Source organism: Haemaphysalis longicornis, unplaced genomic scaffold (genome assembly GCF_048455015.1).
Source record: "Haemaphysalis longicornis isolate Haplotype H1 unplaced genomic scaffold, Haemaphysalis longicornis Haplotype H1 scaffold_11, whole genome shotgun sequence".
Classification (NCBI taxonomy): Eukaryota; Metazoa; Arthropoda; class Arachnida; order Ixodida; family Ixodidae; genus Haemaphysalis; species Haemaphysalis longicornis.
Genome location: NW_027526214.1, coordinates 96,552,835 through 96,624,923, shown reverse-complemented (window position 1 = coordinate 96,624,923; position 72,089 = coordinate 96,552,835). Strand labels below are relative to the sequence as shown.

Sequence of the window (72,089 nt, the reverse complement as noted above, 5' to 3'; positions counted from 1 at the left end):
GTGTCCGCTTGCAGCACGAATAGTCGCGAGCGCCATTAAAACGTCCTGGGAATTCGAGCGCGCAGCGCTATTCCGCCGATGTTCACTGTCCTTGACCGGTGGCACCGTGGTGGCAGGCGAGTGAACTAGGCCTCTCCCGCTGTTTCGGGCGCACGCTGCAGGCCGCACCTTCTGCGCGTTGATCCAGCGGCCGTGCTCTTGCTAAATCGACCTTCGTTCTCTGCGCCCTTCTCTTACAGAGTTAGAGGAAGCGTCAGAGCTTGCTGTCTGCTTTTTAGATAAAATGCAAAGTTCTGTATCAGATTTTAGAGCACTATGGCATCTCCGCCCTGTATCATGTGACACATCTTTGACATATATAGATAAAAACCGAGCTCCCCCATGTGGAATTGTGCAGCACTTGTTTTATTTGCAGCAGAACTATCAGTGTCCTGAATTTTATACGGATGCCTCTAAAACTTCCACCTCTGTGTCCTGCGCGGCGCATGGGCCCGTCTTTAGTGTCACTAGAAATCTGAACAGTAACACAAGTATCTTTAAGGCAGATGCTTACGGTGTGCTTCTGTTGTTAATCATATATTTCAAAGCCACATCCTGCGATCTATGATCTACACAGATTCCCTCAGTGTTGTGCGGGCATTGTAATCAACAAAGTCTTCGAAAAATCACGTTGTAAATATGTTAGTGTATGTCCACAAATTTGAACTGGTCCTTTACTGGGTCCCTGGTCACTGTGGCATAGCCGGGAACGATGCAGCGGATCGACTGGCTGCTGCTGTTACACTCTTGAATACAGTAGACATAACTACATTACTTTATACCGACGTGAAACAACACATCAGACGACAACTTCGCAAAACAAGGCCAACAGATTGGAGTGAATAAACTGACAACAAGTAACACGTAAAAAAAAACCACACTCGGGATCATACACCACCGACACACGCAATAGAGACACTGAAGTCGCCTTGACTTGATTACGGATAAGGCACACTTATGCAACGCATTTGCACCTTCTCACTGGATCTCCAAGACCTCTGTGCAGCAGGTGCGGAGAGGCCCTATTCGTGATCCACATCCTCATGCAATGTAAGGCACTCAACATTACACTATGCAAACAAGTCCCACAACTACACAAACGGCATATTCGACTACACCCGGCATACTTCTTAGGAGATGATACCATCCGTGCTCATAGACTTTAACTGGTTTTATGCGTCTTCCGTCCTCATTAAATAAATTTGTGTTTGGCGCTCTTTGCCCCTGTCGGCATTGCTCCATTAAACTCAACCATCATCATCATCATAAAAAAACATACTTCTACGACAATGCAACAGACATCGTCGTCCTATATGAGAGATGGCTAGAGGGTGCCACGCGCCCTCAAGTTGCTAACCTGCCTCTGTCACCTCGCTCAAGTTCGTCACTATCAATTGCATTTACCCACATTCGGAGCCTACTGCATAAAGGTAACCAAGTCTGTTCCTTCTTAGACGATACTAATGCCGACATTATTGCCCTAACAGAGACGTGACTGAATTCTCAAATGAACGTTAGCGACATTCTCCCTGATAAAGAAGCATATAATATGTGTTGTAATGATAGGCATAATATGTGTTGTAATGATAGGCATAACCAAAGAGGTGGTGGCGCTTTGCTAGCGGTTAAGAAAACCATTTCTTCATACCTTGTGTCGCTTGACCCTGCCGTCGAAATCATATGGGTTGCTTGTTTAAGGGTGCTACTAAAATACTAATAGGTGTTTGCTACCGCCCTCCTAATTCTCCGTTTTTCTTTCGGAAGGACTTGCGCACGTGTGTGGCTGTCTGCCCAGTTATGTGCTGCCGACGAAATGTATCGGGCGATTTCAATTTTCCGGACGTTGACTGGGTTCATCTATCATCGTGCTGTCGCGATTCTTTTGAATTAATCTATATTACTTTAGACTTCAATCTGTTTCAAGAAGTAATAAACCCACCCCAAGATCCCACATTTTAGATTAAGCTTTTACAAGTGCTCCTCAAAGCGTTCACTGTGTCTTGAACAAAGATGGTTTGAGTGATGATAATAAGCTCATTAAAACACTTATCATTACCGCCCCCCGGCTTCAATGTAAAAAAAGGTTCACGACTTTAACAAGGTGACCTACAATGAAATGAACAAAGAGCTGGAGATACTCTATACTACAGAAGTATTTCCATCTTTTGAAAGTCACTGGGTTAGTACTAACTGGTCGCTTTTTCGACATAAAAAATCTACTTTGGTTAAAAATACGTGCCACTCATAGCCATCTCAAATGATAGAGAAAACCCATGGTTCAATAGGGCTCTTCATGCACAAAGAAAGAAGAAGAAACGCTTATACAAAAGCGCGAGGGGCTCGGGTACTAAGTAGGCCTGGAAGAAGTACAAAGAGTGTCTGCAAAATTACTCGTTGGCCATATCTTCTGCAAAAAATATATACTTCTCAAATGACTTACCCTCTATCCTAAAAACTAACTCCAGAATGTTTTGGCAAGAAATATCCTCCCCGCCCCCCCCCCCCCCCCCCCGCGCAATACTTACAAGATTGTTTTACATGATGGTGAGCACATTTCAATTCCTGAAAGGGACGGCCCCATCGTATTTAACACATTTTTTTCGTCAGTATTCGCAAACGAAGATTATTCCAGCGTTCGTTGTTTTGATGCCCTAGACTGTCCATACATGCAACCGTTTGTCATAACTGCCGAAGGAATTGAATGTCTTTTAAATAACCTTAAACAATCTACCTCCGCAGGAGTTGATAATAATAATTTGAAAATACTAAATATACCAAGTCTATTTCAAGTAAGATTTTTTACCACATCTTCTTGCAGTACTTATCATCCGGACAGTGGCCGAGCGACTGGAAAACGGTTAAAATTGTGCCAATACATATTTCTGGGGAAAAAATTCACACGAAAACTACCGTCCTATTTAACTAACGTGCATATGTTGCAAATTTCTTGAACATACTATCGCTTGTAACATTTACTTTCACCTCGAAACCAATACCTTTTTCTTTGATAACCAGCATGGCTTTGGAAAAGGTTTCTCTTGTGACACACAGTTTTATCAATTTACCACTGACTTGCAAAATAAGATGGACAATAACTTGCAAACTGACAGTATTTTTCTTGATTTTTCTAAAGCTTTTGACTCTGTTGCCCATTGCCGTTTAATCTCTAAATTGTCCGCCCTCCGACTAGACACGTGAACAGTTAACGGTAGTGAATGATTATACCTCGCCGTGTCCCCAGTCACTTCGGGTGTGCCTCAGGGCGGCGTTCTCGGTCCCCTACTCTTCATAATATTTATTAATGATTCGCCTTCACGCGTCACGTCTTGCATGCAGCTTTTTGTTGACGACTGCATAATTTACCGGAACATAAATTACCCCACTGACCACGTAAAGCTTGAAAAAGACGTCAACCTTATCTGCGATTGGTACAACACAAGGCAAATGTCTTTAAACCTAACTAACGCCCAGAAAATAGCCTTTATCCGAAAACACCCTAACTCTAACTTTTCGTGTTTTCTGAAAAACCATTTAGTTTCTGAGGAACTAACATATAAATACCTAGACGTCCTCCTGGCGGCAAATGCTCCATGGTCCACCCACATTAACGCCATATCTGCTAAAGCCTCACGATCTTTGGGATACTTACGCAGAAATTTGCATGCTCCTCCGTGTAACATTCGTTAACTAACCTATAAAACATTTGTATTACCACAACTACAGTTAACCTTCTCATTTTGGTCCCCCTTTCAAAAGTATTTAGTTGACAAACTGGAAACCGTACAAAATCCCGCATCTCGGTTTATATCAAAATCATATGACTTCATTTCGAGCATACGAAATATAAAAAATAGTCTTTCACTAGAACCATTGCATATCAGACGGCAAATCGCACTTCTAGCACATTTCACAAATACGTTAATAATTCCGGACCCTCGCCATTTCCCACTGTAAGCCGTCTTTCTACATCACACAGAATATTTATTCTACGCATCTTCACCAAAATCCACGGCACCACTAACTCTTTCAATTCATCTGCCCTCCCGCGTGCTATCCGGTTATGGAACGATCTGCCTGATAATATTGTATCGCTGACTAACCCAGAAGCATTCCGCGATCACCTGCCCAAATTCATGTAAAACCACCAAACAAGAACGCTGGCATTCCTTTCTGTTAGCACCATGATGTTTTCTCTTTTCTTTTTTTCTGCGGTGGCGGCTACCGCACTATATGTTATTATTGATTGTACTTATTTTCTTTCCATTCTTGCTCGCTATTATGTTCTTTTTCTGTTGTTTCACAGAGTCAGACAAAAGGATTGGAGCAAAATTGCTTCCCTCATTCCCGCCCTTTTCCCATAACCCAACCCGATGCCCAAGTTCCCGTTCCCAGCAACCCACCCTATCCGGCTTTTTCCTAGGAGGGACAAGAGGGGTCCCCCCGGGCTCGCTCCCCTGGTGGTGGGTCGCAAGAAAGTTTTTCCCGTTAATTTCTCTCCACCTTCGTGTGGACAAAATTCTCTTTGCGGTTGGCCCTATTTTTGTGCTGTTGCAATTGGGTATAACCGGTTGTACTTCGTGTGGTACCGGGGAGCTATTGAAAGCTCCATTTACTCATGTCTTGTTGCTGTATTATAGATCTAGTTTTTGTGTAACTTCTCTTGTTATTTTTGATTACCTGCTCTTTTTTTGGCCCACCTAACCCAATGCACTGGTGGGCCTGTAAGGTATTTTGAAAAAATAAATTGAGAAGTACCACGACGTATTGTGGTCTTGCAGGTCGGCGAATTGCCGGGGACGGGTGTCTTCTTTTCATTTACCTGAATGCTTCTGTTTTGTAGGCGCTGAATCAGCAGCGTTTTTTATTTGAAGTATTGTGTTCGTGTTTCCTTTCGTGTTTGTGTTTTGAACAAACTTATTTCCTATTCCTCTCAGTGTTCAGCCAGGTTTCTCGGTGTGACTTTGATGTACATATTAAAAAAGAATGCGAAGGTACTTGGTGTATTGTGTCGCTCAATTGTTTTTGGCAAGTCGCGTATTTGCTTCGAAAAGTTGATGCAGTTTGTTTATTCTGGCTCGCGGTCCAATTTTTCTTTATACATGCCATTCCAAAAAAATATTTAACGATTGTGCTTTAAATAAATAATATTGCACACTCGTTAAATACATGTCGCGCAGAATGGCATGTATAAAGCAGAACTAGGCCAGCGAGGGAACTCATAAAATAGGAATTGGCGATAAGGACTGGGCACCAAGCCGAAAATGTGCATGAAAATGGCGTGGGGTCCAGCAACAGCCATTATCATGGTAAAATGCTTTGCCAAGCATTCTCTAATATTCACCTTCCAGACCTTGGACCATTATTGGCTTGCCACCTTTCCCAAGCATCAGCCAATTATGGCGCCCGAGGTATTGCCAACCTCGGAAACATTGACCATGGATGATTTGCCATGCTTTGGCGTCGCAATTTCTGCTGCTTGGGATCATGGGAATATGCTTTGCCACGCAATGCCAATAATGGCCTTTCAGAGATTCGCCATTTGTTGGCTTTTCGGCTTTACCAAATACAAGCCAATAATGGCGGCCGAGGTATTGCCAAGGTAGGGCACACTGACCACTGTTGATTTGCCATGCGTGGGCTTGCCACTTTCGGCTGCTCGGGATCTGGTAAGCGGGATAGGAGCTGGTCAGCAGCCCCGCAAACTGCTCGTGGATAGGCACCCTACTCAAACGTTCCGTATATACGGAATTATGGGAATAGAGTTCATACAGATTATGCCGCCCCCAAGCACACTGAAAGTAGATGTTAATATGAAAATCAGAGAATCGCATTTGTGTGCGCAATAAAAACGTTTTGCACAGGTTTTCAGTTTTTATCTTCAATAAGAAGCAAAATGACGCTCCGTATGTTTTTCGTATACTCTGAATATACGGAATTCATACGGACAATGATTTGGCGGTTATAGTAAACATACAGACATAAAATAGATCTCAAAGTTTCGAATAAGTATGTACTATTTCATGCGCGTGTGTTTCTCAAAAATATTTCGTGTTTTGTGGTGGCGTTGTGTCATTCTACGGAAGTACTCCGTATTCCCATATTTTCGTATATACTGAACTTTTCTGGACGGTAGTGTCTTAGATTTTTGGTGGGTATTTTGCGGCCCACACAATGTAATATGTAATATTATGTAATGGAAAGAAGTGACAGATGGGGTGATATTGGGTATGAAAACTAAAGTGGATGCTGGGTGCATTGTAATAGTTGTTTGTTGGTAAACAACGCCACATTATTGCTTCCTCCGTGGTGTGTTGAGGGTGAGTTTAAGCAAGGCAGGAGAAAGGCTGCGGTAAGGGTGTGTGATGTCGATATTGTTCCAGGTAGCAGCGAGATGTGGACGAGGTGGGCCAATAGGATATGGCCCTTAAGGAAACTCCTGGTTTGGAAGAGTGCGGGCAACAGCGTGAGCCACCTCACTTCCTTCGCGGAATTAGTAGTAAGGCTTCTGGAAGATGTTTAGATGGGCAAATATATTTATTGATGCCATTACACGTACTGTTGGAAGTGAGATGCATCGACGTTGAATTTTACAGCAGGCTATATGGAAATCTCTAATATTTGTAAGTTGTTGGGAGCCTGTAGTCGCGGCGATCATTATGGAAATTTCTATTGCAGTGGTTGTTTGTTGTAGAGAGAGTCGTGAAACAGCTCAGAAAGGTGCCTTCCGAGTTGAAAACTGCCCTAGCATGAAGCCTGAAGTGAGGCGTAAAGGTAGGCGACATTATAACAAGTGGGATTGGAATTGGAATTGGCATTTAACATGTATAACCCGGGAGAGTCCTCTACTTGAAGCAGCAGCCGCAAATGAACGCAAGTGCCTGACTGAATCTTTTCCGCTTAACAAGTTGGAATTTTATTTTGTAGGCAGTAGTTTTTAAAAAGTGCCCGCGACTGCTGCTGCTACCAGAGCAGCATTCTTTTTATATGTGCCAGCATGCCTAGTAACGCCAAGCAAGCAAAGCGAATTGATGAGCTTGAAAGAGATTTTAACGACAGAGTAACCGAAGTGGTTAACGATATTTTAGTAAATTTGAAATCAAACTGGAAGTAGACTGTGCCATTACAAAGAAAACAGGTTATGACGAGCTTGATGAACTACGACGCAGCCTTGCTTTCCCAAATAAAACTATAAAAGAAATGACATCAGAACGGGAACAGCTAAGAGAAGCAAACAAAACATTGGTCACACGTAACCAGGAGCAGGAGAGAAGGGTTGCTGACATATAGCGGTATTCCAGAAAGAAAAATGCAGAGAATAAAGGTTTTCCAGCAACTAAAGGTGAAGATTGCGTAAAAATTATACAAGCTATTGCAAACAAGATCGAATGCCCTGTCTCAGAATCCGACTTCAATCTTGTACACCGCGTACCATCCCAATGAGACACAAAGAATGTGTTTGCTCGTTTTATCTCACGCTCAAAAAAGAACGAGTTTGTGAAGAAGGCACGAAACGCCCGCCTAGAAGCAAAGGACATTGGGTTCCATGTCATGAGAACAAGGCAAGTGTACGTTATTGATCACTAAACTCTGACCAACAAAAACTGTTTGCAATGGTCTTGGAGCTCAAAAATGAAATGAAATGGAAGTTTTTTGTGGAATGTGGATTGCGAGATTCTGGCCAGGAAATGATACGATAGCAGGGAAATTCGTGTAAAGGGCGAGTCTGACCTTGCTACCTTTCGTTAACTGGTCTTAAGCTGTTTTCCCCCCTCTAATCATACCGTACATCAAAGGCAAAGCAGTACAATCATTGTTCACTAGTTCCTATCATTCTCTCATTCACTTTACCTCCCACAGCCTTAGAAAGCACTATGATGATTTTCAAAGTTTTCTATCGTTAGCAGCACATCAATTTTCGATTATCTGCGACTTAGAAACTTGGCTAAGCGATGCTGATAAGAATTTATACTGTTGTGCTCATATAATGTTGAGTACTCCCATAGTTTCACCTAGAGTCATTGTGGCGCAGCCATATTTCTATTACCATCCATGAACTACCGAAGCAGAACTGACCTACGCCTGAACGTAGTTTACTGTGAGTAGGTGTGGATTGAAGTTACTGACCCTGATTTTGCTATTGGCAGTACAAATGTTATCATCGGTACCATCTATCGCTCCCCAGTTTAGCCATTTCAAACTTTTGCCTGGAACTTAAAAATTTATTCCAGTCCCTGTCTCACGAAAAGAAAAGTTATTTTACTTCGCGACGTCAACATTAATTTTTTAGCTAACGGAACCTCCCAGCATACCAAATACAGCAATTGCTATCATGACTAAGGTTTTGGATTGTTGATTGATTTACATACCCGTTTCCCTACCACTGGTTCAGGCACTTTAATTGATTCATGGTGATAGAAAATAGCCAGCGCAAGGAAGACGAGGACGAGGAAGGTAACAACAGACACAGCCGCGCTGTGTCTGTTGTTACCTTCTTCGTCCTCGTCTTCCTTGCGCTGGCTATTTTCTATCACCATGAACCAATACCAACTCGCCCAGCTTGCCATCTTGGTACTTTTGTTGATCATGCTTTAACGAATGCACTCCTCCCACCCGAAGCCTTTATCATTCCGGTTGACATCACCGACCACTTCCGAATCGCCCTGCGTTTTCCGCACTCCAATCCAAAACGTGTATCGCAATATACGAAATCTACTTTCAACAATATGGAATTTATCAATTTAGCTAGCAATGCAGATTGGTCCCTAGTCACATCTCTAGAACATGCCCAGTCATCTTACACCAAATACGCATGAATCATTAATCACTGCATAATATCTTCAACATCTATCATGTCTCCCCAAAAACGTCTCCCCAAAAACGATGGCGAACAGTTGGTTTGCTCAAATGTCTACGAAAAAAGGATAACCAGGTGAAAGCTCTCTATGTCTGGCATGCCCGAATGTTTTTGTCAGCAGCGTTTCCCATATACTTATTCGTTTCTTTATTTATTTTTATTAATTTATTCCATGTACCCCTAAAGGCCTCTACCCAGATGGGTATTACATAGTGGTGGTAAATGTAGCAGAAACAAACACGCGGACAAAGATGTACACTGGGAGAAATGGAACATAAATAAACAACGCATGAGGGAACACAATTAGGATAAAGTAGTATTGGCTTGAAATAACGCGTAAAAATGAACTCAGAAGAAGCAACAACAAACAAATGTCTGTTGAAAAGGAACAATCTGTCAGAATTTATAAAAAAGTGATAGTTTTGTTTTCAATCGACAACAGTCTTGAGTGTAATTGAGTAAATAGAAGAGCATCAATGACGGCGTCTGTTTAATGGCAATGCGATCCAGTCAACGAGTGTACGCGGTAGGAATGACCGTGAAGAGTTTTTAAAAGGATGGTTGTGTCTAGAAAGAATGGACGCTGGTGAAAAAAAAAGGAAATCGTCATGAAGCAATGAGTGCTAATAATGTTTATGAAAAAGTTATAACGTTGAAGCTGTGCGTCGTTGTGACAAGTCGAGCAGTTCTGCCACAAATTTGGCCGTCGAATCGATTGTTTCCGAATTTTGGCCGTTTAAGTGTGATTTAATCGCGTTTACATAGGTGAAAATAGGGCATGCTTTAAGGTATGTTTCAAAATACCTAGTGATCGGTTAGCCGATTCAAGTACGACATTAATGTGATGATTCCAGATAAGTCAGAACTAAGGCTAACCTCAAGGTACTTGTAGTAGTGCGTTCAACTTGAGTAATAAGTAAATAGCACGAGGTTGAAATGCGAGATGCGCATTTAGTAGAGAATATAAGGTTTTTTTCAGAATTATTAAGTCACATTAACCATTTAGAGTACCAAACTCTTATACCATCTAGGTCAGCAGGGAGGGCCTTTTCATCATCTTTGATATAATTTTGCGATATATCACCCTAGAAATCAGAAATCTTTATTTCATGAAGAAAATCAGATACAACAAATAGGTGAGAAGTCATCTGGATCCATAGCCGACATGGCTAGTGATAGATCCATAACATAATTTACACAAAAAACACAATCCAACACAATATTACAAAGACAAGATAGAATGTGCACGAGAAAAATATATTGTGTATATATAACACGGTGAAGTATAAAGCTCAGACATGATGTATTTTTTTAACGAATGAGTACTATGTCTGTTTTGTTTTAATTCAACTGGTATATTATTTAATAGTTTGGCTCGCAAGAAGGAAATGGTACGGCGACCATATACATTGTGTATTTTTGTTAAATTTAGGTTGCATTGGTGGGCGTGTCTGGTATCTAATTTGGGCTGTATGAAATTGAATGACCGGTCAGGTGTGTTTAGCATTTTTTGGGCCAGTAATGTTGTTTTGAAGTCTGTTGCTACAATAAATGGCATGATTTTAAGTTTTGAAAAGATGGGGGTGATGGTGCAGTGGTAGGGGCGTACGTCAATATTCTAATCGCTCTCTTTCGGAGTTTCGCAATAATGTCAGTATATGACGCATATGTGAATCCCCAAGATTCTATACAGTACGCAAGGTGAGAGTGGAATATACTATAGTACAATAATCGTAGTGTTTACTGTCAAAGTGTTCCCGTGCTTGAAATAATGTGTAGCAACCAAATGACAACTTTTTGCTTAGTGCTTCTATATGGGGTGCCCAGTTTAGCGACGTTATTATTACTCCTTTTTTACTCCTTTTATTTATGTTGCTTTTTATTACTCCTAAATATTTATGTTGCTCAACCTTACTAAGTGCGCAATTTCCCAAGAATAATTTGCAATCTACCTTTACGTTTTTTCGATTAAAGCAGAAGACTATAAAATTTGTTTTTTAATGTTGAGAGCTATCTTATTACTGGTAAACCACTTCAATATATTACGTAATTCTAGGTTGGCTAGAGTTTCGGCTTCTTTTAAATTTCGATCAGAGATGAGTAAAGCTGTATCACCGGCGTAGATTGTGGTTTCGGCGTGTCTTAGCCAATTTGGGAAGTCATTGATAAATTTAGAAAATAATATGGGACCGAGTACAGACCCCTGGAGTACACCAGTTTTTACAGCTTTTAAGTCAGATTTGCTGTCAGCTATCTGCATGAACTGTTTCCGGCTCGTCATGTAGCTGCGAAAGAAGTCTAATGCTGGCCCTCGAAACCCATAACGGTCGAGTTTTTGCAAAAGAAGGTTGTGGTCAACGGAATCGAAAGCCTTTCGAATATCAAGAAATATGCCTATTTTAACACGATTATTATTTAGGGCTTGGTTAATTACTTCTGCAACTTCACTAACTGCCGTTGTGGATGAGTAATTGTTTCGGAAGCCGCGTTGTTTCATTGTTAAGATATCATACTTTTCAATGAATTCCAGTACCCTCTTTGCTATTAGCTTCTCAAACAACATATTATTACACGATAAAATTGTTATAGGACGGTAGTTTTCAAATAAGTTAGGATCACCTTCTTTATATAGGGTCACTACTCTCCCAATTTTTAGCTGCTCGGGGTAAGCTCCAGTCAAAAAAGATTTAATAAATTTGTTTTCAGTGGGTAGCACAAAATGTCGGTGTTTTGTTTTAATATGTTAATCGATATTTCGTCATGGCCCATTGCCTTGTTTGATGGCATATTTCTACTCAGATCGATTATTTCTGAGGTGGTTATCTCTCTGAAAGCGAAGCTGTTAATAATCGGCGGAGGAAGCAATTGGGTTTGTTCATCGCTGAAGGTATTAGTTATCTGGTTGCTTATATTAACAAAGAAATCATTGAACTGCGTAGCAAGGGTAGCATGCTCGCAGTTTAAAACACTCAAATCAGGAAGTGTGCTAAGCTTGGGTGAAGGCTTTATAACAGAGTTTATGATGCTCCAGATTTCTTTTGTGTTGCCGCTATTTTTTGTATTATTTACTATATCAATCTTTTTTCTGCTTGCGTATCATTGAAAGCGACTGGTTACGCAGAATCCTATATTGTTCTTTTAATAAATATTATCTTTGTGTTGTTTCATTTTACTCAACCAGTGATCTCTCTTTTAAACCACTTTAAGTAAGTCAGTTGTCATCCAGGTACAAATGGGAGTTGAGAAGTGCAATGCTCTACGCGAGCTGTTCGCTTTTTTGATGCAGCTTGGTTGTTGTGTTTTAGGAAAACGTTCATACAATAAGTTATTATCAGTATCGGTACCTTCGTAAAAACTTCTTTGTTGCATTATTATTCATGTTTTCACATAGTCCCATCGTTGTGATTTATGTATTGTAGATTTCACTTTCGAAATTTGAGTGTTTCGGGCAATGATGTAGGTAGGATAATGGTCAGCGACATTTTGCGCCATAACTCCGCTTCAGTTGAGTCCGGACAAAAATTAAACCGAATGTGATCGATGATTGAGGAAGAAACGTCAGTCACTCTACTCAGGCGTGTAATGTGGTTTTCATAGCCGTACGAGTAGAGCAAGTTTTGATAATCAGTACTTGAACAATCTCCTGTGTTAATGTTAAAATCACCGCAAATTATCCCTTTGTGTTAATGGTAGCAAAGTGTTGCAATATTTCTTCAAACCTTTTTAGAAAAACCTGTATTTGTGAGCCAGGTGGCCTGTAGACCACACCGATTGTAATCTCTGCATTGAGCTCGACTAACATCATTTCGTAGTCACTTTTTTTATTTATTTTTCCATTTCCTTTTTGTTTCCGTTATGTCATTTAGTTCCTTAAATTTTATTGCATTAGACAAGTAAAGTGCGACACCACCTCCTCTCGAATCGGTTGTTCTAGGTAGTGAAAGGAAATTATAATTAGGCGTGTTGATCAATTCTTTTTCTTTCAACCATGTTTCCGGTATGGCTATTAGGTTGCATGGAAATGTGAGCCGAGACACTAAGGTTACTAAATAATAAAAATTTTTGTTAAGGCTTCCCGCATTGCAATGAAGAAGGTTTAAAGTGCGGCAGCTAATGTTCGCCATAGGAGTTGTCGGTTTGCCGTTAACGCTAAATGGGTGTTCACACTATTTTGGCTAAGTCAGCCCGAGTAGCAATGTGAACTACACTGACGTTTTCTGTCTTCCTGGCAAGTATCTTAGAATCAGTTACCCATACGAACTTCTATTTCTTTTCTTTCTTTTTGGCGATGGCCATGCCGAGCAGAACTTTGTATTCGGGACCCAGGTGCTCGTTCACATATATTGGGCATGTTTCGGCGAAACCAATATAGCTAGTCGTTAGCCTTTTCTTCCTTGCGGCCTGCAGTAGCTTATCTCTGGCTGACCGTGACCCAAACCTAACAATTATGTTAGTCTTGGTCGGCTCTTTCGTGGGCACGCGGTGAACTACGTCTATGTCTGACGGCTCCAGTTTCGCTTCCACTTTGTCTCCTATTCTCTGGATGATTTCTACTAGCGATTCCTATGGTTACGGTGGGATGCCCTTTATTTCAATGTTTTGCTTCCTAGTGAACTGCTTTAGTTGCGTCATTGCTATTTGCATGTCGCTCACGTATCGCTCAAGTTCTTCCTTTTCTACTTTGAGTGTGGCGTGCTCTTTTTTCAGTGAATCAAGCTCGTGTTTCGTTTTGCGCAGTTCTTCAAAAGTCTTGTTCATGTTGTCCATACCCCGCACTACGTCATCAAGTTCTTTTTTGACGGAAGCGTTCTCGTCCTGCATTTCTTTTCTTAACGCCGCATTTGGGTCGATAACAAATTTCAACAGCTCTTTTATCGACGAGGGTGCCTTCTCCGCCATTACAACAACGAGCCATCCAAGCTTGTTTAAATAAATAAATTTAAAAAAATTCTGCTTCACAAACCTGCAAGAGCGTAGCAGAGTGATTAGCGCTGTCCGCAGCGGTGCTTGCTAGCTTTGATCGCTCGTTGCAGTGCCGGCTCCCCGGTTCAGCATGCCCTTTTGTAGTCGCCTGTCGCCGCATGTCCTCTTGTGCGCAGCCGCAGGTGCCTCACACGTGGCCAGTTGAAGCCACGCCGACTTGCAGGATCCGACCGGTGTCCTCCTTTCGATGTCGGCATGTGTCCGATTTCGATAACGTCCTTCGTTGCCGAGGCAACGAAGGACGTCATCGGACCCTATCGTACGCAAAAAGCCTGATTTGAGATGAAACCGTGTTAGGCAAATCATTAACGAAAATTTAAAAAAAGCAAGGGGTCCAGCACAATGCCCCGAGGACCGGCTTAGTACACTTCTCCAAAAGAAGAGTAACAGTTATTCACGGATGTGAACTGAAGTCTACTTGAAAGGAACTCTTTAATCCTTGCGGGTACCAGCGGGTGAGTGTTAAGCTGTGTAAATGAGATTAGCAACCTGTGATGAGAAACCCGGTCCAAAGGTTCGGAAAAAATGAAGAAAAATTGTGTCATCGTGTATGCCAGTGACAATTGAAGAATGTAAATCGTGAATGAACCGGGCTAGTTGAGTGTCGCACGAGTAGCCCTTTCGAAAGCCGTGCTGCTACTTCAAAATTTTGTTATGCCCTCCTAGGTACCTAATTACCTGCGAGTGAACTACATGCTCCAGAAGTTCACAAATGGTGCTTGTTAACGATATTAGTCTCTAAAGCAGTGGGGATTAACGATCGCCAGATTTAAAATTGGGTATTACATCACCAGATCACCAGTCTTCGGGCATCAAACCAGATGACAACCATTAAGTGAAAACAGTTGATAAGCTTTCATGGATGCCTTGAGAAACATTTTCTAGTATTTTGTTATTGAATCCAAGGTTATCAGTAGCTTACCTTCTTTTACGTTTCATGAGTGAAGAAAGTATACCAGCCTCGTTATAACTAATACAGGCATTGCGATAAAGGTAAAAGTGTTAACAGCTGGTGAAGATGGGATGTCCTCTTGAATAAACACTAAAAAAAGGTGTTATTCAGGACCTGCGGCACTGCACCTCTGGAATTGCGTCGCCTGCAGCTTTGGAAAGGGTGATATAGGGATGATTAGAAGTGTTTATTGTGCGGGAGAACATTTTTCGGTAGTTAGATAACATTGAAGGCAGATTGCGGGCGATAAAGTTCAGGCGGGTCGATTTTTTCAGAGATTTGCATTGACTGTCACTTAATTTGTATTGTTTCGAGGAAGCTTGATTTTTACGCCTATTTGCCTGTCTGTAAAGGCGCTTCTTTTTATTAATAAGTCGACGAAGCTGAATAATAAACCCAGTATAGGTGTTAGTACAAGAAATCGTTATGACGGGTACAAATTTATTTATGAGCTCGGCAAATTTAGTTTTAAACAAACTTCAGTTATGCTCTACTGATCGGAACATCTCTCCAAAGTGGACCAGGTTAGCATGCGCTAGAACCGGCTGCATTAATGTTTGTGAGCTCGGAATTTGTAGGGAAAACTCGGTGGCCATTCCCTTCAATTTACACACGCACGTGAACGGGCAAAAAGAGCAGCCCTTGAGACATGAAGGCACGAACGTTGCGCAAAGTCCCCTGAAAACTCTAGCTGCCCGATGTCCGTTATCCTCACGAGGCGCACACCGACGAGCGCTCGCATTTTTTTATTATTGTTTTCTGGCAACGCTCGAGGGCGAAACTAAACGCTTAAACATTTCTGTTTTTGTAAACTGGAAATGATGAGGTAATTTGAATCTTGCCGCCAGCGAAAAAGAAAATGCCATCAATGAATGGAGAAAGTTCAGGGTGACAAGAGTACCTCTGTGTAAAGCCGAGGTAACAGAGAAACATTAGGTTTTCGATGTTGTTGATCACGTGTGATGTAAACTATTTTCAGGTGCTTGAAATACCGTTTGCTCTGTAACCACCTGGTGGTAAGGAATATGTGGTAAAAATTTGGGATATTCTTTTGGTTTTCATCAATACCGAGAGATTAAACCAGGGGACGGGTACTGTGAAAGAAACGGTTGGGAAGAAGCCATAGGGAGAGCAAAAAGTACTGCAGAGTATATCGTTTAGAGAAAGAGGTGAGAAGGTGTAGCACAAATCTGGCGTTATTTAAATGGGATCACAGCAACTTTGCTATAAACCATTTGAGGCATTTGGTATGATGGACGTTACAAACGGGAGGGCACAGGTAATTGGCTCTGTTCTGAAACGAACGAACACGATTGTTTAGGATGGCCCACAACCACTCTAAGAAATTACGTGGGCAGTGTTCAGTCAAAGACTAAAAAAGGTATCAATCTGGCTCTTTGTATGAGCCAGAACAGATTCAGAGAAACATTCCACATCAAACATGAAAAATGAGATAAAAAAGAATACCTGTTAAATGTAGGTAAGACGAGGCACCTGGTACCAGAAAAACGAACCTGATTGTTCATCTTATCTTCTCTCGAGGAGATACGTGTATTTTTCTATTGTCGATGAAGATAATCATAAAACCAGAGGCAGTGTTGGTGCACAGTATCGGTAACGCGGATATGTTTTGTTTACCATAACAAAAACTCGCGTTTAAAAAAAAATGTCTAGTTCGAATCGATGCATCGTAACAAATATTTTAGAAAACATTCTGAAGAAAGACTAACTGTCGGTTATAACCACCAGTTTGCGACTCTTGTAGCACGTGTTTTAATATTTAGAAACTCCGTTTTTTTGAATGAGTCGGACGTACTTACGGTGCAGTCGACATATTTAGGGTACCCATACGGTTTGAATAGGGCAAACAAGATTTGTGAGTCGAGTAAATGTCTCAGCCAGAAGGAAATCAAGGCAACGCTCAAGAAACGATTGTGCTTCCAAATAATCAGCGACCTCAGAAGATGTAGCAACTTACGGCAGAAAGTAACGCCGCACAGTAAAGTCACCCTCTGAATAGGAAAAAAAGGTAGTGAGTGCACTCAGCACGTGTATGAATCCGCTTGTGAGCCACATAGTTATGTCTGGAAGACAATACACTAAATAAGCCGCACTTAATTGACGACAATAATGACTACAACAAATTAACTTTTTTTCAGTGTTATGCAGAAAATATTTCTTTCTTGACAGCAAGAATCCACTTTTGTTTATTTAAAATGCGCTTGTACAAAAAATAATGTTAAACTCAGAGTTCCTGCTAAGAATGAAAACTATAAGTGATAATTTTGTTCCGGAGTGTTTTAGTTAGCGCACTTGCAGATGGTTCACATCAATCGATCAGCAATAAGAGCACCACTTTTGTAGAATAATATTTATTAAAATTGTAAAGAATAAACTTCAGGTCGTATTAGTACTGTGTAGAGCGACTGCTGATGAGGGCACATCATGTACATCGGGTAAACGAGAGTGTCATTGCTTTTGTTGTCCTCAAGGACGTTTAACAGACTCCGCCAAAGACTAGCAGGTAACGGCCATCTTAACGCGAAAAACACGAATAAGAGTGATTAGGGAGCCAATAGACCGTTTTTACGCATAAACGAAGTCAGAAGTTAAGTATCCCAAGGTACACTAATTGTTTTTTTTTATTTTAGCCAGAGCTCATCACGGATTGTACTTCCTATATGCCCATGAGAAAAAATTTCGACCTGCTTAGGCAAATATTGCTGCTCACTTTGATGCAGATTTTTTGCATAGGGCATATCTTATGAGTAAAAAAGCGCTAAGGAGAGGCAATCACATTTTGTTTCAGATTAATAGCACGGTGAGTGTAACCTCAGCAGAAAAACTTTTCTTCGAACTCTTCATTCATGAAAGCGCCAAATTGCGGAAAATTACAAAAGGTTGACAAAGATTCTAAAAAGGGCCTATATTACGCTGGGGCAACTGCAGCACGACCTCCATATTCCTCCTCCCATATCACACGGATACGCATGAGTGAAGCAGCAGTTGTCTAATGATAGGTCGATTTGAAGCTGGCCAAAAAGTGTTGTTATAAGGGTAAACTATTTTTAAAGTCTTCCTTCTATCTAACGTTCTGTAGAAATCTAATTTGCATCAATATTTTATTTACACGTTTCTGTAAACGAGAGCCCGTTTTTCACGCTATAATTACCCCAAGTCTTGTATGAAAACATTATGTTTATATTTCCTACCACGACGCCACATGTAAACTGGACATGTAAAAACAACAAATACACAGAAATGTCGGCACGGTTAAAACAAATATATAAGGAGGGATGATTCTAAATATTTAGGTCGTAAAAGGTAAGTGTGTAGACGTTGGTGTGCGTCGTGACAGGTGATACAAGTCGCTTTAGCCGCAATAATGTGAATGGGCTATTTCACAACTGCCTGGTAGGACAGAAATATTCTGCTGGAGTTTGCAAACTGGTGGGCGCAGCTAATGGTATTTTTTGTGCCTTTCTCTTTCATAACGTTCTAGAGCACATTTGTAGCAAATGAGATCCTTGGAGGCACCACAGATTGCAAGCTATAATTGTTTTTCTTTTCCGTCGTGGCCGGGGAGGAGCGGGCATTTCAGGCACACGCAGGCAAAACCAATCCAACTTCCGTGACAACCTGGCTCCTTAAGGGGCAGGCTTGCGTTAAAGCGTTGCTCTTAAAATAGTTTTGCAAGTTAAATCCGCTCGCTAGACGCTTTTTCGCAATGTAGCAGCCAAAGCCGGGATACGAACAAGCCATCACCGCACGTTCGAGAACCCTCCATTCGGTGCGGACGCGTACGCGCACACCTGCGGGAATATTCACAAAATCTCCAGGAAATATGCCAGGTAAGTTCTTATACCTCCCACATCTTCTTTGAAAACATTTTAAAGCACATGTGTACCAAATATCGTCCTCGTAGCCGCAATAGTTTTAAAGGCATATACAATTTTAGATCAAAAGCATCTCTTGCTCGGGGCTATGTTCAGCGTACATCCGTTGTCCGCACCTCTCTCCATACACTATAAAAAAAGAAATAAAGAAATAGAAAAATATAAATATAAATAAAGAAATATCAAAAAAGAAAAAAGAAATAGAAATAGAAAAAAAAGAAACGAGTCTCTGACCGCAACGGGAGGTACGAGGCGCTCTTCCCAATGCACTACAAAGCCGAGACAGTAGCAAGTGTTACGAACGCTCCTTATGTCCTTGACTCATTCAAACTACGTCAAGAAGCTACCCATACAACTAATGCACGCGAAGCTGATAACGATGATGATGATTTCTATTGGTTTCCCCTTTGTATCGGGGTGATGACATGTCATCTTACCAAAAAAGACTAATATACCTATGTTTTACACTTTTGGTTCAATACTAGCGCTGCTTAGGGCAGGCACAAAAAGCTTATTAGGCACAAAATACTTTTTTTTCTGTTACAAGTGGTAACTGTCCTAGGCAATATTCCCCTCTCTGCTTTTCATCCACCAGCATTCTAATCTTCTTTTCGTCCCCTCGACAGCCTTGAAGTTAACTTCCTCTGTGATACCCTTAAATCCTAGGGCTTCTGACAGCCCAATATTCCCTTCATGTAGATTTGGATGGATACCCTCACATTCTAGCACGATGTGCCGCATAGTTTCTGTTTCTTTTCCGCAGACCACGCATACCCCATCATTTTGTGAATACTTCCCCACAAAACTCTGATCCCCACAAAACAAAAAGCTGAACATCAACCGAAATGACCAACTGAAAACTTTAGAGGAGGATGTTAGCTTCTCTTGCTCGTAGGGATGTCCCGCGTCCGCGCCCCGTCCACAGCGCCTCTGATGATGGTTGTGGCAGGACGCCCCTAGGGACTGGCCAACCAAAGAATCCATAACGAGATACCTTTGCGTTCAACCACCATCTTCATCTTCCCGCAGGGAAACCGCTGATGAAGAAGAAGACGCAGAAGAGAAAGCTTCGAAGACGAGGGCATGTAACTTACTCTGAGCCGGTCCAGAGAAGGAGCCCGCATTTGAGGCACACGCAGGCAAAACGAAACAAACTTCCGCGACAACGTGACTCCTTAAGGTTTATGCTCGCGCTAAGCGTTGCTGTTCAGATAGTTTGACAAGTTAAATCCGCTAGCTACACCTTTTTTGGCAATGTCGCGGCAAAGCTGGAATATAAACAAGCCATCACCGTACGTTCGAGAACCATTCATTCAGTGGGGACGAGTACGGGCACACCTGCGGAAATATTCACAACAGCTCCACGAAATACGCCAGGTAAGTTTTTATATCGTCCAAATCTTCATTGAAAACGTTCTAAAGCACTTGTGTACCAAATTTCGTCTTCGCAGCGGCCACAGATTTAAATGTATAAACGTTTTTCGTTTGCGTCGGGGCCTAGAATGAGCACGCATTTGAGGCATACGCAGGCAAAACAAATCCAAATTCCGCGACAAGGTGACTCCTTAAGGGTGAGGCTTGTGTTAAAGCGTTGCTGTTCAGATTGTTTGACAAGTCAAATCCACTCGCTAGATGCTTTTTGGTAATGTTGCAGCTAAAGCCAGATTATAAACAAGTCGCCACCGTACGTTCGAGAACCTTCTATTCAGTGCGGACGTGTACGGGCACACCTGCGGGAATATTAGTAAAATCTCCATGAAATATACTACGTAAGTCCTTATACCATCCATAACCTCTTTGAAAACGTTCTAAAGGACATGTGTACCGAATGGCATGCTTGTATCCGCAATAGTTTTACAGATAAACACATTTTTCTTTTCCGTCGGGGCTGAGAAGGAGTGCGCATTTGAGGCACACGCAGGCAAAACGAATCAAACTTCTACGACAGCGTGACTCCCTAAGGGTCAGGCTCCCGTTAAAATTTTGCTGTTCAAATGGTTTGACAAGTTACATCTGCTAGCTAGACACTTTTTATTAATGGTGCAGCCAAAGCGGAATATAAACAAGCAATCACCGTACGTTCGAGAACCTTCCATTCAGTTCGGACGTGTACGGGCACGCCTGCGGGAATACTAGCAAAATCTCTAGGAAATACACTACGTAAGTCATTATACCTTCCAAATCCTCTTTGAAAACGTTCTAGAGCACAAGTGTACCAAACTGCATCCTGGTAGCCGAAATAGGTTTAAAGGTATAAACGTTTGTTTTTTTCATCGTGCATTTCAGGCACACGCCGGCAAAATGAATCAAACTTCTGCGACAGCGTGACTCCTTGAGGGTCAGGCTCGCGTTAAAGTGTTGCTGTTCAAATGGTTTGACAAGGTAAATCCGCTCGCTACAAGCTTTTTGGTAATGTCGCAGTCAAAGCGGAATATAAACAAGCCATCAACGTACGTTCGAGTACCTTCCATTCAATGCGGACGCGTACGGGAAAACCGGCGGGAATATTCACAAAATCTCCAGAAAATATACTACTTAAGTCCTTTTACCTTCCAAATTCTCTTTGAAAACGTTCTAAAGCACATGTGTGCCGCATTTCATCCTGGTAGCCGCAATTTATGTAAAGGTATAAGTTTTTCTTTTCCATCAGGGCCGAGATGGACCGCGCAATTAAGGCAAATGCCGGCAAAACTATTCAAACGTCCGTGACAACGTGACTGCTTAGAGTCACGCGCGCGTTAAAGTGTTGCAGGTCAGATAGATTGACGAGTTAAATCCGCTAGCTAGACGCTTTTTGGTAATGTCGCAGCCAAAGCCAGAATATAAACAAGCCATCACCATACGGTCGAGAACCTTCCATTCAGTGCGGACGCGTACGGGCACACCTGCGGGAATATTCACAAAATCACGAGGACATATACTGCGCAAGTCCTTTTACCTTCCAAATCCTCTTTGAAAAGGTTCTAAAGAACATGTGTACCAAATTTCATGCTCGTAGCCGCAATATTTTTAAGGTTTAATCGTTTTTTCTTTTCTGTCTTTTTTCTTTTCTGTCGGGGCCGAGATGGACCGCGCATGTGAAGCACACGGAGGCAAAACGAATCAAACTTCCGCGACAACGTGACTACTTAGGGGTCAGGCTCGCGTTAAAGTGTTGCTGTTCATATGGTTTCACAAGGTAAATACGCTCACTGGACGCCTTTTGGTAATGTCGTAGCCAAAGCCGCAACGTAAAAAGGCCATCACCATACGTTCGAGAACCTTCTATTCAGTGCGGACGGATATGTCACACCTGTGAGAATATTCACTAAATCCCAAGTAAATATACGGTGGAAGTCCTTATACCTTCTAAATCCTATTTGGAAACGTTCTAAAGCACATGTGTGCCGTATTTAATCCTCGTAGCCACAATAGTTTTGAAGGTATTAACGTTCTTCTTTTCTGCCGGTGCCGAGAAGGAGCGCGCAATTCAGGCACACGCAGGCAAAACGATTCAAACGTCCGTGACAACGTGACTGCTTAGGGGTCACGCTCGCCTTAAAGTCTTGCAGGTCAGATGGATTGAAAAGGTAAATCCGCTAGGTAGATGGTTTTTGGTAATGTCGCAGCCAAAGCCGGAATATATACAAGCCATCACCGTACGTTCGAGAATCTTCCATTCAGTGCGGACGCGTACGGGCACACCTGCGGGAATATTCACAAAATGACGAGGCAATATACTGCGCAAGTCCTTACACCTTCCAAATTCCCTTTGAAAAGGTTCTAAAGCACATGTGTACCGAATTTCATCCTCGTAGCAGCAATATTTTTAAGGTATAATCGTTTTCCTTTTCCGTCGGGGCCGAGAAGGACTGCGCATTCGAGGCACACGGAGGCAAAACGAATCAAACTTCCACGACAACGTGACTCCTTTGGGGTCAGGCTCACGTTAAAGTGTTGCTGTTCATATGGTTTCACAAGGTAAATACGCTCGCTGGGCGCTTTTTGGTAATGTCGCAGCCAAAGCCAGAATATTATTAGGCCATCACCGTACATTCAAGAACCTTCCATTCAGCGCGGATGCATACGGGCACACCTGAAGGAATAGTCACAAAATCATGGGGAAATATACTTCGCAAGTCCTTAAACCTTCCAAATCCTCTTTGAAACGTTTTATAGCAGATATGTACCAAATATCATCTTGGTAGCCGCAATACTTCTCAAGGTATAAATCTTCTTCTTTTCCATCGGTCCCGAGAAGGAACGAGCAATTGAGGCACACACAGGCAAAACGAATTATACTTCCGCGACAACTTGACTCCTTAAGAGAAAGGCTCGCGTTAAAGTGTTGCTATTGAGATAGTTTGACAAGGTAAATCAGCTAGCTAGACGCTTTTTCGTAATGTCGCAGCCAAATCCTGATTATGAACAAGCCATCACCGCACGTTCGAGAACCTTCTATTCAGTGTTGATGCGTAGAGGCAAACCTGCGGGAATATTCACAAAATCTCGAGGAAATATACTACGTAAGTCCTTATACCTTTCAAATCCTCTTTGAAAATGTTCTAAAGCACATGTGTGCCGTATTTCATCGTGATAGCCGCAATGTATTTAAAGGTATGCACGTTTTCCTTTTCCATCGGGGCCGAGAAGGAGCGCGCAACTGAGGCACACGCAGGCAAAACGAATCAAACTTCCGCTACAACGTGACTCATTAAGGGTCAGGCTCGCATTAAAGTGTTGCTGTTGAGATAGTTTGACAAGGTAAATCAGCTAGCTGGACGCTTTTTGGTAATGTCGCGGCCAAATCAGGAATATAAACAAGCCATCGCCGTACGTTCGAGAACCTTCTTTTCAGTGTTTACGCATACGGGCAAACCTGCGGGAATATTTACAAAATCTCCAGGAAATGTACTACTTAAGTCCTTAGACCTTCCAAATCCGCTTTGAAAACGTTCTAAAGCACATGTGTACCAAATTTCATCCTCGTAGCCGCAATAGTTTTAAGGTATATTCGTTTTTCTTTTACGGCGGGACCGAGAAGGAGCGCGCATTTGAGGCACGCTGAGGCAAAACGAATCAAACTTCCGCGACAACGTGACTACTTTGAGGTCAGGCTCGCGTTAAAGTTTTCCGTTCAAATGGTTTCACAAGTTAAATACGCTCGCTGGACTCTTTTTGGTATTGTCGCAACCAAAGCCGGAATATAAACAAGCCATCAGCGTACGCTGGAGAACCTTCCACGCAGTGCAGACGCGTACTGGCACACCTTGGGAATATTCACAAAATAACGGGGAACTATACTGCGCAAGTCCTTAATCTTTCCAAATCCTCTTTGAAAATTTTCTAAAGCACATGTGTGCCGAATTTCATCCTCGAACTTGCAATAGTTTTAAAGGTATAAACGTTTTTCTTTTTTGTAAGGGCCGAGAAGGAGCGCGCTTTTGTGGCACACTCAGGCAAAACGAATCAAACTTCTGCAAAAGGCGGACTCCTCAAGGGTCAGGCTCGTGTTAAAGTGTTGTAGTTCAGATAGTTGTACATGTAAAATTGACTCGCTAGACACGTTTTGGTAAATTGGCAACCAAAGCCGGTATATAAACAAGCCAACATAGTACGTTTGAGAACCTTCCATTCAGTGCGGACGCGAGCGGGCACACCTGCGGGATTAATCACAAAATCTCCAGAAAACATACTACATCAGTCCTTATAGCTTCCGAATGCTTTTTGAAAACGTTCTAAAGCACGTGTGCCGAATTACGTCCCTCATGCCGCAATAGTTTTAAAGGTATAAACGTTTTTCTTTTCCATCGGGGCCGTGAAGGAGCGCGAATTTTAGGCACAAGAAGGCAAAACGAATCAAACTTTCGCGACAACGTGACTCCTTAAGGGTCTGGCTCGCGTTAAAGTGTTGCTGTTTAGATGATTTGACAAGGTAAATCAGCTAACTAGACGCCATTTGGTAATGTCGCAGCCGAGGCCGGAATATAAACAAGCCATCACCGTACGTTGGAGGACCTTCCATTCAGTGCGGACGCGTACAGGCATAACTGCGGGAATATTCACAAATATCCACAAATTATAATACGTAAGTCCTTATACCTTCCAAATCCTCTTTGAAAACGTTCTAAAGCACATGTGTACCAAATTTCATCCTCGTAGCCGCAATATTGTTAACGTGTAATCGTTTTTCTTTTCCGTCGGAGCCGAGAAACGTGCATTTGAGGCACACGGTGGCAAAAAGAATCAAACTTCCGCGACAACGTGACTCCTTAGGGGTCAGGCTCGCGTTAAAGTGTTGCAGGTCAGATGAATTGACAAGTTAAATCCGCTAGCTAGGCGCTTTTTGGTAATGTCGCAGCCAAAGGCACAAGATAAACAAGCCATCACCGAAGGTTCAAGAACCTAAAATTCAGTGCGGACGCGTACGGGCACACCTTGGTAATATTCACAAAACCACGGGGAAATATACTGCGCAAGTCTATAAACTTTCCGAATCCTCTTTCAAAACGTTCTAAAGCACATGTGTGCCGAATTTCATCCTCATAGCCGCAATAGTTTTAAGGCATAATCGTTTATCTTTCCCGTCGGGGCCGAGAAGGAGCACGCTTTGAGGCAAGCGGAGGCAAAACGCATCAAACTTCTGCGACAGGGGGACTCCTTAAGGGTCAGGCTCCCGTTAAAGTTTTGCTGTTCAGATGGTTGGACAAGTAACATCAACTCGCTGGACGCTTTTTGTTAATGTGGCAACCAAAGCCAGAATATACACGAGCCATCACTCTGCGTTCGAGAACATTCCATTCAGTGCGCACGCGTACGGGCACACCTGCGGGAGTATTCACAAAATCACAAGGAAATATGCCACGTACATTCTTATGCCTTCGAAATGCTCTTTGAAAACGTTCTAAAGCACATGTGTGCCGAATTTCATCCTCGTAGCCGCTATACTTTTAAGGTATAATCGTTTTTCTTTTCCGTCGGGGCCGAGAAGGAGCGCGCTTTGAGGCACGCGGAGGCCAAACGAATCAAACTTCTGCGACAATGTGGCTGCTTAATGGTCAGGCTCTCGTTAAAGCGTTGCTCTTCTGATGGTTTGACAAGTTAAATCCGCTAGCTAGACGCCTTTTGGTAATGTCGCAGCCAAAGCCGGAATTTAAACAAGCCATCACCGTACGTTCGAGAACCTTCCATTCAGTTTGGACGCGTACGGGCAAATCTTCGGGAATATTCACAAATATCCACGAAATATACTACGTAAGTCCTTATACCTTCGAAATCCTCTTTGAAAAAGTTCTTAGGCACATGTGTACCAAATTCCACCCTCGTTGCTGCAATAGTTTTAAAGCCATAGACTTTTTTTTTCGTCAGGGCCGAGAAGGAGCGCGCAATTGAGGCACACGCATGCAAAACGAATCAAACTTCTCTGACAACGTGACTCCTTTGTGCTCACGCTCGCGTCAAAGTGTTGCAGGTCAGATGGATTGACAAGGTAAATCCGCTAGCTAGACGCTTTTTGGTAATGTCGCAGCCAAAGCCGGAATATATAAACAAGCCTTCACCGTACGTTCGAGAACCTTTATTCAGTGCGAACGCGTATGGGCACACTTGTGGGAAAATTCAGATAATAACGAGGAAAATACTGCGCAAGTCCTTATACCCACCAAATCCTCTTTGAAAAGTTTCTCAAGCCGATGTGTACCGAATTTCATTCTCGCAGCCGCAATAGTTTTAAGGTATAATCGTTTTTCGGGGCCGAGAAGGAGCGCGCATTTGAGGCGCACAGAAGCAAAACGAATCAAACTGCCGCAACGACGTGACTCCTTAGGGGTCAGGCTCCCGTTAAAGTGTTGCTGTTCATATGGTTTCACAATGTAAATACGCTCGCTGGACGCTTTTTGGTAATGTCGCGGCCAAAGCCTGAATATAAACAAGCCATCACCGTACGTTAGAGAACCTTCCATTCCGTACGGACGCATACGGGCACATCTGCGGGAATATTCACAAAATCTCCACGAAATATTCTACGGAAGTCCTTATGCCTTCCAAATCCTCTTTGAAAACGTTCTAAAGCACATGTGTGCCGTATTTAATCCTGATAGCCGCAAAATGTTTAAATGTATACATTTTTTCCTTTCCATCGGGGCCGAGAAGGAGCGCGCAATTAACCCACACGCAGGCAAAACGGATCAAACTTCCGTGGCAACGTGACTCTTAAGGGTCACGCTCGCGTTAAAGTGTTGCAGGTCAGATGGATTGAAAAGGTAAATCCGCTAGCTAGAGGCTTTTTGTAATGTTGCAGCCAGAGCCGGAATATAAACAAGCCATCACCATACGTTCGAGAACCTTCCGTTCAGTGCGGACGCGTACGGGCACACCTGCGGGAATATTCACAAAATCACGAGGACATATACTGCGCAAGTCCTTACACCTTCCAAATTCCCTTTGAAAAGGTTCTAAAGCACATGTGTACCGAATTTCATCCTCGTAGCAGCAATATTTTTAAGGTATAATCGTTTTCCTTTTCCGTCGGGGCCGAGAAGGGCCGCGCATTTGAGGCACGTGCAGGCAAAACGAATCAAATTTCCATGACAACTTGATTCCTTTGGGGTCAGGCTCGCGTTGAAGTGTTGTTGTTGATATGGCTTCACAATTTAAATACGCTCGGTGGACGCTTTTTGGTAATGTCGCAGCCAAAGCCAGAATTTAAGTAGGCCATCACTGTACGTTCGAGATCCTTCCATTCAGTGCGGACGCGTACGGGCACACCAGCGGGAATATTCACAAAATCACGGGGAAATATACTTCGCAAGTCCTTAAACCTTCCAAATACTCTTTCAAACGTTTTAAAGGACCTGTGTACCAAATTGCATGTTGGTACCCGCAATGATTTTTTAAGTATAAACCTTTTTTTTCCATCGGGGCCGAGTAGGAACGCGCAATTGAGGCACACGCAAACAAAACGAATCAAACTTCCGGCACAACGTGACTCCTTAAGGGTCAGGCTCGCGTTAAAGTGTTGCTGTTGAGATGGTTTGACAAGGTAAATCAGGTAGCTAGACGCTTTTTGGTAATGTCGCAACAAAATCCGGAATATAAACAAGCCATCACCGTACGTTTCAGAACCTTCTATTCCGTGTTGACGCTTACGGGCAAACCGGAGGGAATATTCACAAAATCTCCAGGAAATATACTGAATAAGTCCTTATCCCTTCCAAATCCTCTTTCAAATGTTTTAAAGCACATGTTTAGCGGATTTCATCCTCGTAGCCGCAATATTTTTAACGTATAATTGTTATTCTTTTCCTTGGGGGCCGAGAAGCACCGCAGACTTGAGGCACACGGAAGCAAAACTAATCAAACTTCCGCGACAACGTGACTCCTTAGGGGTCAAGCTCGCATTAAAGTGTCGCAGGTCAGATAAATTGACAAGTTAAATCCGCTAGCTAGACGTTTTTTGGTAATGTCGCAGCAAAAGCCGGAATATAAACAAGCCATCACCGTACGTTCGAGAACCTTCCATTCAGGCCGGACGCGTACGGGCACACCTGCGGGAATATTCACAAATTCACGAGGACATATACAGCGCTAGTTCTTATACCCTCCAAATCCTCTTTGAAAAGGTTCTAAAGCACATGTGTACCGAATTTCATCCTTGTAGCCGCAATATTTTTAAGGTATAATCGTTTTTCTTTCCCGATGGGGCCGAGAAGGACCGCGCATTTCAGGCACACGGAGGCAAAACGAATCAAACTTCCGCGACAACGTGACTCCTTAAGGGTCAGGCACGCGTTAAAGTGTTGCTGTTCAGATGGTTTGACAAGTTATATACGCTCGCTGGACGCTTTTTGGTAATACAGCAGTCAAAGCCACAATATAAACAAGCCATCACCGTACGTTCGAGAACCTTCCATTCGCGCATGGGCACACCGGCGGGAGTATTCACAAAATCACAATGAAATATGGAACGAAAGTTTGTATACCTTCGAAATCCTATTTGAAAATGTTCTTAAGCACACGTCAATTCAATGACGTATCCTTCGCCGCTTGTGTATTCGTTAAAATCTTTGCTGAGCCAAAGTTATGTGCAGTTATTTAGTTTCTTAGAAGTACCTTGCGACGTTCTGGTCAATGTCACGATATGCTTGATTGATTGTAGTGTTTAACGCGCCGACGCAACGCAGGCGATGAGGCGCGCCGGTAGTGGAGGGCTTCGGATCAATTTTGACCACCTGGGGATCTTTAATGTGCGCCGAAATCTTGTACACACGAGTGTTTTTGCTTTTCGCCTCCATCAGAAAAGCGGCCGCCGCGGCCGGGAATTGAACCCGCGACTTCGTGCTCATCAGCGCAACGTATGTCACGATATGGCTTTCCGGGCAGAATTCAAATACCTGGAGGAAGGCCATACTTGTGGCTTTTACGACTAGTTCTGACTAGGATGACCTGTCGTCACCCGAAAATTGTCTTCTCAACGCCCGGAAAAACCACCATCGCAAGCTTCTTGAGAACAAAACCAATAGATAAATCGTGAACTTCTTATAGAGCAATATTATTCACGAGAAATGCTAGGCTGGATTCATGGCGGTGCGATCAGTAAACTATCAACCGGTAACCCTTGAGTCGTGCACAAAGGAGGGCTTCGATCATACAGAGGATTGCGTAAGTGCAAATTTGAAGCTCGTGAATGCTCAGTTAAACGCGCAGGAAAACGGCGTGCTTATAAGCAATGATTTAAGCTGTCCATTGCTTAACGGGTAAAGAGAACTCGCTCCCAAATACTTTGGCACCAAGCATTTCTTCTATATGTAGTAGCCTTGGTTCAAATATATTTTAAAATTATGTGAGTAGTGAATTGGCAAGCGCCAAGTCTACTTTGTTTAAAAACTAGCTGGCTTGTCGTATGAAAACACCTTTAAGTTCAATCATTGCGGAAGATACACTTTCAGGTTGGGTGCTGTAGCCGAAAAAGCAGCCAAGTGAAGTTAGCGGTGCCATGGCGCGAAGCACAGACTTGTGATTGAAAGTAAATCTGGTAGCAACTCCCCTAACTAAGCTTCGCAGCGCTCTCGGCTTCAAGTGGTTTGACCAACGAGTGTCCTAAGCAGGGCGGTTCACATGGTCAAGCTGTATGCGAGTGCAACAACGTTGTTTGTGTGAGATCACTGTGTCACCTCACGAAACGCGATCTTAGCGCGTAATTGATTGCATTGTTAAAACAACTGCGAGAGTTCGGACGTCCTAAGTTGATTTAGATGTGCGAGCCACTCCTCTGATAATTTGGCACAAGCAGTGACTTTGACTATACCAATTTGTCTCCGCGGCTTCGTGCCTTACCTTAAGCAAATTGTGCAATGGCATTTACTGCAAAGAAACATCAGCTTACTCTCGGCTAGTTTAATCCATTTCAGAGAATGGGATACTTTCCTTGTATGCTGGGGCATTGTTCCATATAACTCTCATTTTGTCGCTGCTTGTAATGAGCAGCAGGGAGACGGCTGAAGTCAACGATAAAATATATGACACTTCGTCGTTTATCGTTTCCGAGCGAGCACCTCTTCGACATTGAGTAGTACTTTCCTTCCGAGCTCAGCAAAGCATCCTTTTGCGCTACCACACTCTCAGAAAAATTCTACCTGCAGGTAGCACCATTTTCTGCAGGAGATGGCTGCTGGGCGTGCAATCATTTATTTAGGATCACATGGATTGTTAAATAATGTCACCGTTTCGCGCCAGCCGTGGCATTACATGCTCAATAAATCATTTGCAGGCAAGGTTCCTGATTCCAAGCATGCATTCTCACATGTGTGAATGCTTAATGGCTGCCGTGGCTTACAATCCTTTTGCTTTCGTGTATTATACCTTCCTTGGATTGTTCCGAACTCAAAACATATGCCCATAACACGCTGAAACACGGGGGACAGCGCAAAGGTTTTCAGGCTGCATTCTTCAAATTATCGTCGGCACCAGTGACCGGCAGATCCGGCCTGACCGGTGCGAGAAGACACCGAGCGATGGACTGGTTACAGAAGCAGCCAAAAAGGCGCCACAAAGAGCCGAAAAGATCCGGTGCTTGGACGGTCTGTTTTCTCTGCCAATGGAAGGCGCTGCAGTCTACGGTCTCAGCGGCATCAGTTAGAGCGACCAGTACAACTTTATTACACGACCAGTGCAAGTTTCTTTTGCAAGCTGTGTCCTCACTTTTTAGTACATCTTACACGATGAGTTCAACCCAGGGAAAGCACCCCTTTTTTGTCCTCCAAAAAACGTGGGATGCGAAAAGGTAAACTAATCAAACTAACTGCTGTTTCGATGTTATTCTTGAGGGAAGAAATTTCTTTGGGCGTGGTTGCTGACAAAACATATCAGTTTATTCGGCTCATAAAACAACCTAAATTGCTGAAACATTTAAAAATTTATAACCTTCTGCCACATAACTCCAATGTGCCGGTGAACAACTTCTCCTGATGTTTTTCTCCAGCTTGGTAAACTGCAGATTAGGCTACGGGAGGTTTGTATATGTACCTTTTAAAAGACTTACAAGTGGTCCGCTTGGTCACACCTTGGGGCTGCATCTTGCGTATAGTGCTTTCCGCATCAGCCCGGTGAGATTTTGATAGATCGTGTATTACAAATGTTGCCTAGCGTACCAGCTAATTAACGCTGACTCGTAGTATTCTTTTAAAAGTTCACAAACGACTCACTACCGTTTTAAATATAAAATATGTATACATGAACATCCCATCTATTTTAAAACACCCAATCCATCTCTGTGCCTTTCTCAGTTTGGGTGATGAAGAAAGGCTCCAACTGCATAGTTTTTACCACATTGAAAACATTTTTATTGATCTTACTGGCCCATGGCAGTTTCGCCATGTATTGTGACTTTTCTTACATAATTGTACTCACACAAGTTACCGGCTAGTTTTATATTGAAGCATTCAATGTATGTGTCGCAGAGATACCAGACTGCACAATTGGTATTGAAAGGAGTGTTTTTCTGGACGTTTAGAAGGTGTGTGTATATGTTTACAAACTTTAAAATACTGCTTTGTGTTGATATTGGTCAAAGAATCACTGGTGGTAAGGGATTGCAAGTTAAGCATAGAAGTTATGTTTGCTATTCACCATTGTTTAGTTATTTTGCCAAGATACAAGGTCTGGGTAGAACAAGGTTGACAAGGAACGATAGGTGAAATACCAAACACATTTGAGTATTTTTTTTTGATACCAAGGTGATCCCATGTCGAACGGACTGAAATCTATTTTTGAAAGCAGGATATCAGCTGTGGTAGCGAAAATTCCAGGCAGTTTTGTATCACCGGAATAATTAATGTCAAGGACACAAGTAAGGTTTTCCTGTCAATGTAATGTAAGAACATAATCGTTTCGTCTGCGGCTGCGCACCACCACGCTAAGCAATGAAGCCACAAGTGTCCGGTAAAAGAATAATACCTGGGTTAGAGCTTGGAAACAATATGTGCCAGAAAATTTTCAGAATTATTTATTTTATCTACACTAAATCGTAACAGAGGAATTGAATACTAGTGGTACTATAAAGAATGCTGCATGGCTGGTGAGACATTTATTACCAGTACCATGAATTTGATTATTATTGATACGTGCTTTACAATAAAGGCAATTTTTTTTATTAAATCTTAGAAGAAGAATTGTTATTTTCTTCATAATAACATTCTCACCGGCATATTTGCTCATACGAGTTGAATACCTGATGCTTCTCAAAGCTCTAGTTCAAATCGAAGCAGCATTGCTTCTATTCACGTAGAAAGCGTTCGAAAAAAATGATCTCTTGGTTATAACAGTTTTTTTCCTGTTGAAAATATTCTTTTTTGTTTTCATTTACTTGTTTTTTATATTTTGCGAATCGGACTGTTTTATCAGAATGTAAAAATAACCAAGAGCCGATGAAAATTTGGTGACGTCGGAACAATTATAAATATCGTTGCTTATGATTAGATGATGTGTGGTAATGTGGCAAATTTGTTGCGAGTTTAGTCAATAACTCCAACAGCAAGAATGCCAGATAACACTGTAGGAAAGGTCGTGTTTTCGAATCACCACCGAGAACAGCAGATACGGAAATAAGTGGACCGAAAAGTAACGTGGAAATAAACCATTGGCCCTTGATTATGAAAACACTTCGAAACTTCATTTAGACATTCTCACAATTCTCTTCACCGCAACGTGTTCATGCCACTGGGACGATACACTAGATATGCCGCACATCAAGCACCAAAATGTTGTCAAGGCAGGTGGACATTTTTCGAATATTCGCTTCAATACCGAATATTGTTACTCTCGGGCTTGCACATCGATAAGAAATTATAAGGAGTATTTTTGTTCACACAGTTCAAAATTAAGATAAAGAAAGATAAAGTTTATTTGCCAATTTACACATTGATACCATGAAAAGGGCTGAGAGAAAGGCTGCCAAAGCAGCTTGACGGGCCCACCAGCTACTTGGGTACATGGCAGCAATGAGCAATTATATAGAGACATCGGTGCAGACAACTGTAGCAGCCTTGATAAACACATACATACAAAATGATATAGTTTGTGTGACATCGCCGAAGTACGTTCAGGCTGAAAAAAAAGGGGGGGGGGGTAGAAAAATATGCGGAAGAGCTGGCTTGACAGTCTGTGTTCATAGTAGAGGTCACTTATGTGAAAAAAATAAATAAACGGCTGCAGACACACCTGTCTTCCCACTGATTGGCCTGTGTCAGGCCCAGTCTGGCAGAGCATGATTTAAAGTGCAACACTTACAATTTGTAGAGCGTAACAACAAACAAAACAAAAAGTCGTACATGTATAAACGGTGAATACGAGAAGAAAAAGACACCAAATGATAAGTACTAACATAGGCACGCATTCTAAACTCTCCTAGGAAATTTTTTTCTGCTCAACATTTTGCGCAAGAAATTTATTTAAAAGACGCGGCAACATGTTCGCTACACTTTGCAAACCGTACCCCGAAACGCAAGTAGGCACTTGAAAGTGTTTCCGGTTTTGGCTGGCATAAGCAGGTTCACTCACACATAGGCCGGCAAGTGTTCGTACATTATCAAGGCCTTTTTTATCTCTTTTGTGTACGCGTCGATGATCCTCTCATGGTACATGTCAAATATACTTGTAATGTTATGCATTTCCAATAGGTGTGCCGTGTGCCCCTTGCAACCAAGACTGACTTGAGCGGAGCACATTTTTCTGAAAACAAAAATTCGGTGCTTATTTATGATAGTTGTGGTTCCTCTTACTAAGTGAGGCTAGTTCAGGTGAGACCCGAATAAAGAATTACATTAGAGTACTTTACACGTAACTTATTTATTTATTATTTATTTGTACATACTACGATCTCGTAAGGAAACCTTAGCAGGGTGGGTTGTAACTTTGTGAAGAGTACATAACATGACACATATTTATACCGAAACATAGTCAATGGCAGGTAGTAGAAACAAAAGACAACTACAATCAAAGCAAGTGCGACTCGAAAAAGGATAATGAACTTAGTGAAACAACATCATTCGCAGGTCATTCCAATCTACAATGGTACGTGTGAAAAAAGTATATTTAAAAAGTTGTTTCGCGGAACAAGTGGTGTAATCATAAGGGAGTGCCGTTTTCCCGTAGCCTAACTTGGAGGAAAGGATAAAATGTGCGACGTATCAACACGGTAGTGCCCTTTAACTAACTGAAAAACAAATTTTAAGCGACAGATCCGATTTCTCTCGGAAACTGATTGAACCCACCTCTGTTTAGGAGATCAGTAATTGAGGGGCGACCATATGAGTTATATATAAATGGAACTGCTTTCTTTTGTATTCTTTTTAATTAATCTATATTATTCCTAGTGACCGGGTCAAAATGAAGACTGCGTACTCCATTATCGGACGATACATTGAATTTAAGCACGAAGGCGTAGATGGGGTGTGGCGGACTTTAACGAACGCCTTAAGAAAAAAGTTTCCGAAGACATTTCGCGGTTACAACACCAAAATATGCTTCGTCACGGAAAGGTCATTTGAAATCCAAACATCGAGAAATTTGCACTCCTGTACTTCTGAAAGTAAAACGTTGCTTGCTGTGTAACAAAACAAAAGCAGTGGCTTTTTATGTGCCATTCTCATAAACACCGTTTTTTTGTTTTTTTTTGACGTTTTCTAATTATCACGCCAAGAAATTACTTTCGCAATGTTTTCCTTTAGCCTGGCCTGATCTTCAATGGAACTAATTTTCTCATATAACACAATCATCAGCGCATAGCTTAACTGGAACTGACAGGTCTGTGACAATGTCATTTATAAATAGCAATATTAAGTGCGGACCTGGAACCGATCACTGAGGGACACCGGAATGAACTGTTACTTTGGCTGAAGAAATTTATTCGGTAGTAAGAGCGGCGCCGGCTGATGTTTCCTGGAATTTTCGAAAGCTTGCAAACAACTTCATAAACATGTTCTTCCCAGGTTAAGCGGCTATTGAAAATAACACTCAACACTAATTTTTTCCACAACTTCTTTAGTGTCACTACCAAACCGTACATGAGTAGGAATCACGCCTGGTTCGTTTCGCGGTCAAAAAAACACTGCTTTTTATTTTTTGCATGTGTTTTTAGCTTGTTAATTTCAGACCAATCTTGCACTTTTTTTACTGTGATGTCGGCTTCTTTGTGGCATGCACAATAGAATTAGAGGAAAACAACAAAGTGACGTCATTTGCGTATACTGTACATTTCCAATTGGTACAAAGTTCTACAATATCATTAATGTACAACTTAAACGGAAGCGACCCTAAAATGCTGCCTTGCAGCCCGCCTGTAAGAATTTCTTTAACATATGAATCGTGATTTTGAAAGCAAACATTGTGTGCGATGAGAGAGATATGATGCAAGAAGGCTTCAAACTGAACCCCTGAAACCATATTTTTCTATCTTAAATAGAAATCGACTATGGTTAATGGTATTACAGGCCTGCGAAAAGCCAATGAAGACACCCAATACAACTTCTTTTTCTTCAAAACATCGCAAAATGTACTATTTTAGGTTTGGAAGAGCTACCTCTGTAGATTTGTGTTTAGCGAAACCGAATTGGGCGCTTGGAATTACGTTATGTTTCTCATAGAAAGGATTCATTCGCATTTGTATTACCTTTTCAAGACCCTTTGAACATACCGGGAGGAGCGTCACTGAACTTTCATTTGACGGGCATTTCCTGTCTCCTTTCCTAAACAAAACTGTAACTTTAGCTTTCTGCAATCGAAAAGCAAACACGCCCGATTACAAATACGCCCCGAGCTACCATATCAATGACGTATTTTACCGGCCTTCTCTGTAAGCCATCCGCGTCACTGGAGCTGCTGTTTTTCATCGTTATAAAAACGGAAACAACCTCGGGACACGTAACTGGAGCCATGAACATGAAATGCGGATTAGAAAAAGGAAAAACACATGTCGTGTTTTCGGCGATTGGGTGTGCACTTCTCTACACTTAGCGCTTCTCTGTCGATGAAATACTCGTTATGGCATTACACATTTCCGCCCCTACAATACTTCGGCAATCAATATTTATCTCATCAGGAGCAGAACAACGCTCGGGGTGGATGACAAAGTTGTTAATTTTTCGCATAGTTTCTTTCTGAGGTGCTGTGACCTGCTTGGAGCATGTTATAGCAGCCCGAATCTCTTGCTTGTCGTAACTCTTTGTTGAGTTTATTTCTGTAGGCTTTGAATTTTGCGAATAATTTGGAATCACGGGATTGAAGGAACAACCAATAAATCCCGTGTTTAATTTGTATTTTCCGCAGTAGTCTTGGCGTAACGAACTCCTTACGAGCCTTCTTAGCCAAGGTATGTTCCTTAAGTGGAAGTGCGTCTTATAAATACGTATAAACCTTTCAAAAAATTGATTGTACGCCATGTCTGTCACATCAGACCAGTCAACATTAGCTATGGCCAACCTAAAAGCAGCAACGGTATTATCGGTTATACACCTAAAGAAAGAAGGATTAACCTGTATAGTTTGTATTTTTCTTTTAACAGACAAAAGAATTGGAAAGTGATGACTAACGTCGTACGCAATGACTGAAGCCATAAACCGGTCGCGGTCAAAATTCGTAATAACATGTCAATTAGAGACTACGTGCCGGTTTTATTTCTCGTCGTCTTGTTGATCGCGTTAGCACATCCGCCGGTTGCAATAATGTTAAGAAACTCGATACCCGTGCTGCTCTCACCAAGAAGGTTGACATTGAAGTCACCTCCTACAATGACATCATATTTGTTTGCGTTAAAAAATAAAAAAAATCCGTCTAGAAAAGACAGGAAATTACCAATGTGCCCATTGGGAGGACGGTAACATAGTGCGAGTATAGTTTGAATACTCCGCACAGTATTTCATAATCAGGAGTCACTACGCAAAATTTCTGCACGAGATCTAATGCCCTATATTTTTTGACCACCACGCAAACTCCGCAAATGCAACCGGATACTCTGTTCAAAAATATGTGTTGCTATTTACTAGTTGGAGGGCGTCTTCTGCGTTCTGAAACCACGTTTCAGTAAGCATAACAACTTCGATGTTACAGATCTGGGAAAAGAGGTGTTCGAAATCTGCAACATTATTAACAGCCGACGTCGCATTCAAAAGTAAACAACGAAATAAATCATCGGACAGTGTTTTGGTTTTTTTTACATCATGAATTGTATCATTTCTGATGACATCAATTGCGACAAAAAATAAACAGAACAAATTGGTTATCTGACATTATGAGGATGTGAAGGCCAACAAGTCATCTTCGCATGTATTAACGTGCTTCGGTTCCTCATTCCCGTATCTGATCAACACTCGACCAGCATTATGCCACGCGAACTGGTAATCATTGGCGTTTGCCCAGTTCTTAGCAACTGGCAAGAGCAATCGGCTGTATCGGGTTAAGTTCTCAGTGATGTACATTTTCGATCCTGGGGTTTTGGTTTATTTTGGTTTTCTAGCCACTTGTCGCGGGTTTCTTGTGTTACAAAACGTACAATTGTACCTCGCCCTTTTCCAGGATTGGCTAGAAGTCGATGCATAGATACCACTTCGTTAGACTGTACTGTGGGGACACTTAGCTTTGTCGCAACCTCATTTACTTTCGAAAACAAATTCGCGTTTTCAGTTTCCTGAATGCCGCAGATTTCTAGGTTCTGTTTGCGACTGTGCCATGCAAGGTAGTTAACATGAGATTGTAGCCGCGCCACGGCGTCAGATGTGTCGGCTTTTTCAACAGCGGCAAGGCGTTTTTTCACAGCCTTTAGTTCTGCGTCTTGCTTATTAAGCTGAGCAATGACGTCATCGCACTTTTTTGAAAGCAAATCAATGTAGTGTTCAATGCCGGCGACTGTAGTCAACAGCGGCACAAGCATTTCTAGGTTTGAGTTCATTTCAGCGAGAATTTTGAGAACACCTTTTTCTGAGTCGGCGTGACTAGTTAAGGCGCCATGCCGTCTGCGGCACTCGGCAAGACGGATATTTCCGTGCTTTGCGCCAAGCGTCCTTTTTCGAACAAAGTGCGCCACGCAGTCCCAACAACACGATTTATAAAAGTACGTATTGCCATTTGTGCAGATTATTAGCTGATCATCTTCACTTCATTCGGCCTGACAAGCCAGATACTCGGAATCATAAGTAGTGGCAGTACTTCAAAACAACACAGTTCGCAGACAATAAGTGTAGTCGGTGTACAGGTAGCTGCAGTTGCGGCAGCGGGAGAAAACAAATAGCAGGCAAGCATTCAGCGTTCACAAACCTGCAGTGGCGAAGTGAAAAGTGAGGCCAAGGCCAGTGTGCTGCCGCAGCCGCCTGTGCGCGCTGATTCAGGCACAGGTCCTTTATAGCAGCTGTAGATATGGTGCTTTTTCTGGTGTTACCCCAACAAGCTCACGTTGTCCAGTCGCCTTGTCGTTGTTCTGAGGTCAATCCAGGCGTTCCGGCATTGATAGAAGCACTGTGCGATCGGTGGTCAATATGCAGTGGCGAAGTGAAAAGTGGGACCAAGGCCAGTGTGATGTGGCTGCCTGTGCCGTTGCCGCCACGTTAGCACATTCGGACGACTCAGAAAAACCAATCTGAAATAAAAGCGGAACATTTGTGGCATGGCCCTTCTTAAACTAGTTCATAATAACCTTTCGATAATGGTACGAGTGTGTTGCGCACGGGAGATTGGAGGCACGGATTGTTAAGTGTGGCAAAAAAGATTGTCTTTTGTTTCGGTTTGCTGAAGAGTCTGTAACACACAATGTGAGGGACAGCCTTTGAGGAGCCTACAGAATAAAAACACAACGCATAAGTGTAATTGAAAAAAGCCTATCGATTGTTTTTGGAACGCATGAGTAGAATGCAGGTGTTCTTGCTAATTGAACTGCCATCGACTGACAAATATGATACGAAATATTCTGCTTCCTATTTTGATCAAACTTATCAAGGGTATTACTTCTCATGTGCTATAGACACAATCATTGTGCCTGCTTCGGCCTATAAGAAAGGGGGTAATGTAACTTGGGTTGCTTACGGCGCATCTTAGGCCTCAAAGAAGACAGTAAAAGAAAATGATCATACTTTTTCAGAAAATTCTTGGGGTGAGTGTATCGTCACAAAAAGACCTCTGTTGCCTCTTGTCATTCAGGGCAACGGCCACATTTAGGATACAAAACTAGGGTTGAAAGGGAGCTGAAAATTCCAGCTTTCTCCTCTTGGGCTAGTGACGAACACACTCCCTGCGACATTGCGCACTTCATGACACAAACGTGGTTTCTTAATTCTTAACCCGACAATTTCAAGTCATTTACTACATTAATATGGATACTCGTTTAAACAGTACAAAGCAATTGAAGCATGCGTGAACAATATATTTTTTGATTTATACATCTGTAGTGTGCTTTTCCGTGCCAATTTTCGCCTTGATATTTAATGCGTTTTCTCCAATTTTGTAGACTTTATGAGTGATGCATTCACACCGAGATGTCTACTACAATGGAGGCAGCCAGAGTCGTTCTTAATGGGCTTAAAATTTCACTTCAGTAGTAACCGTCTAGTGCTGAAATTTTAAATGAATTTTTCGACTCTCTTTGAGCAGGCACTCAGTTTTACACATTGTCTGAGGGGCATAAAAAAACACTTAAGCTAACTGAACAGCAACTAAACTCAATTCCAAGTTTAAGCCTAGCACAACCAAACGGTTTCTGCAAATCGACAATAAATTTGAAACACATAGTTTATTAGTGCGATAACAGGTTACAGTATGGGCTTTGTGAAATTGCAAATAAGAGAAATTGATTTTGAATCGAGTTTTCATTTTGCGATTTTTTAGCACATTAGAACAAACTATTTCGGTTTTGTTAAAGAAGGTTCTAAAATTAACTTTTATTTTGTGTATAGCTTGGTACATGACCTAGGCATTGAGTGAACATTCGTGGCTTCGGACACTGAAAATTGTATGCTTTGTGTTTGTATATAAACAAAAGGTTTCAGTTCCTCCAATTGATGTTTTTTGCATGCATTCATGGCTTGCCTTACAGGGTCATGGCGTATACGTTTAACGCAATCACCCAGAATGCCTCGTGACTCTTTGTTTATTGTTACTATTCGTCCCATAAAACTATTTTAAAATGCGTCTTTTGAACCCCGCTCTTAAGGCCAACGAATAGTTAGGAAGGCACCCTTTGTTTCTTTTGCTTATTTGGAGAACTATAGACTACGTTTTATGGAATTGTACACGCTGCCTCTCGACTCTTAAACTGATAGAGTATGTGCACTATATCTCAAAAAGAGTCATATAAAATTTAGTGGGGTCACAGAGAAGTAAACTGGTGCGCCTTCCTCACAGATTTGTAGTTCTAGTGACTTTGCCGCGTGGAGTGCAGCATAAACTTGCTCGGCTCTTCGTGTCGAGTCTTGGCCTGAGACTCACAGGACTGTCTGGCGATCCCCGCCGCAAGCGTTAGCAGGGTGTGAATTTTGTTGCCAGATAATTACCGTGATAAATGTATCTGTGTGGATTTAAATCATTCTTACAGTGTAACAGTTTGTGTTATGCATATATTGGCAAATAAAGTCAACAAACTTCAGTCTTCTGGTAGTAAAATTTTATGTCCAAGCGTGGATACCAGCTGATAGCCATCTAAGCTGTATGAATGTTATATTGTGTGTCATAACAGCACAATGCGTAGGATGGGTGATTAAAATGTCTAGATTTTTTTGTTATACCATTGATGCTGTTTAAGGAATGTAGCTTACCCCGTATCTAGTTTTGGTAGTGTATTTCATCAATTAAACATTTTTTTAGTCAATAATTCTCACACTTTGTGTATTTGTAATCATGGTTTAATTAAAATGCATCGGATGTATAAGTTAGAGTAACTAAACCTTTGATGCCTTAGAAAAGAAAACAATAACCTCGAAGTATTTCTCACAGTGGATCTGCGTATTTGAAATGAATTTTGGGAAAAAATAATTTTTCGGGCGATTCTTTACCTTTCCTACAAATGGTTTGTCCTTGTAATGATATTTTCTTGCTGGGTAATGTACTTTTTCTTCCCGTTTTCATGCTTCTGAGGGATTCGTGTGCTAGTTAGCTTCGAATATGTTTGATCTACATGTGTTTTTTCTGCTTTGCGGGACTTTTATTCCGATTTGAGGAGAATAGCGTATGCAAGAGAGCCAAGCTGAGTGCTAACATAGCCACTTTTCTCTTCATGCTAACAAAGAAAAGTGTTGCTTTGGCAACAAAAGATCAACAAAACCGCAGTGTGCCATTAGCCATACATACAATCAGGCCAGTAAAAGACATACAGCTATGTCATCTTAGAAGAAGTGGCACACTCTTTTAAATATTGTAAACTACTACGGTGCAGTGGTACACAAACGAGCAATAACCTGAACTTTTGAGACGGAAGCATACCTACCGAACCATCTCTACCAGTCACCCTAACACCCAATCGAGCGGTTTGTGGTGGAAAACCAACACAGCTTGCGTTTCGAGAGACTATGGTGGTCTTTTTCTCCAAGCTCCAGAAAACGACAACGAATTATTGATCTCTAACTGTAAGCATTTTTAGTTCGGTGGCCTATGCCATTGTTCAGTCTGACTAGAATATGTTCCAAAATCAAGTAAATTATCAGAGACCCTTTCAAACTGACGCCAGGCATTTGGGGCGCTGGCAAGTTTAACCTTAGCTCAGACTTCAGACGAGCCATAGAACGATCAGTTAGAGCTGAAAAAAAGTACAACACAAAAATCCTGTTAATGTGGTAGAGCCATGTTAAGCTACAGCTTTAAAACCATTATCAACAAAGCCGTCCGAAATAATTAGAAAAGGGCGCGTACCATGGAGTGGTCATTTTAAAACTGCACACAGAGAACCGAGCAACCAAACCAAGACAGCAGCCGTAGGCAGTAGCAAACTGAATTCTCTATTAGTTGCGTTTGTATACTGATGTTTATTGTCTCGATCGTACTCCGCGTTAAAGCCTGTATATTAATAAAGACCATTCATCTCCTTAATGATCTGAAGCAAGGGCAAATTTCACCCCAGTCTCGACAGATTATACTACGCAGAAATAAAATTATGCACATAACCAAATTTTCCGTGCCAGATGCTAGACGCACACGAGCAGTATTTTTATATCACAACTCAGAAATGATGACGCCGCTGTTTGTGACCTAGAGCTCTGCTTGGAGGTTATTGATGTGTAGAAAAAGCTCGAGCAGCTAACATTTTTGGGGTTATGAAAAACCGTATTCCCGGGTTGCCACGTCAAGTTTGACTTTTTTTTCACATGGGGCGGTCTCATTTAAGTACTCGGGATGCTACAAAAAGAAAACAATGTTCATAATTTGTTTATAGGTGGCCTCGTCTTTTTTCAAACATCTCTTTTAGACGCGTAAATTGAAGGAAGTGCTGGGAAGTGTGCATTGAAGATAATCAAGTGTTTTTTATATTTGGCATGTATTTATTTATTTGAGTACCCTCAAGACCCCGAGAGGCATTACTTAGGGGGGATACCATTTGTACAAGGTATATGTCGATACGCGTAAAAAAGACCGCACACAGCCATCAGACACATTTAGACAAAAAATACATTTTGGGAAAAAAAGAAAAACGACCGGGAGATAATACACGGCATTTTTCACATTTGCAGTACTATTCAATTCCAAGAAGCACGCATGACAGTTGTATTTTAACGTCGCCATGGCAGACAAGCTATAACACTGAATTCACAAGAACTATCAGTTGAAATTTTAAACATCAAGTGTGTGCAGGGCATATTGAAATGCAGACGGGTCATTTCTTATTATGATCTCACGGAGTAGCTCGTTCCACTTGTTTACCGATAACACAAAAGCGGAATTTGGATACTTTTATAGACGATAGTCTTTCTTGGGCTACCTAAACCCAGATATTTTGGTCTTTCTGTATGTCTGTCTGTCTGTCTGTCCGTGACTCCATTCAGCCAGCCGGCCAAAGTAAAATAATATTGCGCAAAACACTTACATACTCACACCCAAACGTAAACGCCTAAGCCCGGTTAATGTGTTTATACTTCTCAAATTTGTTGAACAAGTACAAGACATTACGCAAATGTAAGACATAAAATTAGTACACAAGGAATATTTACAGTGTCCCATTTAAAAAAATTCATAGATGCTTGGTTTTTCGATGGAAAATAATATTCTACATCTTGTGCCAAAAACCGCCGCCTCCTGGCGGCATATAAAAAATCACGCGGCAACAGCAACGAAAGGTTCTACTAGCAAGGTTCCACGTTCTGCTTGGAATGCACGTGGAGCACTGCGACGCTGTTCTATAACCCTTGTAGCAGGCCGCCTCCATTCACGCGCATCTCCGCCGTACTGCAGCGGTGGCATCGTGGAACCCGGCCTTAGCAGTGGAATGCGGTAAATTCAAATCCCCTTGCACAAACTATTAGTGTGTTTACCTGGACATGAGCGCGACGGTACAGGAACAACATGAGAGGCGAGCGGGAAAAAAAGGGGGAATTTACTTTGCAAATGTCTAAAAAGACTATCGTCTTTTGTCGACAGTTGCAAGGATATGTGCAGATACGCGGCCAATTTTCGCTGCTTGCGAACATGGGCACAACTTTACGTTCGTGGTCAGTGCGATTATACACAAGTTACAAAATGTGATCTGGTTCGTTAGAAGACGACGACACCGAAGCGAAGACGAGCAGCCACCGCACGAGCAGCCAGGCTGGAGACATCTTCTTCATCAAGCGAATAACGCTAGCCGCTCGAACGTCGTCAATAAAGCGGCGTCCTCTTACCCTCGCTTACTTCCTGGTTTTCAACAATTTGGTGCAGTGACCAGGATTGAAGGATCATACTGTTGAAGACCCTACCGATGAAGCAAGCCCAATGAACAGGACGCACCGGCCAAGAACGACGCATCGCATCACCTCCAACCAGAACGGCATCTCTGGCTACCGAGCCCCATCATGGACCATCTGAAAAGGAAACGCGGTGTGGTCCGCGCCTCGACTACAAAGATCATCAGCGAGATGAAGGCCATGATGGAGGTGACCCCACTACTGATCGGTGAGCTGGATGAACAGCTTAATATCCTTAAGCGGAAGGAGGCTGCCTTAACCATAATAGACAAAGAGATAGAGCACCTCGTCCCCGATGAAGAACTAGATGCTGAACTGAGAGCTGTAGAAAATTACTGGGATTCCATCGCACGTATGACCTTCCACGCTGAAAGACATCTTTCAGCCGCATGCACTTTAACAACTAGAGGTGTGGTACAGGCCGCACCGTCACCTCAAGAACGAGTTCAAGTTAAACTACCCAAACTTGAGATCCAACCTTTTGACGGAGAATTCATACGGTGGCCTGCATTTTGGGACCCATACTAGTCAACGATACATAGGAACCTGTGCCTAACTAACGCTCACAAATTCAAGTACCTGCGCAGTTATCTGAAGGGGAAAGCACAGGGCGTAATCAGCGGATTACCTACAACTAACGACAGCTACTCCTTAGCCATCTAACTGCTACAGCAACGTTTTGGAGACAAAACCCTGATAATTAACGACCACTTGAGCAAACTGCTAAACCTCCCGAAAGTGACATCCTGCGAAGACTTGAACGACCTTCAGACGCTCCATGAACGTGTACACACTGATGTTACATCACGTACGAACCTCGGAGTACCCATTGAGTTGTACGGCATTATGTTGAAGACTGCGCTATTGCAGAAGTTGCCCTATGAGCTCGTGCTCAGGTTCAACCAGTTAACGTTAACAACGCCACAACTACAGGGAAGAGAGCAGGCTGGTGAAGTATCGACGTTACTTGAACTTTTGAACCTGGAAATGCGAAGTCGGGAGATCACTTCCGTAATGATTGCATCAAACATGCCTACCAGAACAAAGCCACACCGGAACCAAGTCAAGGAAAACATTCAAGGTTCTTCTTCCACACTAATGGTAACAATATCCCGCCATGGATGACTTCTCTGGGAATTGAACAACCACTTCACAGAGGACTGCCGCGTTCAAAACCCATTAGACGAAAAGAAAGCGGAATGGCGAAAACAAGGTTGCTGCTTTCGCTGCGCCAGACCCTTCTATCGTGCAAGAATTGCAAGAAGGCAAGAAGACTCTCATGTCAAAATTAGAAAGGATTCCACATTACGTCCTTGTGTGATCCCAAATGGAAAGGACCGAGATTAGAAAAGCTGCCGACTCTGTCCACATCGACGGATATATCACAGACGCCCCCGAAGAAGGTTTTTGGGCGGTCAGTGCCTGGAGGCGCGAAACTTACCTCACCAGATATAGGATCAGAAGCAGCGTCAAGCTCGTACGTATTAACTCAAGGACCAGTGTTTTATCAGAAAAAGCCCTCTTTGGAGGCGGACCAACCACAAGCTACAGACGAAGAAATTTCCGAAGATTGTCCACTGGTCTTGAAAGTCCTCGCCGAAACTGAAGAGGAAGCCGACGCTAGAGAAACCGCCGAATATTTATTCTCGAGTTCAGCGCCTGAATCTTCATCAGCAGAAACACTTCGTGAACGTTCGAAGTACGGACAGCACCTTCCGGAGAGACCATGGAAATTAGGCCGGCAGAACAGATACCTTCACGCCTTGCGCCCTGCGCACACGATACAAAGGAAGTCTGCAGTTCTTCTCGATCTTGGGCACAACAATCAATCCCCAAGCCGTTCTCATGTTCATGATGCTAGCCACCTGAAGCCAACCAGATCCATAATATGGCGCCGGCCCGGAGCCTGTTACAAAATGTGATCTGGTTGGTTAGAAGACGACGACACGGAAGCGAAGACGAGCAGCCACCGCACGAGCAGCTAGGCTCGAGACATTATCTTCATCAAGCGAATAACGCTAGCCACTCGAACGTCGTCAATAAAGCGGCGTTCTCTTACCCTCGCTTGCTTCCTGGTTTTCAACAACACATATAGGAGTTTGAAAAATATGCGCACACGAAAAACATGTAAAACCATGATAACGGCAGTGACAAAACTTCCAACGAAGGAACTGAAGACAAGTTGTAAGGTCTGAAAATATTAATCTGTTTTGATGTCGATAAACTTTTGTATGGCGAGTACGAGTGCTGAATGAAGCGGACACCTTTATTTTGAATGGATTCGATACACTCGCACAGAATAGCTGTGTGAGGTTTCCAAATATTGCAAGCCTAACTGAGGGTGGTGCTGATCAAGGAAATGTATGCGCGAAGCCTTGTGTCATGATTCGCAACATATGAACAGCGCTTCAGAAACCAAAGTTTCTTTGTGCGTTGTTTGTTACGTGTTCAAAATGCATGGAGCGGTTTAAATCAGAAGTAAATATCACACCCAGTTATTTGAAAGAATAGCTTTTTCAGTTGTACTGCATAACGTGAAGTGATATAATGGAGTATTAGGACTCGAAGAAAACGCCTAAATGTTATGACCTTGGTTTTGTCTGTAAAATGTTCATTCTCCAAATGGTTTACCATTGTGCAAGGGGATTTAAATTGCTTTCAAAAATAGCTACGTAGTCTGGGGTAGTGATCTGAACATAATTTATAGTCAGGCAAACAGCCGTATTGTTGAAGTTATATTGTTCGCATTGTCATTTATATATATATATATAGAGAGAGAGAGGGAGAGAGAGATAGATATATATAGCGAATCAGAAAATGGGAAGCGAGGTCCTCGGTGAAATAAGACAGAAAATAAGGGTTGACAGCACGAAAACCTCGCACAGCGAAGGGGACGTTGTGGTGGGTCATCGAAACATCGAAACAGATGAAGAATTTTGCTAGTCAGAAAGAAAGTGGTGAAAAAATGCCCGCCGGGTGGGATCCGAACCCACGATCTACAGAATACCGGTCTATTATGTATGTATATATATATATATATATATATATATATATATATATATATATATATATATATATACAGAAATAAATGCCGGCAGTCTACAACGCCAAAGAAGGCATAGGGGAATGATTAGACTATTTTTTATCGTTAGTGACGTTACATTTTTTTTATTATTATTATTTACATGAGAAAGAAAAAAAGAAAAACACGCGCCCAGAGTGGGGACCGAACCCACGCCTTTCGAATAGATCTCGAATGCCTTACCAATTCGGCTATCTGGGCGACTGTGTTCTCCGTCACTTTCTGGGGTATTTATGTTTACTACTACTGTATCTGACGCTTGAGGGTGGTAGCCAGCGCCACTTAGACTACACGGGGAGAAGGGGACCTTCTTTTTCAACCCCCGGGGCGTGACGCGAACGTCTACAGCCTGTCATAACCGGCTAACTGGCGGGAAACCCTCTTATGCTACCTTGGCATCAAGGCTGCCAAGAAGGACCCCTTCTCCCCGTGTAGTCTAAGTGGCGCTGGCTACCACCCTCAAGCGTCAGATACAGTTGTAGTAAATATAAATACCCCAGAAAGTGACGGAAAACACAGTCGCCCAGATAGCCGAATTGGTAAGGCATTCGAGATCTAATCGAAAGGCGTGGGTTCGGTCCCCACTCTGGGCGCGTGTTTTTCTTTCTTTCTTTCTCATGTAAATAATACCAAAAAAATGTAACGTCACTAACGATAAAAAATAGTCTATTCATTCCCCTATGCCTTCTTTGGCGTTGAAGACTGCCGGCATTTATTTCTGCATTTCCTAACGAGCCCCTCATTTCTGAACCCTATTATCGTGCGAAAGCTTAGCGAGGGCCTCGGTTCTGGCAGCCTTGATGCCAAGGTAGCATAAGAGGGTTTCCCGCCAGTTAGCCGCTTATGACGGGCTGTAGACGTTCGCGTCACGCCCCGGGGGTTGAAAAAGAAGGTCCCCTTCTCCCCGTGTAGTCTAAGTGGCGCTGGCTACCACCCTCAAGCGTCAGATACAGTTGAAGTAAATATAAATACCCCAGAAAGTGACGGAGAACACAGTCGCCCAGATAGCTGTATTGATAAGGCATTGGAGATTTAATCGAAAGGCGTGGGTTCGGTCCCCACTCTGGGCGCGTGTTTTTCTTTCTTTCTTTCTCATGTAAATATTAACAAAAAAAATGTAACTTCACTAACGATAAAAAATAGTCTAATCATTCCCCAATGCCTTCTTTGGCGTTGTAGACTGCCGGCATTTATTTCTGTAGTTCCTAACGAGCCCCTCATTTGTGAACCCTATTATCGTGCGAAAGCTTAGCAAGGGCCTCGGTTCTGGCAGCCTTGATGCCAAGGTAGCATAAGAGGGTTTTCCGCCAGTTAGCCGCTTATGACAGGCTATAGACGTTCGCGTCACGCCCCGGGGGTTGAAAAAGAAGGTCCCCTTCTCCCAGTGTAGTCTAAGTGGCGCTGGCTACCACCCTCAAGCGTCAGATACAGTTGTAGTAAATATGAATGAATGAATAAATTTATTATAGAAGGGATGGCACTCTGGCCTGTTGGGGGGAATAGGGGAAGGGGTTCAGGGTCGATAAAGCTTAAGTTCTGTTGACGAGGTAAGCTTCCTTCACGAAGGCCCACAGTCCAAGTAGCACGTCGTTGGCGTTATTCCTTGGATAAAGCCAATCCTGCAGAGATGTGACGCCAGGGGGCTTGTGTCGTGCTCGGATTCCTTCCAGGACCCTACACGACCACAGCAAGTGGCTGATTGTCGGTCTATCTTGGTGGCACAGGGAGCACAGAAGCCGGTCTGGTGGAACTTGCGCGTTCTTGTGTAGGTGGTAGTGTTCCCAGCGCGCTACGAAGTCTTCCGTAAGGGCGTAACCCGTGCGGGCCTTTGTTAGAAGAACTTGTGCAGCTCGTGGGATGTTGCGGGGTATCGGGTGCTGTAGCTCGGGAATCGTTGCTCTGAGGTCTTTCTTGCTTTCTTGTCGAAGTGTCTTCCTGCGTTCCTCAGGGGAAGGGTTATGTGAAAGAGAAGGCGCTGCAGACTCCGAGGGGTGGTTGAGACATGTCTCCCTCGCGAGCCTATGGGCCTCCTCATTCCCGGGGTTACCTGTGTGGCCAGGTATCCACTGCACTTGTATGTCGATGTTATGGTCACGCTGGAAGGTTCCACAGAGTTCTTTTATACGATGAGGTGTAGTGTGTCGTCGTGGCGGGGTGCGTAACGCTTTGATGGCTTCGAGGCTATCCGTGAAGATTATAACTCGAGTTGTATTTTCATCTATAACGTCTGGGATCATCTGGGCACCTAGGAGGATGGCTTGCAGTTCGAGTTCAGTAGTGGAAATGAGATCATTAATTGAGAAACACTTCGTGCTCGTTCGGCTTAGGTCGGTTGCAGCAAGTGCTATGAGGAGGCGAGTTTCGTCCATGGACCCATCTGTGTAAATAGTAGCTCCTGTTGATTGCACATTACACGTGACAGTCGCTTGTGTCTTTCGTTGATGGGTGTGGCTAGTCTTGTGGGTCTTTGTTGGTAACGGCTTCGAGTGGGTAACCAGTACATCTTCCCATGGAGGTATAGTTGGTTCGAACGCTGTAGCTTTGAAGGAGCGGTCGTCGAGTTCCAACAGTCGTTGACCTTGGGGTGTGAGTAGGCGCCTGTCGTGATCCGTTTGTGTCCGATGAGTTACAATTTTATGGAGTGGAGGAAGCTGGCTGTACCGGTATAGCTCTTCTATTTTAGTATGGTGGGGTAACCCGGTGATTACCCTCAGGGCCTGCAGGTACAAACTTTCCAATTTGCTCATCTGCACTTGAGTAAGGCGGTAGTGAATGGCTCCGTAACATGCGTTCGATATCAGAACTGCTTGCACTAGTGTACGTGCAACGTCGTTTGTGGCGCCCCCAAACTTGTTAGAGATGCACTTGATCAAGTGTAGTAGTTTTTTCCACGTTGGTGTCAATTGGTCGAGCCATGTTTTGCCTCCACCTTGCGTATGTATCGGTATGCCAAGGATTCGTATCCAACCGTCACAGGGTTTTGTTAAGGTGCGACCCTGCAGTGTGAGGGCCACCTTTTCTTTTTCGACTGAGTAGCCCCCTACCGTCAGAAAGTGTGTTTTTTCAGATGAGACTTGCATGCCAGTGGGGCCAGTTGTCTGTTCAACTATGAGAAGTGCATTCTGGAGTTCCTCACATGCCCGTTCAGTACTTTCGTAATTGCCTGATTCTGTCCACAGTGTTATATCGTCCGCATATATTGTAAAACGTACAGTGGAATCCTTCTCAAGGGCTGTGGCAATTCGTCTCATGACCACGTTGAATAGGATCGGGGAAATATCACCGATCCTTGTGGTACACCGACATTATTACTGTACACTCGTGAGGTTGAGTTTCCATTATGTACCTCGTATGTACGGCCACATAGGAAGCTTTTGATGAAGTTGACTATTCGTTTCCCTGGGTAGGCATCTTCAAGAGCACTCAGAATGGCTTCATGAGTGACGGTGTCGAATGCCTTCTTCAAATCTACGGCGACCAAAATGTGCGGTATTTTTCTTCTATGTTTGCCCAAAATCCTTCGAAGTAGAAAAAGGCTGTCCGAGGTGCCCATGTTTGGGCGGTACCCGGTTTGTGCAGGGTGAAAGAAGCTGGTGGACTCTTCCAGATGGTGGTTCAAACGATTGACACACATTCTTTCAATGAGTTTGCATATGGTGGGGGTCAAAGAAACTGGCCTCAAGTTAGTTACTGTGCTCGGATTTTTGCCTGGTTTAGGAATCCGAGTGACGACGGCATGCTTCAGGTGTGGTGGCAAGTGGCCAGTGACCCATATGTGATTGATCGATTTAAGAAGAGCTTGTTTACTCTCCTCGGAGAGGTTTCGAAGAGTTGTCCATGTAATACCGTCTTTCCCAGGTGAACTTCTGACCCGGACTTGATCCAAAGCACGGACTAATTCGGCCATCATGAACGGACTCTCTAGAGGGTTAGTTTCATCTACATCAAGGTCCAGAGCATATACAGAGTTAGGAGGGGGCGAAGCGGGCTGAGGGAAGAAGGCTTGTGCGGCCTCGTGCGTTATTTCCATGATCGATTTGTTTTGCTTGAGTGCAATTGTACGAACTAGATTGTGAGTCTTTGTCTTTCCCTGCAAAGCCTTGAAGGTATTCCACAAGGTATGTAGTCCCGTCTTGTTGCTGAACGATGCACAGTGGGTTTGCCAGCGGTCTCTTGCGACCATTTTGGCATGCCGTGTTATCTGTGCAGTTTTTTGGCGCACTTTCAGGCGATCTTTATACCTGCGGCCATTGGCAAGGTATTGCGCATGAAGTTATTCTCGTGTCTCCCATAAGTTTAGCATGTGTTTGTCTGTAGTGGGAAGTTCTTCGGGAAGGTCTATTTCTTGAGTTGCAAGAATCATCGCTTGCTGCATAGCCTCCACGAGTGCACTGATCTCACTAGAGTTGGAAGAGGGGTCGGCTAGATGCTGCCGAAAAAGATCCCAATTCGTGCAGCGGACTTTGCGTTTACGCTTTTTAAGCCCGTGTTTTAGCGAGACCCATATAGGGTAATGGTCACTGCCCCATGGATCATTTTCACAGGACCACGAAGAACAGAGATTATGCGATGTCCACGTGAGATCCGGTGTGGTACCCTTTTGACGAGAGTGCAGTGCTGTCCTAGTGGGAATGTCAAGGTCGTTAACCAAGGTAAGGTTGGCTGCTTGGGCTTCACGCTCCAGCTGAGCTCCCCGGGGGGTATTTCGAGGATATCCCCAGATAACGTTAGACGCGTTAAAGTCCCCTCCAATGAGGATGGCGTCACCGGGATAAAGGGAGCGTAGATGCGTCATCCAAGCGAAATCACCCCTGTTGGAGCGGCCCGTTTCGGGACGTAAGTCTGCGGACACTAAAATTATCTTTTGTGGCGAGTTCAAGTCAATGCGTACTGCTACGACTTCCTGGAAGGCCGCGCAGTATGCTGAAGTATCCAGCTGACAGTGCCGAATATTTCTGCTGATAAAAATTGCCGCTTGTGCTGTGGGTTCAAGTTTTCCATCATGAAGAATGCTTGGCTGGAAGTAAGCGCGGTATCCATTTATACTGGGTGTTCAACCCCTGGTTTCTTGAAGTAGAAGTGCCACGGGTGGTGAATGCATGGTCCGTAACCTTTCGCTCAATTCAGCGTCATTAGCTCGGAGGCTACGGCAGTTCCATTGCAGGACTCTATTGGCTGCGGTCATCCTGGCGGCGTCGAGGTGAGCGAGAAAGGCTACCGTATGAACGTCGCCGTTCCCGGCGTTCCAGGGTCAATTTAAGATGGCTGACTTGCGAAGTCAGCGTGCCTAGCTGCGTCATAATCATTTCAAATTTGTTTCCCAAACTGTCAAGTGCTTCCGTTGCCAGTGCTTGCTTCTGGGTAAGATCTTTAAGCACTTGATTATGTTTCTGGACGGTGGTTGACATGCTTTGTACAGTCGGCACCTCAGAATTCAATCGTTCATTCACTATTCCTTCATCGTGTCTGTTTTTCATATTTGTTTCAGGGGCTGCATGCTGCGATGACGATGACTTTTCATGGCTATGCCATGATTTCGAACCTGCTGTTTTGGAAGCAGGTCGTTTTGGTGTAGATCGCCGTGGTTTTGACGATGATCGTTGTTCGTTTGCACGCACCAGCTGAAGGGGGTCATCTTGAGGGCTCCGTAGTTCGGTGTCCCGGGTTTGGTGAGGTGTTTGTACAGATACTTGCTGTGACAGGAGCTGTGTGAGACGCCGAGATGCTTCCTCTATCGTTTTTCGTAGGGCAGCGATTTCCCCTTCTATGTTGGCGTGGAGGCCCATGGAAGCCTTGGAGGCGTAGCTATCCTTGTCGTTCGCGAAGCTGACTGCTTTGGGCGTTGCAGACACCATCGTTCCGGAGAGTACGGGATAGCTATCCAGATCTTGGGAGCCCTGCTGTGCCATTTTAGAATTGGCGGTTCTTCTACGAGAGCGGCTCCGAGAGCAGCGCTCGAGTCGGTCTTTGTTTTCTTTCAAGCGCTTGTCTTTTTCCGGGCAAGTGGCGTCTGTCGCCAGGTGACCGTTCTCCTTACACGTGACGCAGTGCTTATCTTGTTTGTCACATTCTTTGTCGGTGTGAGTGGTGCCACATCGACTGCATATTTCGTCATTGGGGCAGTACTTTTGCTTATGGCCTTCTCCATGGCAACGGTAGCAGATCAGCATGCGTGCAACGTATGGAGTAACTTTGCATAATTCGCTGTAGTATTTGATTCGCTTCGGCAGTACAGGTGAACCAAATGTAAGGAGCGCCCTTCCGCTTTTTCCCATCTGCCTTGCCTCGAGCACATTAGCAGTTTCACATCTCAGCACACTACGAAGTTCCTCGTTGGTATCAATAGGGTCCGTTGAGATGACGCCTCTTGAAACATTATGGCCATAAAGACGAAAAATTTCGACTTCAAATGTGGTCCCGTCCGTAACTTGGATGGTGCTTACCTTGCACAAGTTGTCGGCGTGAAGTTCGTCGTACGTGGTCACAGTAACAGTGTTGGACTGGACGTTGGTTTTACAAGTTGCGTAGTCCGCTACCTTGGCGTCCGGTGCCGTGGCTTGAATCAACTTATGAAGCGTCACCTTTGGGATGGCAGTTACGGAGCAGTGATCGTTCGGGCGGATGAGGACCGTTGTCCGTTGAAGCTTTGTGCGTTCCGCATCTACCTTGCGGTAGGTCTGCCGGGATCGCCGATGGCGGCGGGAGTGTGCGTCCTGCCAGGGTCCGTCATCTGCTGAATCTTCACCGCGTTGCTCGTTCATTTCTTCGTCGGTGGTCGCCTTCTTTTCGTGGACCTTGTCGGTAATCTTTCGTTTCTTTTGCCGTTCTTCAGATTCGCTGCGCGTGACGAAGTGCATCACGGCTGGCGAGCTGAAATCCATGGGGACCGCCACTGGGGCGCCCGCCATCTTAGCGGCACGGCGGTAGGGCTGCCGTACTCGTAGCTAGGCCTACCCCGCTGGGTTAGGCCTAGGCGTGGTCGCTTTGTGCTGCCGGTCGTAGATTTTCTGTTGATGAAACAGCCACAGTCCACTTTGCAGAATGGAGACCTTAGGAGCTTAGGAGACACTGAACCAAAAATTACAGTGGCATGAGCTTTAAAACGGCACTTACAGCGTTCGATGCACAGAGCGACGGGGAACCATACGTGCACTGTTCGACGCCAGTGGCGCCACCGTAGTAAATATAAATACCCCAGAGAGTGACGGAGAACACAGTCGCCCAGATAGCCGAATTGGTAAGGCATTCGACATCTAATCGAAAGGCGTGGGTTCGGTCCCCACTCTGGGCGCGTGTTTTTCTTTCTTTCTTTCTCATGTAAAAATAACAAAAAAAAATGTAACGTCACTAACGATAAAAAATAGTCTAATCATTCCCCTATGCCTTCTTTGGCGTTGTAGACTGCCGGCATTTATTTCTGTATTTCCTAACGAGCCCCTCATTTCTGAACCCTATTATCGTGCGAAAGCTTAGCGAGGGCCTCGGTTCTGGCAGCCTTGATGCCAAGGTAGCATAAGAGGGTTTCCCGCCAGTTAGCCGCTTATGACAGGCTGTAGACGTTCGAGTCACGCCCCGGGGGTTGAAAAAGAAGGTCCCCTTCTCCCCGTGCAGTCTAAGTGGCGCTGGCTACCACCCTCAAGCGTCAGATACAGTTGTAGTAAATATAAATACCCCAGAAAGTCACGGAGAACACAGTCACCCAGATAGCCGAATTCGTAAGGCATTCGAGATCTAATCGAATGGCGTGGGTTCGGTCCCCACTCTGGGCGCGTGTTTTTCTTTCTTTCTTTCTCATGTAAATAATAACAAAAAAAACTGTAACGTCACTAACGATAAAAAATTGTCTAATCATTCCCCTATGCCTTCTTTGGCGTTGTAGGCTGCTGGCATTTACTTCTGTATTTCCTAACGAGCCCCTCATTTCTGAACCCTATATTCGTGCGAAAGCTTAGCGAGGGCCTCGGTTCTGGCTGCCTTGATGCCACGGTAGCATAAGAGGGTTTCCCGCCAGTTAGCCGCTTATGACAGGCTGTAGACGTTCGTGTCACGCCCCGGGGGTTGAAAAAGAAGGTCCCCTTCTCCCCGTGTAGTCTAAGTGGCGCTGGCTACCACCCTCAAGCGTCAGATACAGTTTTAGTAAATATAACTACCCCAGAAAGTGACGGAGAACACAGTCGCCCAGATAGCCGAATTGGTAAGGCATTCGAGATCTAATAGAAAGGCGTGGGTTCGGTCCCCACTCTGGGCGCGTGTTTTTCTTTCTTTCTTTCACATGTAAATAATAACAAAAAAAAAATGTAACGTCACTAACGATAAAAAATAGTCTATCCCCTATGCCTTCTTTGGCGTTGTAGACGGCCGGCATTTATTTCTGTATTTCCTAACGAGCCCCTCATTTCTGAACCCTATTATCGTGCGAAAGCTTACCGAGGGCCTCGGTTCTGGCAGCCTTGATGCCAAAGTAGCATAAGAGGGTTTTCCACCAAATATCCGCTTATGACAGGCTGTAGACGTTCGCGTCACGCCCCGGGGGTTGAAAAAGAAGGTCCCCTTCTGCCCGTGTAGTCTAAGTGGCGCAGGCTACAACCCTCAAGCGTCAGATACAGTTGTAGTAAATATAAATACCCCAGAAAGTGACGGAGAACACAGTCGCCCAGATAGCCGAATTGGTAAGGCATTCGAGATCTAATCGAAAGGCGTGGGTTCGGTCCCCACTCTGGGCGCGTTTTTCTTTCTTTCTTTCTCATGTAAATATTACCAAAAAAAATGTAACGTCACTAACGATACAAAATAGTCTAATCATTCCCCTATGCCTTCTTTGGCGTTGTAGACTGCCGGCATTTATTTCTGTATTTCCTAACGAGCCCCTCATTTCTGAACCCTATTATCGTGCGAAAGCTTAGCGAGGGCCTCGGTTCCGGCAGCCTTGATGCCAAGGTAGCATGAGAGGGTTTCCCGAAAGTTAGCGGTTTATGACAGGCTGTAGACGTTCGCGTCACGTCCCGGGGGTTGAAAAATACGGTCCCCTTCTCCCCGTGTAGTTTAAGTGGCGCTGGCTACCACCCTCAAGCGTCAGATACAGTTGTAGTAAATATAAATACCCCTGAAAGTGACGGAGAACACAGTCGCCCAGATAGCCGAATTGGTAAGGCATTCGAGATCTAATCAAATGGCGTGGGTTCGGTCTCAACTCTGGGCGCGTGTTTTTCTTTCTTTCTTTCTCATGTAAATAATAATAAAAAATTGTAACGTCACTAACGATAAAAAATAGTCTAAACATTCCCCTATGTCTTCTTTGGCATTGTAGACTGCCGGCATTTATTTCTGTATTTCCTAACGAGCCCCTCATTTCTGAACCCTATTATCGTGCGAAAGCTTAGCGAGGGCCTCGGTTCTGGCAACCTTGATGCCAAGGTAGCATAAGAGGGTTTCCAGCCAGTTAGCCGCTTATGACAGGCTGTAGACGTTCGCGTCACGCCCCGGGCGTTGAAAAAGAAGGTCCCCTTCTCCCCGTGTAGTCTAAGTGGCGCTGGCTACCACCCTCAAGCGTCAGATACAGTTGTAGTAAATATAAATACCCCAGAAAGTGACGGAGAACACAGTCGCCCAGATAGCCGAATTGGTAAGGCATTCGAGATCTTATAGAAAGGCGTGGGTTCGGTCCCCACTCTGGGCGCGTGTTTTTCTTTCTTTCTTTCTCATGTAAATAATAACAAAAAAATGTAACGTCACTAACGATAAAAAATAGTCCATCCCATATGCCTTCTTTGGCGTTGTAGACGGCTGGCATTTATTTCTGTATTTCCTAACGAGCCCCTCATTTCTGCACCCTATTATCGTGCGAAAGCTTAGCGAGGGCCTCGGTTCTGGCAGCCTTGATGCCAAGGTAGCATAAGAGGGTTTCCCGCCAGTTAGCCGCTTATGAGAGGCTGTAGACGTTCGTGTCACGCCCCGGGGGGTGAAAAAGAAGGTCCCCTTCTCCCCGTGTAGTCTAAGTGGCGCTCGCTACCACCCTCAAGCGTCAGATACAGTTTTAGTAAATATAAATACCCAGAAAGTGACGGAGAACACAGTCGCCCCTATAGCCGAATTGGTAAGGCATTCGAGATCTAATCGAAAGGCGTGGGTTCGGTCCCCACTCTGGGCGCGTGTTTTTCTTTCTTTCTTTCTCATGTAAATAATAATAAAAAAATTGTAACGTCATTAACGATAAAAAATAGTCTAATCATTCCCCTATGCCTTCTTTGGCATTGTAGACTGCCGGCATTTATTTCTGTATTTCCTAACGAGCCCCTCATTTCTGAACCCTATTATCGTGCGAAAGCTTACCGAGGGCCTCGGTTCTGGCAGCCTTGATGCCAAGGTAGCATAAGAGGGTTTTCCACCAAATATCCGCTTATGACAGGCTGTAGACGTTCGCGTCACGCCCCGGGGGTTGAAAAAGAAGGTCCCCTTCTGCCCGTGTAGTCTAAGTGGCGCAGGCTACAGCCCTCAAGCGTCAGATACAGTTGGAGTAAATATAAATACCCCAGAAAGTGACGGAGAACACAGTCGCCCAGATGGCCGAATTGGTAAGGCATTCGAGATCTAATCGAAAGGCGTGGGTTCGGTCCCCACTCTGGGCGCGTGTTTTTCTTTCTTTCTTTCTCATGTAAATATTACCAAAAAAAAATGTAACGTCACTAACGATACAAAATAGTCTAATCATTCCCCTATGCCTTCTTTGGCGTTGTAGACTGCCGGCATTTATTTCTGTATTTCCTAACGAGCCCCTCATTTCTGAACCCTATTATCGTGCGAAAGCTTAGCGAGGGCCTCGGTTCCGGCAGCCTTGATGCCAAGGTAGCATGAGAGGGTTTCCCGAAAGTTAGCGGTTTATGACAGGCTTTAGACGTTCGCGTCACGTCCCGGGGGTTTAAAAATAAGGTCCCCTTCTCCCCGTGTAGTTTAAGTGGCGCTGGCTACCACCCTCAAGCGTCAGATACAGTTGTAGTAAATATAAATACCCATGAAAGTGACGGAGAACACAGTCGCCCAGATAGCCGAATTGGTAAGGCATTCGAGATCTAATCAAATGGCGTGGGTTCGGTCCCCACTCTGGGCGCGTGTTTTTCTTTATTTCTTTCGCATGTAAATAATAATAAAAAAATTGTAACGTCACTAACGATAAAAAATAGTCTAATCATTCCCCTATGCCTTCTTTGGCATTGTAGACTGCCGGCATTTATTTCTGTATTTCCTAACGAGCCCCTCATTTCTGAACCCTATTATCGTGCGAAAGCTTAGCGAGGGCCTCGGTTCTGGCAACCTTGATGCCAAGGTAGCATAAGAGGGTTTCCCGCCAGTTAGCCGCTTATGACAGGCTGTAGACGTTCGCATCACGCCCCCGGGGTTGAAAAAGAAGGTCCCCTTCTCCCCGTGTAGTCTAAGTGGCGCTGGCTACCACCCTCAAGCGTCAGATACAGTTGTAGTATATATAAATACCCCAGAAAGTGACGGAGAACACAGTCGCCCAGATAGCCGAATTGGTAAGGCATACGAGATCTAATCGAAAGGCGTGGGTTCGGTCCCCACTCTGGGTGCGTGTTTTTCTTTCTTTCTTTCTCATGTAAATAATACAAAAAAAAATGTAACGTCACTAACGATAAAAAATAGTCGAATCACTCCCCTATGCCTTCTTTGGTGTTGTAGACTGCCGGCATTTATTTCTGTATTTCCTAACGAGCCCCTCATTTCTGAACCCTATTATCGTGCGAAAGCTTAGCGAGGGCCTCGGTTCTGGCAGCCTTGATGCCAAGGTAGCATAAGAGGGTTTCCCGCAAGTTAGCCGCTTATGACCGGCTGTAGACGATCGTGTCACGCCCCGGGGGTTGAAAAAGAAGGTCCCCTTCTCCCCGTGTAGTCTAAGTGGCGCTGGCTACCACCCTCAAGCGTCAGATACAGTTGGAGTGAATATAAATACCCCAGAAAGTGACGGAGAACACAGTCGCCCAGATAGCCGAATTGGTAAGGCATTCGACATCTAATCGAAAGGCGTGGGTTCGGTCCCCACTCTGGGCGCGTGTTTTTCTTTCTTTCTTTCTCATGTAAAAATAACAAAAAAAATGTAACGTCACTAACGATAAAAAATAGTCTAATCATTCCCCTATGCCTTCTTTGGCGTTGTAGACTGCCGGCATTTATTTCTGTATTTCCTAACGAGCCCCTCATTTCTGAACCCTATTATCGTGCGAAAGCTTAGCGAGGGCCTCGGTTCTAGCAGCCTTGATGCCAAGGTAGCATAAGAGGGTTTCCCGCCAGTTAGCCGCTTATGACAGGCTGTAGACGTTCGAGTCACGCCGCGGGGGTTGAAAAAGAAGGTCCCCTTCTCCCCGTGCAGTCTAAGTGGCGCTGGCTACCACCCTCAAGCGTCAGATACAGTTGTAGTAAATATAAATACCCCAGAAAGTCACGGAGAACACAGTCACCCAGATAGCCGAATTCGTAAGGCATTCGAGATCTAATCGAATGGCGTGGGTTCGGTCCCCACTCTGGGCGCGTGTTTTTCTTTCTTTCTTTCTCATGTAAATAATAACAAAAAAAAAATGTAACGTCACTAACGATAAAAAATTGTCTAATCATTCCCCTATGCCTTCTTTGGCGTTGTAGGCTGCTGGCATTTACTTCTGTATTTCCTAACGAGCCCCTCATTTCTGAACCCTATATTCGTGCGAAAGCTTAGCGAGGGCCTCGGTTCTGGCTGCCTTGATGCCACGGTAGCATAAGAGGGTTTCCCGCCAGTTAGCCGCTTATGACAGGCTGTAGACGTTCGTGTCACGCCCCGGGGGTTGAAAAAGAAGGTCCCCTTCTCCCCGTGTAGTCTAAGTGGCGCTGGCTACCACCCTCAAGCGTCAGATACAGTTTTAGTAAATATAACTACCCCAGAAAGTGACGGAGAACACAGTCGCCCAGATAGCCGAATTGGTAAGGCATTCGAGATCTAATAGAAAGTCGTGGGTTCGGTCCCCACTCTGGGCGCGTGTTTTTCTTTCTTTCTTTCACATGTAAATAATAAAAAAAAAATGTAACGTCACTAACGATAAAAAATAGTCTATCCCCTATGCCTTCTTTGGTGTTGTAGACGGCCGGCATTTATTTCTGTATTTCCTAACGAGCCCCTCATTTCTGAACCCTATTATCGTGCGAAAGCTTACCGAGGGCCTCGGTTCTGGCAGCCTTGATGCCAAAGTAGCATAAGAGGGTTTTCCACCAAATATCCGCTTATGACAGGCTGTAGACGTTCGCGTCACGCCCCGGGGGTTCAAAAAGAAGGTCCCCTTCTGCCCGTGTAGTCTAAGTGGCGCAGGCTACAACCCTCAAGCGTCAGATACAGTTGTAGTAAATATAAATACCCCAGAAAGTGACGGAGAACACAGTCGCCCAGATAGCCGAATTGGTAAGGCATTCGAGATCTAATCGAAAGGCGTGGGTTCGGTCCCCACTCTGGGCGCGTTTTTCTTTCTTTCTTTCTCATGTAAATATTACCAAAAAAAATGTAACGTCACTAACGATACAAAATAGTCTAATCATTCCCCTATGCCTTCTTTGGCGTTGTAGACTGCCGGCATTTATTTCTGTATTTCCTAACGAGCCCCTCATTTCTGAACCCTATTATCGTGCGAAAGCTTAGCGAGGGCCTCGGTTCCGGCAGCCTTGATGCCAAGGTAGCATGAGAGGGTTTCCCGAAAGTTAGCGGTTTATGACAGGCTGTAGACGTTCGCGTCACGTCCCGGGGGTTGAAAAATACGGTCCCCTTCTCCCCGTGTAGTTTAAGTGGCGCTGGCTACCACCCTCAAGCGTCAGATACAGTTGTAGTAAATATAAATACCCCTGAAAGTGACGGAGAACACAGTCGCCCAGATAGCCGAATTGGTAAGGCATTCGAGATCTAATCAAATGGCGTGGGTTCGGTCCCCACTCTGGGCGCGTGTTTTTCTTTCTTTCTTTCTCATGTAAATAATAATAAAAAAATTGTAACGTCACTAACGATAAAAAATAGTCTAATCATTCCCCTATGCCTTCTTTGGCATTGTAGACTGCCGGCATTTATTTCTGTATTTCCTAACGAGCCCCTCATTTCTGAACCCTATTATCGTGCGAAAGCTTAGCGAGGGCCTCGGTTCTGGCAACCTTGATGCCAAGGTAGCATAAGAGGGTTTCCAGCCAGTTAGCCGCTTATGACAGGCTGTAGACGTTCGCGTCACGCCCCGGGGGTTGAAAAAGAAGGTCCCCTTCTCCCCGTGTAGTCTAAGTGGCGCTGGCTACCACCCTCAAGCGTCAGATACAGTTGTAGTAAATATAAATACCCCAGAAAGTGACGGAGAACACAGTCGCCCAGATAGCCGAATTGGTAAGGCATTCGAGATCTTATAGAAAGGCGTGGGTTCGGTCCCCACTCTGGGCGTGTGTTTTTCTTTCTTTCTTTCTCATGTAAATAATAACAAAAAAATGTAACGTCACTAACGATAAAAAATAGTCCATCCCATATGCCTTCTTTGGCGTTGTAGACGGCTGGCATTTATTTCTGTATTTCCTAACGAGCCCCTCATTTCTGCACCCTATTATCGTGCGAAAGCTTAGCGAGGGCCTCGGTTCTGGCAGCCTTGATGCCAAGGTAGCATAAGAGGGTTTCCCGCCAGTTAGCCGCTTATGAGAGGCTGTAGACGTTCGTGTCACGCCCCGGGGGTTGAAAAAGAAGGTCCCCTTCTCCCCGTGTAGTCTAAGTGGCGCTCGCTACCACCCTCAAGCGTCAGATACAGTTTTAGTAAATATAAATACCCAGAAAGTGACGGAGAACACAGTCGCCCAGATAGCCGAATTGGTAAGGCATTCGAGATCTAATCGAAAGGCGTGGGTTCGGTCCCCACTCTGGGCGCGTGTTTTTCTTTCTTTCTTTCTCATGTAAATAATAATAAAAAAATTGTAACGTCATTAACGATAAAAAATAGTCTAATCATTCCCCTATGCCTTCTTTGGCATTGTAGACTGCCGGCATTTATTTCTGTATTTCCTAACGAGCCCCTCATTTCTGAACCCTATTATCGTGCGAAAGCTTAGCGAGGGCCTCGGTTCTGGCAGCCTTGATGCCAAGGTAGCATAAGAGGGTTGCCCGCCAGTTAGCCGCTTATGACAGGCTGTAGACGTTCGCGTCACGCCCCGGGGGTTGAAAAAGAAGGTCCCCTTCTCCCCGTGTAGTCTAAGTGGCGCTGGCTACCACCCTCAAGCGTCAGATACAGTTGTAGTGTATATAAATACCCCAGAAAGTGACGGAGAACACAGTCGCCCAGATAGCCGAATTGGTAAGGCATTCGAGATCTAATAGAAAGGCGTGGGTTCGGTCCCCACTCTGGGCCCGTGTTTTTCTTTCTTTCTTTCACATGTAAATAATAACAAAAAAAAATGTAACGTCACTAACGATAAAAAATAGTCAATCCCCTATGCCTTCTTTGGCGTTGTAGACGGCCGGCATTTTTTTCTGTATTTCCTAACGAGCCCCTCATTTCTGAACCCTATTATCGTGCGAAAGCTTACCGAGGGCCTCGGTTCTGGCAGCCTTGATGCCAAGGTAGCATAAGAGGGTTTTCCACCAAATATCCGCTTATGACAGGCTGTAGACGTTCGCGTCACGCCCCGGGGGTTGAAAAAGAAGGTCCCCTTCTCCCGTGTAGTCTAAGTGGCGCAGGCTACAGCCCTCAAGCGTCAGATACAGTTGGAGTAAATATAAATACCCCAGAAAGTGACGGAGAACACAGTCGCCCAGATGGCCGAATTGGTAAGGCATTCGAGATCTAATCGAAAGGCGTGGGTTCGGTCCCCACTCTGGGCGCGTGTTTTTCTTTCTTTCTTTCTCATGTAAATATTACCAAAAAAAATGTAACGTCACTAACGATACAAAATAGTCTAATCATTCCCCTATGCCTTCTTTGGCGTTGTAGACTGCCGGCATTTATTTCTGTATTTCCTAACGAGCCCCTCATTTCTGAACCCTATTATCGTGCGAAAGCTTAGCGAGGGCCTCGGTTCCGGCAGCCTTGATGCCAAGGTAGCATGAGAGGGTTTCCCAAAAGTTAGCGGTTTATGACAGGCTTTAGACGTTCGCGTCACGTCCCGGGGGTTGAAAAATAAGGTCCCCTTCTCCCCGTGTAGTTTAAGTGGCGCTGGCTACCACCCTCAAGCGTCAGATACAGTTGTAGTAAATATAAATACCCATGAAAGTGACGGAGAACACAGTCGCCCAGATAGCCGAATTGGTAAGGCATTCGAGATCTAATCAAATGGCGTGGGTTCGGTCCCCACTCTGGGCGCGTGTTTTTCTTTATTTCTTTCGCATGTAAATAATAATAAAAAAATTGTAACGTCACTAACGATAAAAAATAGTCTAATCATTCCCCTATGCCTTCTTTGGCATTGTAGACTGCCGGCATTTATTTCTGTATTTCCTAACGAGCCCCTCATTTCTGAACCCTATTATCGTGCGAAAGCTTAGCGAGGGCCTCGGTTCTGGCAACCTTGATGCCAAGGTAGCATAAGAGGGTTTCCCGCCAGTTATCCGCTTATGACAGGCTGTAGACGTTCGCATCACGCCCCCGGGGTTGAAAAAGAAGGTCCCCTTCTCCCCGTGTAGTCTAAGTGGCGCTGGCTACCACCCTCAAGCGTCAGATACAGTTGTAGTATATATAAATACCCCAGAAAGTGACGGAGAACACAGTCGCCCAGATAGCCGAATTGGTAAGGCATACGAGATCTAATCGAAAGGCGTGGGTTCGGTCCCCACTCTGGGTGCGTGTTTTTCTTTCTTTCTTTCTCATGTAAATAATACCAAAAAAATGTAACGTCACTAACGATAAAAAATAGTCGAATCACTCCCCTATGCCTTCTTTGGCGTTGTAGACTGCCGGCATTTATTTCTGTATTTCCTAACGAGCCCCTCATTTCTGAACCCTATTATCGTGCAAAAGCTTAGCGAGGGCCTCGGTTCTGGCAGCCTTGATGCCAAGGTAGCATAAGAGGGTTTCCCGCAAGTTAGCCGCTTATGACCGGCTGTAGACGATCGTGTCACGACCCGGGGGTTGAAAAAGAAGGTCCCCTTCTCCCCGTGTAGTCTAAGTGGCGCTGGCTACCACCCTCAAGCGTCAGATACAGTTGGAGTGAATATAAATACCCCAGAAAGTGACGGAGAACACAGTCGCCCAGATAGCCGAATTGGTAAGGCATTCGACATCTAATCGAAAGGCGTGGGTTCGGTCCCCACTCTGGGCGCGTGTTTTTCTTTCTTTCTTTCTCATGTAAAAATAACAAAAAAAATGTAACGTCACTAACGATAAAAAATAGTCTAATCATTCCCCTATGCCTTCTTTGGCGTTGTAGACTGCCGGCATTTATTTCTGTATTTCCTAACGAGCCCCTCATTTCTGAACCCTATTATCGTGCGAAAGCTTAGCGAGGGCCTCGGTTCTGGCAGCCTTGATGCCAAGGTAGCATAAGAGGGTTTCCCGCCAGTTAGCCGCTTATGACAGGCTGTAGACGTTCGAGTCACGCCCCGGGGGTTGAAAAAGAAGGTCCCCTTCTCCCCGTGCAGTCTAAGTGGCGCTGGCTACCACCCTCAAGCGTCAGATACAGTTGTAGTAAATATAAATACCCCAGAAAGTCACGGAGAACACAGTCACCCAGATAGCCGAATTCGTAAGGCATTCGAGATCTAATCGAATGGCGTGGGTTCGGTCCCCACTCTGGGCGCGTGTTTTTCTTTCTTTCTTTCTCATGTAAATAATAACAAAAAAAAAATGTAACGTCACTAACGATAAAAAATTGTCTAATCATTCCCCTATGCCTTCTTTGGCGTTGTAGGCTGCTGGCATTTACTTCTGTATTTCCTAACGAGCCCCTCATTTCTGAACCCTATATTCGTGCGAAAGCTTAGCGAGGGCCTCGGTTCTGGCTGCCATGATGCCACGGTAGCATAAGAGGGTTTCCCGCCAGTTAGCCGCTTATGACAGGCTGTAGACGTTCGTGTCACGCCCCGGGGGTTGAAAAAGAAGGTCCCCTTCTCCCCGTGTAGTCTAAGTGGCGCTGGCTACCACCCTCAAGCGTCAGATACAGTTTTAGTAAATATAACTACCCCAGAAAGTGACGGAGAACACAGTCGCCCAGATAGCCGAATTGGTAAGGCATTCGAGATCTAATAGAAAGGCGTGGGTTCGGTCCCCACTCTGGGCGCGTGTTTTTCTTTCTTTCTTTCACATGTAAATAATAACAAAAAAAAAATGTAACGTCACTAACGATAAAAAATAGTCTATCCCCTATGCCTTCTTTGGCGTTGTAGACGGCCGGCATTTATTTCTGTATTTCCTAACGAGCCCCTCATTTCTGAACCCTATTATCGTGCGAAAGCTTACCGAGGGCCTCGGTTCTGGCAGCCTTGATGCCAATGTAGCATAAGAGGGTTTTCCACCAAATATCCGCTTATGACAGGCTGTAGACGTTCGCGTCACGCCCCGGGGGTTGAAAAAGAAGGTCCCCTTCTGCCCGTGTAGTCTAAGTGGCGCAGGCTACAACCCTCAAGCGTCAGATACAGTTGTAGTAAATATAAATACCCCAGAAAGTGACGGAGAACACAGTCGCCCAGATAGCCGAATTGGTAAGGCATTCGAGATCTAATCGAAAGGCGTGGGTTCGGTCCCCACTCTGGGCGCGTTTTTCTTTCTTTCTTTCTCATGTAAATATTACCAAAAAAATGTAACGTCACTAACGATACAAAATAGTCTAATCATTCCCCTATGCCTTCTTTGGCGTTGTAGACTGCCGGCATTTATTTCTGTATTTCCTAACGAGCCCCTCATTTCTGAACCCTATTATCGTGCGAAAGCTTAGCGAGGGCCTCGGTTCCGGCAGCCTTGATGCCAAGGTAGCATGAGAGGGTTTCCCGAAAGTTAGCGGTTTATGACAGGCTGTAGACGTTCGCGTCACGTCCCGGGGGTTGAAAAATACGGTCCCCTTCTCCCCGTGTAGTTTAAGTGGCGCTGGCTACCACCCTCAAGCGTCAGATACAGTTGTAGTAAATATAAATACCCCTGAAAGTGACGGAGAACACAGTCGCCCAGATAGCCGAATTGGTAAGGCATTCGAGATCTAATCAAATGGCGTGGGTTCGGTCCCCACTCTGGGCGCGTGTTTTTCTTTCTTTCTTTCTCATGTAAATAATAACAAAAAAATGTAACGTCACTAACGATTAAAAATAGTCCATCCCATATGCCTTCTTTGGCGTTGTAGACGGCTGGCATTTATTTCTGTATTTCCTAACGAGCCCCTCATTTCTGCACCCTATAATCGTGCGAAAGCTTAGCGAGGGCCTCGGTTCTGGCAGCCTTGATGCCAAGGTAGCATAAGAGGGTTTCCCGCCAGTTAGCCGCTTATGAGAGGCTGTAGACGTTCGTGTCACGCCCCGGGGGTTGAAAAAGAAGGTCCCCTTCTCCCCGTGTAGTCTAAGTGGCGCTCGCTACCACCCTCAAGCGTCAGATACAGTTTTAGTAAATATAAATACCCAGAAAGTGACGGAGAACACAGTCGCCCAGATAGCCGAATTGGTAAGGCATTCGAGATCTAATCGAAAGGCGTGGGTTCGGTCCCCACTCTGGGCGCGTGTTTTTCTTTCTTTCTTTCTCATGTAAATAATAACAAAAAAATGTAACGTCACTAACGATTAAAAATAGTCCATCCCATATGCCTTCTTTGGCGTTGTAGACGACTGGCATTTATTTCTGTATTTCCTAACGAGCCCCTCATTTCTGCACCCTATAATCGTGCGAAAGCTTAGCGAGGGCCTCGGTTCTGGCAGCCTTGATGCCAAGGTAGCATAAGAGGGTTTCCCGCCAGTTAGCCGCTTATGAGAGGCTGTAGACGTTCGTGTCACGCCCCGGGGGTTGAAAAAGAAGGTCCCCTTCTCCCCGTGTAGTCTAAGTGGCGCTCGCTACCACCCTCAAGCGTCAGATACAGTTTTAGTAAATATAAATACCCAGAAAGTGACGGAGAACACAGTCGCCCAGATAGCCGAATTGGTAAGGCATTCGAGATCTAATCGAAAGGCGTGGGTTCGGTCCCCACTCTGGGCGCGTGTTTTTCTTTCTTTCTTTCTCATGTAAATAATAATAAAAAAATTGTAACGTCATTAACGATAAAAAATAGTCTAATCATTCCCCTATGCCTTCTTTGGCATTGTAGACTGCCGGCATTTATTTCTGTATTTCCTAACGAGCCCCTCATTTCTGAACCCTATTATCGTGCGAAAGCTTAGCGAGGGCCTCGGTTCTGGCAGCCTTGATGCCAAGGTAGCATAAGAGGGTTTCCCGCCAGTTAGCCGCTTATGACAGGCTGTAGACGTTCGCGTCACGTCCCGGGGGTTGAAAAATAAGGTCCCCTTCTCCCCGTGTAGTTTAAGTGGCGCTGGCTACCACCCTCAAGCGTCAGATACAGTTGTAGTAAATATAAATACCCATGAAAGTGACGGAGAACACAGTCGCCCAGATAGCCGAATTGGTAAGGCATTCGAGATCTAATCAAATGGCGTGGGTTCGGTCCCCACTCTGGGCGCGTGTTTTTCTTTATTTCTTTCGCATGTAAATAATAATAAAAAAATTGTAACGTCACTAACGATAAAAAATAGTCTAATCATTCCCCTATGCCTTCTTTGGCATTGTAGACTGCCGGCATTTATTTCTGTATTTCCTAACGAGCCCCTCATTTCTGAACCCTATTATCGTGCGAAAGCTTAGCGAGGGCCTCGGTTCTGGCAACCTTGATGCCAAGGTAGCATAAGAGGGTTTCCCGCCAGTTATCCGCTTATGACAGGCTGTAGACGTTCGCATCACGCCCCCGGGGTTGAAAAAGAAGGTCCCCTTCTCCCCGTGTAGTCTAAGTGGCGCTGGCTACCACCCTCAAGCGTCAGATACAGTTGTAGTATATATAAATACCCCAGAAAGTGACGGAGAACACAGTCGCCCAGATAGCCGAATTGGTAAGGCATACGAGATCTAATCGAAAGGCGTGGGTTCGGTCCCCACTCTGGGTGCGTGTTTTTCTTTCTTTCTTTCTCATGTAAATAATACCAAAAAAATGTAACGTCACTAACGATAAAAAATAGTCGAATCACTCCCCTATGCCTTCTTTGGCGTTGTAGACTGCCGGCATTTATTTCTGTATTTCCTAACGAGCCCCTCATTTCTGAACCCTATTATCGTGCAAAAGCTTAGCGAGGGCCTCGGTTCTGGCAGCCTTGATGCCAAGGTAGCATAAGAGGGTTTCCCGCAAGTTAGCCGCTTATGACCGGCTGTAGACGATCGTGTCACGCCCCGGGGGTTGAAAAAGAAGGTCCCCTTCTCCCCGTGTAGTCTAAGTGGCGCTGGCTACCACCCTCAAGCGTCAGATACAGTTGGAGTGAATATAAATACCCCAGAAAGTGACGGAGAACACAGTCGCCCAGATAGCCGAATTGGTAAGGCATTCGACATCTAATCGAAAGGCGTGGGTTCGGTCCCCACTCTGGGCGCGTGTTTTTCTTTCTTTCTTTCTCATGTAAAAATAACAAAAAAAATGTAACGTCACTAACGATAAAAAATAGTCTAATCATTCCCCTATGCCTTCTTTGGCGTTGTAGACTGCCGGCATTTATTTCTGTATTTCCTAACGAGCCCCTCATTTCTGAACCCTATTATCGTGCGAAAGCTTAGCGAGGGCCTCGGTTCTGGCAGCCTTGATGCCAAGGTAGCATAAGAGGGTTTCCCGCCAGTTAGCCGCTTATGACAGGCTGTAGACGTTCGAGTCACGCCCCGGGGGTTGAAAAAGAAGGTCCCCTTCTCCCCGTGCAGTCTAAGTGGCGCTGGCTACCACCCTCAAGCGTCAGATACAGTTGTAGTAAATATAAATACCCCAGAAAGTCACGGAGAACACAGTCACCCAGATAGCCGAATTCGTAAGGCATTCGAGATCTAATCGAATGGCGTGGGTTCGGTCCCCACTCTGGGCGCGTGTTTTTCTTTCTTTCTTTCTCATGTAAATAATAACAAAAAAAAAATGTAACGTCACTAACGATAAAAAATTGTCTAATCATTCCCCTATGCCTTCTTTGGCGTTGTAGGCTGCTGGCATTTACTTCTGTATTTCCTAACGAGCCCCTCATTTCTGAACCCTATATTCGTGCGAAAGCTTAGCGAGGGCCTCGGTTCTGGCTGCCATGATGCCACGGTAGCATAAGAGGGTTTCCCGCCAGTTAGCCGCTTATGACAGGCTGTAGACGTTCGTGTCACGCCCCGGGGGTTGAAAAAGAAGGTCCCCTTCTCCCCGTGTAGTCTAAGTGGCGCTGGCTACCACCCTCAAGCGTCAGATACAGTTTTAGTAAATATAACTACCCCAGAAAGTGACGGAGAACACAGTCGCCCAGATAGCCGAATTGGTAAGGCATTCGAGATCTAATAGAAAGGCGTGGGTTCGGTCCCCACTCTGGGCGCGTGTTTTTCTTTCTTTCTTTCACATGTAAATAATAACAAAAAAAAAATGTAACGTCACTAACGATAAAAAATAGTCTATCCCCTATGCCTTCTTTGGCGTTGTAGACGGCCGGCATTTATTTCTGTATTTCCTAACGAGCCCCTCATTTCTGAACCCTATTATCGTGCGAAAGCTTACCGAGGGCCTCGGTTCTGGCAGCCTTGATGCCAATGTAGCATAAGAGGGTTTTCCACCAAATATCCGCTTATGACAGGCTGTAGACGTTCGCGTCACGCCCCGGGGGTTGAAAAAGAAGGTCCCCTTCTGCCCGTGTAGTCTAAGTGGCGCAGGCTACAACCCTCAAGCGTCAGATACAGTTGTAGTAAATATAAATACCCCAGAAAGTGACGGAGAACACAGTCGCCCAGATAGCCGAATTGGTAAGGCATTCGAGATCTAATCGAAAGGCGTGGGTTCGGTCCCCACTCTGGGCGCGTTTTTCTTTCTTTCTTTCTCATGTAAATATTACCAAAAAAAATGTAACGTCACTAACGATACAAAATAGTCTAATCATTCCCCTATGCCTTCTTTGGCGTTGTAGACTGCCGGCATTTATTTCTGTATTTCCTAACGAGCCCCTCATTTCTGAACCCTATTATCGTGCGAAAGCTTAGCGAGGGCCTCGGTTCCGGCAGCCTTGATGCCAAGGTAGCATGAGAGGGTTTCCCGAAAGTTAGCGGTTTATGACAGGCTGTAGACGTTCGCGTCACGTCCCGGGGGTTGAAAAATACGGTCCCCTTCTCCCCGTGTAGTTTAAGTGGCGCTGGCTACCACCCTCAAGCGTCAGATACAGTTGTAGTAAATATAAATACCCCTGAAAGTGACGGAGAACACAGTCGCCCAGATAGCCGAATTGGTAAGGCATTCGAGATCTAATCAAATGGCGTGGGTTCGGTCCCCACTCTGGGCGCGTGTTTTTCTTTCTTTCTTTCTCATGTAAATAATAACAAAAAAATGTAACGTCACTAACGATTAAAAATAGTCCATCCCATATGCCTTCTTTGGCGTTGTAGACGGCTGGCATTTATTTCTGTATTTCCTAACGAGCCCCTCATTTCTGCACCCTATAATCGTGCGAAAGCTTAGCGAGGGCCTCGGTTCTGGCAGCCTTGATGCCAAGGTAGCATAAGAGGGTTTCCCGCCAGTTAGCCGCTTATGAGAGGCTGTAGACGTTCGTGTCACGCCCCGGGGGTTGAAAAAGAAGGTCCCCTTCTCCCCGTGTAGTCTAAGTGGCGCTCGCTACCACCCTCAAGCGTCAGATACAGTTTTAGTAAATATAAATACCCAGAAAGTGACGGAGAACACAGTCGCCCAGATAGCCGAATTGGTAAGGCATTCGAGATCTAATCGAAAGGCGTGGGTTCGGTCCCCACTCTGGGCGCGTGTTTTTCTTTCTTTCTTTCTCATGTAAATAATAATAAAAAAATTGTAACGTCATTAACGATAAAAAATAGTCTAATCATTCCCCTATGCCTTCTTTGGCATTGTAGACTGCCGGCATTTATTTCTGTATTTCCTAACGAGCCCCTCATTTCTGAACCCTATTATCGTGCGAAAGCTTAGCGAGGGCCTCGGTTCTGGCAGCCTTGATGCCAAGGTAGCATAAGAGGGTTTCCCGCCAGTTAGCCGCTTATGACAGGCTGTAGACGTTCGCGTCACGCCCCGGGGGTTGAAAAAGAAGGTCCCCTTCTCCCCGTGTAGTCTAAGTGGCGCTGGCTACCACCCTCAAGCGTCAGATACAGTTGTAGTATATATAAATACCCCAGAAAGTGACGGAGAACACAGTCGCCCAGATAGCCGAATTGGTAAGGCATTCGAGATCTAATAGAAAGGCGTGGGTTCGGTCCCCACTCTGGGCCCGTGTTTTTCTTTCTTTCTTTCACATGTAAATAATAACAAAAAAAAATGTAACGTCACTAACGATAAAAAATAGTCTATCCCCTATGCCTTCTTTGGCGTTGTAGACGGCCGGCATTTTTTTCTGTATTTCCTAACGAGCCCCTCATTTCTGAACCCTATTATCGTGCGAAAGCTTACCGAGGGCCTCGGTTCTGGCAGCCTTGATGCCAAGGTAGCATAAGAGGGTTTTCCACCAAATATCCGCTTATGACAGGCTGTAGACGTTCGCGTCACGCCCCGGGGGTTGAAAAAGAAGGTCCCCTTCTGCCCGTGTAGTCTAAGTGGCGCAGGCTACAGCCCTCAAGCGTCAGATACAGTTGGAGTAAATATAAATACCCCAGAAAGTGACGGAGAACACAGTCGCCCAGATGGCCGAATTGGTAAGGCATTCGAGATCTAATCGAAAGGCGTGGGTTCGGTCCCC

The 72,089-nt window shown here is 44.3% G+C and overlaps 4 non-coding genes across 4 annotated transcripts; all 4 read left to right on the top strand.

Annotated features, from left to right (window-relative positions):
* Nucleotides 1-54,407: 54,407 nt before the first annotated feature.
* On the top strand, nt 54,408-54,479 carry Trnar-ucu (transfer RNA arginine (anticodon UCU)). Its single transcript has one exon. It is a non-coding gene; the product is annotated as a tRNA-Arg (tRNA).
* A 4,697-nt stretch (nt 54,480-59,176) lies between these two features.
* Trnar-ucu (transfer RNA arginine (anticodon UCU)) lies at nt 59,177-59,248 on the top strand. The gene has a single exon. It is a non-coding gene; the product is annotated as a tRNA-Arg (tRNA).
* A 5,166-nt stretch (nt 59,249-64,414) lies between these two features.
* On the top strand, nt 64,415-64,486 carry Trnar-ucu (transfer RNA arginine (anticodon UCU)). The gene has a single exon. It is a non-coding gene; the product is annotated as a tRNA-Arg (tRNA).
* A 4,210-nt stretch (nt 64,487-68,696) lies between these two features.
* Nucleotides 68,697-68,768, top strand: Trnar-ucu (transfer RNA arginine (anticodon UCU)). Its single transcript has one exon. It is a non-coding gene; the product is annotated as a tRNA-Arg (tRNA).
* The last annotated feature ends 3,321 nt before the right edge of the window (nt 68,769-72,089 follow it).